At 35.7% G+C, this 72,089-nt stretch overlaps 2 protein-coding genes across 8 annotated transcripts in view; one reads left to right on the top strand and one right to left on the bottom strand.

Moving 5' to 3' along the window:
- Positions 1 to 28,912: 28,912 nt before the first annotated feature.
- SLC25A46 (solute carrier family 25 member 46) lies at positions 28,913 to 56,373 on the bottom strand. Of its 2 annotated transcripts, none has more exons than XM_017959761.3 (8): positions 56,265 to 56,373; positions 52,262 to 52,304; positions 50,572 to 50,629; positions 48,019 to 48,096; positions 46,091 to 46,191; positions 38,523 to 38,579; positions 37,290 to 37,347; positions 28,913 to 32,834 (listed from the first exon to the last, which is right to left on the bottom strand). In XM_017959761.3, exons 1-8 carry the CDS (start codon positions 56,272 to 56,274, stop codon positions 32,256 to 32,258), a joined length of 984 nt encoding a protein of 327 aa, XP_017815250.1. In that variant the 5' UTR covers positions 56,275 to 56,373; the 3' UTR covers positions 28,913 to 32,255. The 2 variants fall into 2 exon arrangements, with proteins under 2 accessions (XP_017815250.1, XP_003900031.1); XM_003899982.4 differs by lacking the exon at positions 56,265 to 56,373 and adding an exon at positions 55,117 to 55,520.
- An 11,878-nt stretch (positions 56,374 to 68,251) lies between these two features.
- Positions 68,252 to 72,089, top strand: part of TMEM232 (transmembrane protein 232) — a 311,652-nt gene continuing 307,814 nt past the window's right edge. For 4 of the 6 annotated variants that reach the window (XM_009208867.4, XM_017959755.3, XM_017959760.3 and 1 more), the window contains exon 1: positions 68,256 to 69,210. The gene's annotated coding sequence lies outside the window, so the exon portion shown is untranslated. Of the gene's footprint in view, positions 69,211 to 72,089 lie in introns of all 6 variants that reach the window. The other 2 variants (XM_017959759.3, XM_017959757.3) reach the window with 2 other exon arrangements.

Raw genomic sequence — 72,089 nt, 5'->3', positions numbered from 1 at the left:
CAAAGATGGAGGCATCACATTACCTGACTTCCAACTATACTATTAATATAAGGCTACAGTAACCAAACTGTGGTACTGGGGCAAAAACAGACACATAGACTAATGAAACAGAATAAAGACCCCATAAATAAGACTTCACAGAAACAGCCATCTAATCTTTGACAGAGTTGACAAAAATAAGCAAAGGGGAAAGAACTCCCTATTCGATAAACAATATTGGGATAGCTGACTAGCTATAACATGTGCAGAAGAATAAAACTGCACCTCTACCTTTCACCATAAACAAAAATTGATGCAAAGTGGATTAAAGATTTAAATGTAAAACCTCAAACTGTAAGAATCCTAGAAGAAAAACTCAGAAACACTGTACTGGACGTATGCCCAGGGAAGGAATTTACAAGTAAGTCCTAAAATATAATTGCAACAACAACAACAAAATTGACAAGTGGGACCTAATTAAACTAAGGAGCTTCTTCACAGCAAAAGAAACTGTCAACAGATTAAACACAACCTACAGAATGGGAGAAAATATTTGCAAAATATGCATCTAACAAACTAACATCCAGAATCTATAAGGAACTTGAACAACTGAAGAGGCAAAAAACAAAGAACCCCATTTTAAAAACGGGCAAAAGACACTTCTCAAAAGAGGACTTACACGTGGTCAATAAACTATGAAAAAATGCTTGGAAACTGAAGGTCTAGTTTACAGGAGAAGTTTCCGACCCTACCTGGAGCTGAGTCAATTTAGGAGAGCCAAGTGAAATACAGGGGTAGAAGAAGCAGCAGGAAAGGCCCTGGGAGATCACTGGATCCCCCAGCAGACCATTCCTGCCCGGCACCACAGGGATCCTTCAGGAGGCTGGCTGGAAGTGCAGGGAAAATGCCACATGGAGAAGGATGTTTCCAGCTGAACTTTGTAACAATTTGAACCAGGTGAGAAACCTCCTGGTCACGGGAGGGTGTGAATCTGGTGTGCAGATTCCATAGGTGGGGAAGAACTAAAGCCCTTTACTTTCACAGCTGGGAGGTGAGTAGCTTGGGGTAAGTTCTCAGCCCTCCTTGCCCACTACCTGGAAACAGACTTGGTGCTGTTAGTGGGGGCACAATGGGGGTGAGACCAGCCCTTCAGACTGCATGGGAGCTGGATGAGGCCTGTGACTGCTGGCCTTCCTTCAGTTCCCTGACAACCTGCATGACTCAGCAGAGACAGCCATAATCCTCCTAGGTACATAACTCCATTGACCTGGGAACCTCACCCCCATCCTTTAAAGCAGCTACAGCAAGACCTGCTTAAGGAGAGTCTGAGCTCAGAAACACCTAACCCTGCCCCAGCCTAATGGTCCTTCCCTACCCACACTGGTAGCTGAAGACAAAGGGTATATACTCTTGGGAGCTCTAGGGCCCCACTTATCACCAGTTCCTCTCCATATTACCAGTGCTGATGCTTTCTGTAAAGTGCCACCTCCTGGCAGAAGGTCAACCACCAAAAAAAAAAAAAAAAAAAAAAAAAAAAAAGCATTAAAACCACCAAAGCTAAGAACCTTCACAGAGTCCATTTCAGTCCCCTGCCTCCTCCACTAGAACAAGTGCTGGTGTCCATGGCTGAGAGACCCACAGACTATCACATCACAGGACTTGGTGCAGACAACCTCCAGTACCAACCCAGAGCCTGGTAGACATGCTGGGTGGCTAGACTCAGAAGAGAGACAACAATTACCACAGTGTGGCTCTTGGGAAGCCACATCCATAGGAAAAGGGAGAGAGTACTACATCAAGGGAACCCCCCCCCCATGGGACAAAAGAACCTGAACAACAGCCTTCAGCCCTAGACCTTCCCTCTGACAGAGGCTACCCAAATGAGAAGAAACCAGAAAACTGACTATCATAATATGACAAAACAAGGCTCTTATAAGCCCCCCAAAATCACACTAGCTCATCAGCAATGGATCCAAACCAGGAAAACATCCTCAATTTACCTGTATAAGAATTTAGGAGGTTAGTTATTAGGCTAATCAGGGAGGCATGAGGAATGGCAAAGACCAATACAAGGAAATACAAATATATATATATATATATATATATATGAAGTGAAGGGAGAAATATTAAAGGAAATACATAGCATGAAGAATCAATCAATCAAAACTTCAGGAAACATTGGACACACTTATAGAAATACAAAATGCTCTGGAAAGTCTCAGCAATAGAATTGAACAAGTAGAAGAAAAAAATTTATAGCTTGAAGACAAGTTCTTCAAATTAACCCAGTGCAATAAAGACAAAGAGAAAAAAGTGAGAAAATATGAACAAAGCCTCCAAGAAGTCTGGGATTATGTTAAACGACTAAACCTAAGAATAATCTGTGCTCTTGTGAAAGAAGAGAAATCTAAAAGTCTGGAAAACATATTTAGGGGAATTAATCGAGGAATACTTCCCCAGCCTTGCCAGAGACCTAGACATCCAATTCCAAGAAGCACAAAGAACACCTGGGAAATTCATTGCAAAAAGATCATTGCCTAGGCACATTGTCATCAGGCTATTTAATGTTAAGAATCTTAAGAGCTGTGAGACAAAAGCACCTGGTAACCTATAAAGAAAAACTTAGCAGATTAACAGCAGATTTCTCATCAGAAATCCTACAAGCTAGAAAGAATTGGGGCCCTATCCTCAACTTCCTCAAATAAAACAATTATCAGCCAATAATTTTGTACCCAGTGAAACTAAGCATCATATATGAAAGAAAGATACAGTCTTTTTCAGACAAACAAATGCTAAGATAATTCACCACCAGCAAGCCACCACTACAAGAACTGCTAAAAGCAGCACTAAATCTTGAAACAAATCCTGGAAACACATCAAAACAGAATCTCTTTAAAGCATAAATCTCACAGGACCTGTAAAACAAAAATACAAGTTAAAAAACAAAAAACAAAACAACCAAGGTACACAGGTAACAAATAACACAATGAATGGAATGGTACCTCACATCTCAATTACTAACATTGAATTTAAATGGCCTAAATGCTCCACTTAACAGATGCAGAACTGCAGAATGGATAAAAACTCACCAACCATCTGCTGCCTTCAAGAGACTAACCTAACACATAAGGACTCACAGAAACTTAAAGTAAAGAGGTAGAAAAGGGCATTTCATGCAAATAGACACCAAAAGCAAGCATGCTTAGCTATTCTTATATCATACAAAACAAACTGTAAAGCAATAGCAGTTAAAAGAGATAGAGAGGCATTATATAATTGTAAAAGGCCTTGTCCGATAGGAAAATATCACAATGCTAAACATATATGCACCTAATATGGGAGCTCTCAAATATCTAAAACAATTACTAATAGACCTAAGAAAAGAGATAGACACTAACACAATAATAGTGGGGGACTGCAATAGTCCACTGACAGCACTAAACAGTTCATAAAAACAGAAAGTCAACAAAGAATCAATGGATTTAAACTGTACCTTGAGACAAATGGACTTAACAGTTATATAAAGAACATTTCATCCAACAATTGCAGAATACACATTCTATTCAACAGTGCATGGAACTTTCTCCAAGATAGACCATATGATAGTCCACAAAACAAGCCTCAATAAATTTACAAAAATTGAAATTATATCAAGCCCTCTCTCACACCATAGTGGAATAAAACTGGAAATCAACTTCAAAAGGAACCTTCAATACCATGCAAATACATGGAAATTAAATAACATGCTCCGATCATTGGGTCAAAAATGAAATCAAGATGAAAATTAAAAAATTATTCAAACTGAATGACAATAGTGACAATCTATCAAAACCTCTGGGATATAGCAAAGGTGGTGTTAAGAGGAAAGTTCATAGCCCTAAATGTCTACATCAGAAAGACTCAAAGAGCACAAACTGACATTCTAAAGTCACATCTAAAAGAACTAAAGAAATAAGAACAAACCAAACTCAAACCCTGCAGAAGAAAGGAAATGACCAAGAAGAGCAGAATTAAATGAAATTGAAACAAACAAACAAACAAATACAAAAGATAAATGAAATGCAAAGCTGGTTCTTCAAAAAGATAAATAAAATTGATAGACCATTAGCAAGATTAACAAAGAAAAGAAGAGAGAAAATCCAAATAACCTCAGTAAAAAATAAAATGAGAGCTATTACAATTGACACCACAGAAATACAGAAGATCATTCGAGGCTGCTATGAACACCTATACGCACATAAACTAGAAAACCTAGAGGAGATGAATAAATTCCTGGAAAAATACAACCCTCCCAGCTTAAATTAGGACGAATTAGATACCCTGAACAGACCAGTAACAAGCAACAAGATTAAAATGGTAATTAAAAATTTATCAACAAAAATAAATCCAGGACCACACAGATTCACAGCAGAATTCTACCAGAAATTTAAAGAAGAATTGACATCAATCCTGTTGACACTATTCCACAAAATAGAGAGAGGGAGTCTTCTCTAATTAATCCTATGAAGCCAACATCACCCTAATACCAAAACCAGGAAAGGACATAAACAAAAAGAAAACTGCAGACCAATATCCCTGATGAACACAGATGCTAAAATTCTTAACAAAATACCAGCTAACTGAATCCAACAACATATCAAAAGATAATCCACGATGATCAGGTAGGTTTCATACTAGGGATGCAAGGATGGCTTAACATAACACAAGTCAATAAAAGTGATACACAACGTAAACAGAATTAAAGACAAAAATCACATGACCATCTCAACAGATGCAGATAAAGCATTTGACAAAACCCAGCATCACTTTATGGTTAAAACTCTCAGCAAACTGCCAAAAGCAATCTACAAATTCAACACAATCCCCACCAAAATACCACCATCATTCTTCACAGAATTAGAAAAAACAATTCTAAAATTCATATGAAATGAAAAAAGAGCCTGTATAGCCAAAGCAAGTCTCAGACAAAAGAACAAATCTGGAGGCATCACACTACCTGATTTCAAACTATACGATAAGTCCATAGTCACCGAAACAGCATGGTACTGGTATAAAAATAGACACATAGACCAACGGAATAGAATAGAGATCCCAGAAATGAACCTAAATACTCACAGCCAATTGATCTTCGACAAAGCAAACAAAAACATAAAGTGAGGAAAGGACAGCCCTTTCAACAAATGGTGCTGTGATAATTGACAAGCCACAAGTAGAATAATGAAACTGGATTCTTGTCTCTCACCTTATACAAAAATCAACTCAAGATGGATTAAGGACTTAAATCTAAGACCTGAAAGTATAAAAATTCTAGAAGATAACATTGGAAAAACCATTCTAGACATTGGCTTAGGCAAGGATTTCATTTTCAATAACTGAAAAGCAAATGCAATAAAAACAGAGATAAATAGCTGGGACTTAATTAAACTAAAGAGCTTTTGCACAGAAAAAGGAAAAGTCAGCAGAGTAAACAGACAACCCACAGAGTGGAAGAAAATCTTCACAATCTATATATCTGACAAAAGACTAACATTTGGAATCTACAATGAACTTAAATCAGTAAGAAAAAAAAATCCCATCAAAATGTGGGCTAAATATATGAATAGACAATTCTCAAAAGAAGATATACCAATGGCCAACAAACATACGAAAAAATGCTCAACGGCACTAATTATCAGGGAAAGGCAAATGAAAACCACAATGTGATAGATACTACCTTATTCCTGCAAGAATGGCCTTAATCAAAAAATCAAAAAAGAGTAAATGTTGGCATGGATGTGGTGATCAGAGAACACTTCTACAGTGCTGGTGGGAATGTAAACTAGTACAGCCACTATGGAAAACAATGTGGAGATTCCTTAAAGAACTAAAAGTAGAACTACAATTTGATCCAACAATCTCACTACTGGGTATCTACCCAGGGGAACAGTGTCAGTATATGAAAAAAATACTTGCACACATATGTTTATAGTAGCACAATTTGCAATTGCAAAATTGTGGAACCAACCCAAATGCCTATCAATCAGCCAGTGGATGAAGAAACTGTGGCATATAAATACAATGGAATACTGCTCAACCATAAAAAGGAATGAATTAATGGCATTTGTTGCACCCTGGATGAGATTAGAGGCTCTTATTCTAAGTGAAGTAACACAGGAATGGAAAACTAAACATTGTATATTCTCTCTGATATGTGGGAGCTAAGCTAGGAGGACTCAAAGGCATAAGAATGATACAATGGATTTTGGGGACTTGGGGAGAAGAGTGGGGGGGGGTTGAAAGACAAAGGCTACAAATAGGGTGCAGTGTATACTGTTCGGGTGATGGGTGCACCAAAATCTCACAAATCACCACTAAAGAACTTACTTATGTAACCGATAACCTATGGAAAAAAAATTATCTTCCAGGGTAGTCTTGAGGAGGAAGGGGTGCTGTGAAGGATTTTCCCAAAGCCACCATACCCTTAAAGGAATACTGCTAGCAGGCACAGGAAGCCAGGTGGGACAACTCCAAAAGTCACCATAAAAAAAAAAAAAAAAAAAAAAAAAAAAAAAAAAAAAGCCCACCATCACTAATCATCGGAGAATGCAAATCAAAACCACAATGAGATACCATCTTACAACAGTTAGAATGGCTATTATTAAAGAGTCAAAACATAATAGACACTGGTGAGGCTGTAGAGAAAAGAGGATGCTTATACACTGCTGGTGGGAATGTAAATTAGTTCAGCCACTGTGGAAAGTAGTTTGGAGATTTCCCAAAATACTTAAAACAGAACTACCAATTGAATCAGTAATTCCATTTCTGGGTATATATCCAAAAGAAAACGAATCTACCAAAAAGATACATGCACTTGCATGTTCGTAGCAGCACTATTCAGAATAGCAAAGACATGGAATCAATCTGGGTGCCCATCAATGGTGGATTGGATAAAGAAAATGTGGTGTACATACACCATGGAATACTAAGTAGCCATAAAAAGGACAAAATCATGTCCTTTGCAGGAATGTGAATGCAGCTGGAGGCCATTATCCTAAGTGAATTAATTCATGAACAGAAAACAAATACTGCATGTTCTCATCTATGAGTGGGAGCTAAACATTAGGTACTTATGTACATAAATATGGCAACAGTAGACACTGGGAACTACTAGAGTGGGGAGTGTGGGAGGGGGCAAGGGTTGCAAAACTAATTGTTGAGTACTATGCTCAGTACCACGATGATGCGATCATTCATCATTCATATCCCAAACCTCAGCTTCACAATGTATCAAGGTTACAAAGTTGCACACGTACCCTCCAATCTAAAATAAGTCGAAAAAGAAAAAAAATTCTCTGTAATACATCTCTTGGCACAGCCATGTAAACCAAGAAGAATTTCTTCTTCTTATGGGAAGAGAGACAATTAATAAATTATGCTTGAAGCAAGGTTGACTAAATAGTCTTATACTTTTTAAAGTTTATATCACAAGGAAATGAGTAATAGTCAATTATTCTTCAATTAAAATCCTTTTAAATTAGGAATATTATTTTCTCTTTTTCATATACATGGCTAAAAGAGATGTTAGTCAATACTTTGTTACTATGTGTCCATAAGGCAAAAGGAAATTGGAATTTGCTTACATCATCAGTTTAAGATTTCTACCCCAGGACAGCATTCCCTCTCATTGCTAGAGTTCCTGTTTATTAAGAAGCAAAGCCATTAATGTGGCCAAAAACTCCCTTCTCTAGGCAGAGAGCTGAAAACACTGCAAAGAATATCTGTATGTTTTAGATATTGAAATGGAACAGAGAACAATAGACATAATTCTAGACTAATATGTGTGTCTGCATTTTCCTTTTTTAAGAAAAAAGTTCAAAAGTAAAAAAATTAAAATAGGAAAAAAGCTTATAGAATGAAGATATAAAGAAAGAAAATATTTTTGTACAGCTATAAAGTGTGTTTGTGTTTTAAGCTGTGTTATTACAAAAGAATCAAAAAGTTTTAAAAACTTTCCGAAGTATTCTGTCTTATTTCCATGACCAGTTTGTAGTTCTCCTTGAAGGGGTCCTTCACATCCCTTGTAAGTTGTATTCTTAAGTATGTATCCTCTTTGTAGCAATTGTGAATGGGAGTTCACTCATGATTTGGCTTCTGTCTATTATTGGTGTTTAGGAATGCTTGTGATTTTTGCACATTTATTTTGTATCCTGAGAATTTGCTGAAGTTGTTTATCAGTTTAAGGAGATCTTGGGCTGAGACAATGGGGCTTTCTGAATATACAATCATGTCATCTGCAAACAGAGACAATTTGACTTCCTCTCTTCCTATATAAATACCCTTGATTTCTTTCTCTTGCCTGATTGCCCTGGCCAGAATTTCCAATACTATGTTGAATAGCAGTAGTGAGAGAGGGCATCCTTGTCTTGTGCCAGTTTTCAAAGGGAATGCTTCCAGCTTTTGCCCATTCAGTATGACATCGGCTGTGGGTTTGTCATAAATAGTTCTTATTATTTTGAGATACGTTCCATCAATACCAAATTTATTGAGAGTTTTTAGCATGAAGGGGTGTTTAATTTTATCAAAGGCCTTTTCTGCATCTATTGAGATAATCATGTGGTTTTTGTCATCGGTTTATGTGATGGATTAGGTTTATTGACTTGTGTATGTTGAACCAACATTACATCCCAGGGATGAAGCTGATTTGATTGTGTTGGATAAGCTTTTTGATGTGCTGCTGGATTAACATTCCACACTCATGGATAGGAAGAATCAATATTGTGAAAATGGTCATATTTCCCAAAGCAATTTATAGATTCAATGCTATCCCCATCAAGCTACCATTGACTTTCTTCTCAGAATTAGAAAAAGGTACTTTAAATTTCATATGGAAAGAAAAAAAGCCCATATAGCCAAGATAATTCTAAGCAAAAAGAACAAAGTTGGATGCATCATGCTACCTGACTTCAAACTATACTACAAGGCTACAGTAACCAAAACAGCATAGTACTGGTACCAAAACAGATATATAGACCAATGGAACAAAACAGAGCCCTCAGAAATAATGCCACACATCTACAACCATCTGACCTTTGACAAACCTGACAAAAAGAAGCAATCGGGAAAGGATTCCCTATTTAGTAAATGGTGTTGGGAAAACTGGCTGCTCATATGCAGAAAGTTGAAACTGCACCCCTTCCTTACACCTCATACAAAAATTAACTCAAGATGGATTAAAGACTTAAACAGAAAAAGTAAAACTATAAAAACCCTAGAAGAAAATCTAGGCAATTACATTCAGGACATAGGCATGGGCAAAGACTTCATGACTAAAACACTAAAAGCAATAGAAACAAAAGTCAAAATTGACAAATGGGATCGAATTAAACTAAAGAGCTTCTGCACTGCAAAAGAAACTATCATCAGAGCGAAAAAACAACCTACAGAATGGAATAAAATTTTTGCAATCTACCCATCTGACAAAGGGCTAATATCCAGAATCTACAAGGAACTTAAGCAAATTTACAAGAAAAAAAAAAAAATCAAAAAGTGGGCAAAGGGAATAAACAGACAGTTCTCAAAAGAAGACGTTTATGCGGCCAAAAAGCATATGAAAAAAAGCTTATCATCACTTGTCATTAAAGAAATACAAATCAAAACCACCATGAGATACCATCTCATGTCAGTTAGAATGCTGATCATTAAAAAGTCAGGAAACAACAGATGCCAGAGAGGATGTGGAAAAATACAAATGCTTTTCCACTGTTGGTGGGAATATAAATTAGTTCAACCATTGTGGAAAACAGTGCAGCAATTCCTCAAAGATCTAGAACCGGAAATACCATTTGACCCAACAATCGCATTACTGGGTATATACCCAAAGTATTATGAATCATTTTACTAAAAACACATGTATGCATGTGTTTATTGCAGCACTATTCACAATAGCAAAGAGTTGGAACCAACCCAAATGCCCATCAATGATAGACTGTATAAAAAAAAATGTGGCACATATATGCCATGGAATACTATGCAGCCATGAAAAGGAATGAGTTCATGTCTTTTGCAGGGACATGGATGAAACTGGAAACCATCACTCTCAGCAAACTAACACAGGAACAGAAAACTAAACACCTCATGTTCTCACTCATAAGTGGGAGTTGCACAATGAGAACACATAGACACAGGGAGGGGAATATCATAAACTGGGCCCTGTGGCAGGGTGGGGGGCTAGGGCATAGCATTAGGAGAAATACCTGATGTAAATGACGGGTTGATGGGTGCAGCAAACCGCCACCGCACATGTATGCCTATGTAACAAACCTGCATGTTCTGCACATGTATCTCAGAAGTTAAAGTATAATTTTAAAAAGTTTGTAAAGCAAAAATATTACAGAAAGCTAAGGGAAATGTATTGGTAGAAAATTATTTTTAAAATAAATTGAATATAGCCTAAGTGAACCAAGTGTATACTGTTATGAAATCCACAGTAGCACACAGTCATGTCCTAGGCCTTCATATTTACTCACTACTCACCCACTGATTTATCCAGACCAACTTCCAGTCCTGCAAGTTCCATCTATGGTGAGTACTATAAACAGGTATGTTATTTTTAAGCTTTTATACCATATTTTTCCTGTGTCTTTTCTATGTTTAGATATGTTTAGATACGTAAACACTTACTATTGCATTATAATTGCCTACAATATTCAGTACAGTAACATACTGTGCAGGTTTGTAGCCTAGGAACAATAGGCTATACTGTATAGCCTAGGAATGTAGTAGGGCATATCATCTTTGTGTAAGAACACTCCATGATATTTGCACAGGGATGAAATCACCTAAGGGCGTATTTCTCAGAACACATTCCTATAGTTAAGTATTGCATGACTGTATATGCATATTTGTTTGTTCTAACTTCAATGGAAAGAAGTACTGATACTTCTTACCTGTGATCCCAAGATATTTGTTAACTTGGCCAAAACTGAGACCACTATCCCTTTTTAATATCTTATTAAAATAACTTAATCTAACTGGGTTTTCTGCCAGGTTTTGATTGAATTAGTCTTAACTTACCCTGCAACTTGCTTAAAAATCCAAACTTCTTTCAGGACATGTGGTGTGTGTTGGGGGGAAAGGAGGAAGCATGTTTAGTAACTTTTATTATAAACATTCAATCATGCAAGCAATATATGAAAATATTTTCTTCATAAAATATTAAGTTATATTTGAAAATTGTAGCAGTTGCCTCTGTTGTATATTCTTCCAAACATTTTCTATGCATTTGTATGCAAAAGTATAGTTTCTTGGGCAATATACAAATATAAATATACACGTGTATATATAAAATATAGTTACATTTATGTTTGCATGTGTGTGTTTTAGAGTGGGTTTATTCCTATTTTCTTTACAAATGATAGTAAATGCTGCATCCCCCTTTTAAAATTGCTTTTCTTCTCCCTTCTGCATTGTATTTGATAATCTGGATATGAATTAGTTATAATGTTGTAAACTTCCAATTATTCAATATTAAATATTATTTTAGTATTGCAAAATTATTCCTATATATGTCTTTTTGTAAATATGTGCAAGTGCTGTTTCCAGACTGTAGATACCTAAAAAAAGAATTCCTAGGTTTTCAGATCAGTGCATTTAAAAATTTCAATGGATATTGCCAATATTTTCCTTATATATTGTACCAATTGGTCCCATCTCCAGAAGCATGTAAGAATCCCTTTCCTCCTGCAAACTGCCAATACTTTTTATTATGAATTTTTAAATTTTTTTACCAATATGAGTAAAAGATGGTATCTCTTTGCTGTTTTAAATTTCAGGACATTTATTCATTGTCAGCTTTGTTGCTTTGGAAATCCAGATCAGGTTAGGTATTTTATCCATCTACATTATGGGATGTCTAAAAGCAAGGGTATGACAGGGTATAGGATTTCAAGACAAGGCACAAGAGTAAAGGGAAAATATGAGAATAATCTAGAACTAGGTTATTCTAGAACTCAAGTCTAGCAACAGTCCACACCCTATCTACATGCAGACTATGAAACCCTAGCAAAAAGCCTCTCATTAAAATTGTGATGGGTAGGGAAATAACACCACCATAAAAGAACCATCTCTAATGTATCTTATGTAAAAGTTGAAAAGTAAATGCAACTATACAAGGAATGGGAGAACAGACTAGACTTTGATTTCTCCTTTGAATAAAGAACCTTAATTTCCAATTCAAAACATGTTGTGCAGAGGTCATATTTTCCCACCAAAGTTTGCTGTGCATACTTTTTGCTTACTTTCTCTAAAATGTTATATCCATGACTCATGTCTCTTTATCAATTCTGTAAAACTCTGTAGTTTTCTGTTTCTACATGCTGACTTCCCTGAAGAGTAGATTTTTATCTTTTTAAATTTTCTCTCCCCAAATTACATCACTAGAAATAAATTTACCAAAGTCATCAAATACTGTTTATCTTGATCCACGTAATCCACAGAAAAGTTAAAATTAATTAAAGTCACAGTCACCAAAGTGACTAAGTGGACCATTACAAACTACAAAAGCCAAATCAAATGAATGCCCGTCTTTGCCAGCCACTGGTGCAACAGCTATTAGTACAAGGCAAGGCTAAGCAATTGATACACATCATTACCATTAGTCAGATATAGTCTTTAACACCACATCTAACCTTTTGTATTTGTGCTAATAGGCTTGCATGTGGTAGAGTGAGTGGGAGGAAGAGCAAACACTTGTAAAGACAAAATAAACTCACATCTACCCTAACAGTGCCAAAAAGATGACTTATCTCTAAGGAAGTTATGTTCCCAAACTCTAAAGTTTGTCAGTCTAAGTCTAAAATCATAGGGTTGGGTTACAGATAAGACAATTACAAAACTCTGGGCTTTTTAAGCTACTTGAGGAGCTCCTTGTGTCTATAAAGCTTGAGGACTTAGTTATTGAACCCTGTGAGAGTTTTATATGGGAGTTTTTCCTGGCAATTCAAGCCATTTGTTAGCATTAGTACTCTGTCAACAAATAATTATAAAATTTTCTTCCTTGGCTAACCTACAAAAGTAATGATTGAACAGCCAATGGGAGTAAAAAGATAGATAGCATCTCTACTCACATTTGAAAATTCAGAAATGCTTTATTTCCTGTGAGTCAGCCTTAGGTAGCAAGTTACAGTGAAGTTTCAGAGTATTTACTAAGTGGGAAAACCTCCAAGGTTCTGGCAGTATGTTGACTGACAGTCCTGGTTTTTATTGCTTTGAGTTTTCCTTTTTGAAAAAAAAATTTCTCTAGAAGGTACTTCAATAGGATATTAGAAGAGACTGTTTTATAGATATATTCCTTAATCAGCAAGGCATGTTTCAAGTAAGTACCCTCAGTTGACCCCTTTAACCACAGAGGCAAAAAGAATTAAATCTGTATTTGCTTGAGGAAAGAGACCAGGGAAACCAAACTAAAATGACATTTGGAGATGTGAGAAGAGAGAAAATAGCTGCATGATTTTTCATCTAGGACAAGTACTGTCTCATGAGATATATACACAATCAAATTTTACTGTAACTATGCAATGAAGAAATGGTTATAATTGGAAAGAGAAAATCCAGAAAGAAACAAAAGAGAGAAGAGAGAGTTTATAATTTTTAGAAGTGATAGCATTAGCAGCAAAGAAGATGTAATAAAATAATAAGAAAACAGATTAATGAACAAAGAGAATTCAATTTGTCAAACATTTATCAGGTACCTCTTAGAGCAAAGAAATGGACAAAATGTCGAGTTCGAAAATTAATAAGATCAACTTTCTTATAACAGTTGCCTTTTATTGAGAACCTACTATACATCACAACCTTACACACATTTTATTACATTTTTCAACATTTTTGTTAGGTTAGTATATTACTATTTTTGTTGGGTGAGGTATATTACTATTTTTATTTTATCAAAAAGAAAACTGAAGATCAGTATTTAAATAACTTTCCCAAGAACAAACCAGTCATGAAGAGTGCAGGTGGCATTCACAACCAGATTTATTTAATTCCAAAATTCATTTTCTTCTTATTACAAACTTCTCAAAGTCAGGCACTAGGCAGTTTACAAATGAAACAAGAAGTGATCATGAGGACAACTGAGAAGGAACTAAGAAAAATGAGAATGGGAAGGTGTTATAATTTGGATGGTTGGTGCTTTCAAAATCTCTTCTTGAATTTTGATCCCCATTGTTGGAGGTGAGGCCTAATGGGGAGGTGTTTGGGTCATAGGGCAGATCCTTCATGAATAGATTAATGCTCTGCCTTTTTGTGGTGGGGGAGGTGAGTGAGTTCTCACTCTATTAGTTAAAAAGAACTTGGCCCCTCCCCACCCCCTCTTGCTTCCTCTTTCACCATGCAATCACTGCACATGTGATTCCCTTCACCTTTCTCCATGAGTGGAAGCAGTCTGAGGCCCTCATTATGCTTCTTGTACAGCCTTCAGGACCAGGAGCCAAATAAGCTTTTTTCTTTATAAACTGCTCAGCCTCAGATATTACTTTATAGCAACACAAACAGATTAAGACAGCATGGGAACTCCAGTGTGTTAGTCCAAGTTCTCTAGGGGAGCAGAACCAATAAGATATATGAACATATAAAAGGAAATTTCAGAGAGAGAATTGGCTCACACAATTACACAGCAAAGTCCCAAGACAGGCCATCTGCAAGCTGGGGAAAGACAGAGGCAGTAGGGGCTCAGTCCAAGTCCAAAAGCTTCAAAACCAGGGAAGATGACAATGCAACCTTAAGTCTGCAGCTGAAGATCTGAGAAGGAGTCCACTGGTACAAGTTCTAGAGTCCAAAGGCCAAAGAAGCTGGAATCTGATGTTCAAGGTCAGGAAGAGAGGAAGCAAGTGTCCAACACAGGAAGAAAGAGAGAGCTGGAAGATTCAGTAAGCAAGTTTATCCCCGCTTCTTCCATTTGCACTGTTCTAGCTGTGCTGGCAGCCAATTAGATGGTACCCACCTACATTGAGAGTGGGTTTTCCTCTCCTAGTTCACTGACTCAGATGTCAATCTCCTCTGGATATACCCTCACAGTTATATCCAGAAAGAATACTTCACCAGCCATCTAGGCATCTCTCAACCCAATCAAGTTGACACCTAGTATTAACAATCATAACCCCTGTTCAGGTATATGGTATTTCAGTCCTATCCTAGTCTTATTGAGGCACAGACAGGAATTGATGATTATAATGATAATCCCAAACCATAAAAAAGCTGTTTTGATTTATATTCTCTACTATCTAAGGAATATAAAATATATTTTAGAATGTCTTATATAATTTATTCAATTTCCTTCTGTCACACTTCAAACATATTTAGGATTGTGCCCTTTCTTATTTCTTTTTTACAGTATCAAAGGAAAAAGTTTCTTCCTAATTTCTTCTCTCATTGAATGTTTCAGTCCATGACAGGAACTATGCTGAACTTTAGAGAGAAAATAAGAAGAGAGACAGGATCCCTGCCCGTCCATATGGACTCACATTCTGTAAGAGGGGACAGTTAACAAAGAAATACATAACATTTTATCAGTTGGGATTTCTGCCAAGAAAAAAAGAAACAAAGATCTGTGATAGATAATGTGATGGAGAGCAAATTTAGTTCAGGAAATTATTTCGTTTAGGATTAATTCTCCTAGTATCAATTTCTGTGTTAGTGTTTCTAGTTGCAAACAAAACCTCTGTAAGTAGTTTAAGAAGAAAAATAATATATTACATTATATTACATACTTTGCAGCATATCTGAGTGAGAGCCAATGTTTGTGGGCCTGCTGCAAGAAATAACAAACAAGCCACATCATACCATGATTTTGGCAATGATCCTAACATGCCACCACTGCAAACAGACATCATAGTTCATAAAAATGATTTTGCTCCATCATTACTAATCCTGGAAATAAAAACATATTGGTCTGATGGGCTTCCCTTTGTGGGTAACCTGATGTTTCTCTCTGGCTGCCCTTAACATTTTTTCCTTCATTTCAACATTGGTGAATCTGATGATTATGTGTCTTGGGGTTGCTCTTCTGGAGGAGTATCTTTGTGGCGTTCTCTATATTTCCTGAATTTGAATGTTGGCCTCTCCTGCAGAAACCTTACAAGCCAGAAGGGAATGGGGGCCAATATTCAACCTTTTTAAAGAAAAGAATTTTCAACCCAGAATTTCATATCCAGCCAAACTAAGCCTTATAAGCGAAGGAGAAATAAAATCCTTTTCAGACAAGCAAATGCTGAGAGATTTTGGCACCACCAGGCCTGCCTTACAAGAGCTCCTTAAGGAAGCACTAAACATGGAAAGGAACAACCAGTACCAGCCACTGCAAAAACATACCAAATTGTAAACATACACACTATGTAGAACCTGCATCAACTAACGGGCAAAACAACCAGCTAGCATCATAATGACGGGATCAAATTCACACATAACAATATTAACTTTAAGTGTAAATGAATTAAATGCCCCAATTAAAAGACATGGACTGGCAAATTGGATAAAGCGTCAAGACCCATTGGTGTGCTTTATCAATGGGTGCACAGGAAACCCATCTCATGTGCAAAGACACACATGGGCTCAAAATAAAGGGATGGAGGAATATTTATCAAGCAAATGGAAAGCAAAAAGAGCAGGAGTTGCAATCCTAATCTCTCATAAAACAGACTTTAAACCAACGAAGATCAAAAAAGATAAAGAAAGGCATTACAGGTAAAGGGATCAATGCAGCAAGAAGAGCTAACTATCCTAAATATATATGCACCCAATACAGGAGCACCCAGATTCATAAAGCAAGTTCTTAGAGACCTACAAAGAGACTTAGACTCCCACACAATAATAGTGGGAGACTTTAACACCCCACTGTCAATATTAGACTGATCAATGTGACAGAAAATTAACAAGGATATTCAGGACTTGAACTCAGCTCTGGACCAAGCGGACCTAATAGACATCTACAGAACTCTCCACCCCAAATCAAGAGAAGATACGTTCTTCTCAGCACCTCATCACACTAAGTCTAAAATAGACCATATAATGGGAAGTAAAACATTCCTCAGCAAATGCAAAAGAACAGAAATCATAGCAATAGGGAAAGGATTCCCTATTTAATAAATGTGTTGGGAAAACTGGCTAGCCATATGCAGGAAACTGAAACTGGATCCCTTCCTTACACCTTATACAAAAATCAACTCAAGATGGATCAAAGACTTAAACATAAGACCTAGGAAAAATCCTAGAAGAAAACCTGGGCAATATTATTCAGGTCATAGGCATGGGCAAAGATTTCATGTCTAAAACACCAAGAGCAATGGCAGCAAAAGCCAAAATTGACAAATGGGATCAAATTAAAGAGCATCTGCACAGCAGAAGAAACTATCATCAGAGTGAAGAGTCAACCTATAGAAAGGGAGAAAATTTTTGCAACCTATCCACATGACAAAGGACTAATATCCAGAATCTACAAAGAACTTAAATAACTTACCAAGAAAAAAACAAACAACCCCATCAAAAAGTGAGCAAATGATATGAAAAGACACTTCTCAAAAGAAGACATTTATGCAGCCAACAGACATAAGAAAAAATGCTCATCATCACTGGTCATTAGAGAAATACAAATCAAAACCACAATGGTCATACAAATCATACCATCTCATGCCAGTTAGAATGGCGATCATTAAAAGTCAGGAAACAACAGATGCTGGAGAGGACGTGGAGAAATAGGGACGCTTTTACACTGTTGCTGGGAGTGTAAATTAGTTAAACCATTGTGGAAGATAGTTTGGCAATTACTCAAGGACCTAGATCTAGAAATACCATTTGACCCAGCAATCCCATTACTGGGCATATACCTATGGGATTATAAATCATTCTACTATAAAGACACATGCACATGTATGTTTATTGAAGCACTATTCACAATAGCAAAGAGTTGGAACCAACCCAAATGTCCATCAATAACAGACTGGATAAAGAAAATGTGGCACATATACACCATGGAATACTATGCAGCCATAAAAAAGGATGAGTTCATGTCCTATGCAGGGACATTGATGAAGCTGGAAACCACCATTCTCGGCGACCTATAACAAGAACAGAAAAACAAACACCGCATGTTCTCACTCATAAGTGGGAGTTGAACAATGAGAACACATGAATATAGGGAGGGGAATGTCATACACTGGAACCTGCTGGGGACTGGGGGGGCTAGAGGAGAGATAGCATTAGGAGAAATACCTAATGTAGGTGATGGGTTGATAGGTGCAGCAAACCACCATGGCACGTGTATACCTATGTAACAAAACTGCACGTTCTGCACATGTACCCCATAACTTAAAGTATAATAAAAAAAACTTGGTTACATCCTCACCAAGGATGGATTTTGTGATATTTCTTAATTTTCTGAGCCAAAGTCTCACATAGGTACATTAACTATGAATTCTAGGTCGTGTGTCTCTGCCTTCGATGCAAAAGATCCTGGAAAAGTGATTCCTGGCTTCTATGTTGGAGAGATAGGATTCGGTATGTGAGGCGGTACACAAATACAAGAAGGCTATTCAAAAGATGGTGAGCACCATGCTACAATACCAACAACAATGGCAGGCACTGCTAGCTGCCTCCCCAATTTCTTTTTTTTTTTTTTTAAATTTATTTATTATTATTATACTTTAAGTTGTAGGGTACATGTGCATAACGTGCAGGTTTGTTACATATGTATACTTGTGCCATGTTGGTCTACTGCACCCATCAACTCGTCATTTACATCAGGTATAACTCCCAATGCAATCCCTCCCCCCTCCCCCCTCCCCAATTTCTGGTCTCCACTTCTTCCTTAAGGACACAAGCCTCAGTAACAGGACCCAGGATGTCAACGTGCTCAGCTATAAAATACTTCCTTGCTTTCCCCAAATTCCTTAAAGTGAGGAATCCCCATCTGACGAGCCAATAAGACTAGGGAAATTCTGCTGGGGATTTCAAGAAAAGATTTTCTATCTTTTACACAGCTGGCACCCCATTTATTTCTCATTTCTCCTTTTTCCTTTCTGTTTATAGTAATTTGACATTAGGATGGAAGTACAGTAGCTATGTTGCCACCATGAGGCAACAACCATGAAGTTAAAAGCTCACATGCAAGAGATGGCAAATTAGAAAGGTAGAAAGAACTGCTGCCCTGTCCCTAGATGCTCTATCTTCAGACTTTATGTTATAGTGAAGAACTCCATTATTATTAATATTTTTATTATTTGAGGTACTCTATTATTTAAGATACTCTTGGCCAAATCAGTCTATTTCTTGTTACCAAATATTTTCCCAACTGAAATAACCACAAAGAACTTAAAATTGATATTCATTTTAGAAAGATCCAAAAGTCATTTATAACTTCATCAATTACTTGAGGTAGATTGACTAATTCATATATTACTAAATAAAAATAGTATAGCTATAAAAGAAGATGTTCTCCCTATGGATTAGAATTGAAAAGAGATTTAAAAATTTTCCCAAGAAAGTTTACCTTAATATTATATGTATGTAACAATTTCAGTGGAGTGTGTGGAATGCACTCTTTTGAATTATGGCTTGACTTGTATTGTGTTAATGGACTAATTGTGTTCCCCCTAAAATTCATATATTGGAGCTCTAACCCCAGGTGCTTTAGAATATGTCTGTACTTGGTGATAGGACCTCTAAAGAGGAAATTAAGTTAAAAGAAGGCAATTGGGATGGGCCCTAGTGCAATCTGACTGGTATCCTTATCAGAGGAGACTGGGACAGACAGAGACACCAGCGAAATGCATGCACAGACAAAAGGCCATATGAGGAGACAGCAAGAAGGCAGCTATGCCTTCTGCAAGCCAAAAGAGAGAGGTTTCAAAAGAAACCAACCCTGCTGACACCTTGATCTCTGACTTCTAGCCTCCAGAACTGTGAGAAAATACATTTCTATTGTTTAAGACAGTCAGTCTATAATGCATTATTATGGCAGCCCAACAAAACCCTAATGCTTATTATTATTCATATAGATAAAGATAGCTATAGAGACATAAAGATCAATAGAGAGATTGATACACACACATATGTAGTGAGAAGATAAGCTCCATGAAGACAGGGGTTTTGTTTGTTTTGTTTAGTGATATCTCTTAGTCATCTGGAACAGTTATTGACACAGGGTTGGTGCTCGATAAATATTTCTCATTGAATTGGTTAATTCTGTTGGACTTCTTTGTATAACGCTTTAAAGATTTTTCTTAAGACACATCATTATCTTCAGAAACTGGGTTCAGATAAAGTGAAGAGATGAGTTGATGATCTCCTTCCTCTTGATCCCCAATGAGATCTAGTCTGGTTACCCTTAAATTTCTTAATTTCCAGACAGGTTTTTGAGATGCAGTGGAAATATTAAGATGTTCCCATCTGCATATCTCTGAAGGAGGCATGGGTGGGCATCAGCCTATTACCTGGAGGTAACCAAAGCAGGCCTAATAGCTCTGGAGGGATGGAACAAATATGGATTGAGCCTTTCAGGTAATAGATAACATATCATCTCAAATCATTTCAATGACAAATATTTTCTCTTTCCCTAAATGTTTGTTTATTTACTTTCTTTTCCTTTTATAACTGAGACATTTGTACTTTTATATAACAGAAATCACACCACATGAAGAACATTCTCATTTTTTTTAGAACTGTATATAACTCATATGGACATACTATGGTATATTCAATCATACTTCTTCGTAAAAGCATTTTTATGGTTTTCAATATTTTACAATTACAAACAAAACTGAAATAAATAACCATGGAAATACATATTTTAATTTCATTCAAGGTGTATCTTTAAGGTAAATTACAACGTTTAAGAGATTGCTGGGTCAATAGTAATTGTGTATCTATTTTTTGTTAGATGTTGCTAAATTCTCCCCCAAAAGAGTTGTATTAGTTGTATTTCTACCAGTAATGGATGAGACTATTTCTCCATTACCTAGCCAAAAGACGTTGTCACACTTTTAAATTTTATTTAATCTCATTTGAGAAATGGTATCAGTGTTGTTTTAATTTACATATCTCATTATGAGTGAGGTTGATAATTTTATTCTATACTTATAGGTCATTTTTATATATTGTAAATACATTTTCTGTGCTATATCTTTTGTCCATTTTCCTATGAAATTCTTTTTTTAACTTTGTTCCATCGATTTTTAAGTTTTTTACATGTTAGGAATAATAGATCTTTACTATGTTGCAAATAGCTGCTTCTAGTGTCAGTTGTATTTTGAGTATGTTTATGGGTTTTTTGACATTTAGATTTTAAAAATTTTATATAGCCACATTTTTTAATCTTATATTTTACGGTCTCTAGATTTCCAAACATAGAATACATTTCTTACATCCAGGTTATAGAGAAATTCACCTGCATTTTCTTTTAGTACTTATACTGTTTGTTTTTTCCTTTTCCTTTCTGGTTTTTTTTTTGTTTACATTTAGTTTATTGATTCATTTATAGTTTATTATTGAATATAGTCTGAGGTATATATTTAATTTTGCTTTCTGTTTATTTTGTTATAATTTTTCTTTTTTAAAGCTTAGAATTGAATTAATTTATTTTGAATATTTTGTTTTATTGATAAAATTATCTAGTACTATGAGTTTTTCTTTGATCATGCTTTAAATGTATTCCATAGATTCTAATATGTAGCCTTATTATCAATATTTCAGATTTTATGTCTTCTTTACCCAAGAGCTATTTAGTAAAGATATTTATCAATTTTTAGGGAAAAGGACATTTTAAAAATTTTTTGTTAATAATTTCTAGCTTTTTTTTTTTTAATTAATGGTAGTTAGAGAATACTGCTTATATTTCTACTTAATGGAACTTACTGATACCGACTTTGTGACCTAACATATGATCAACATTTGTGAGCATTCTATTAGTACAAGGTATTTCAATGATATGCTATTAAGATATAACATTTGATCTATATTCATAAAGTCTAAATGATGGTTTATGTTGTTTAGTTCTTTAATATCAGCATTTATTTTTATCTATTTTATCTGTCCTCCTAAGAATAGCATATTAAAATATTCTGTCATTGGCTTCCATCTGTTTCATTACACCCCAAGTAGTTTTGCTTCATAAATGGTTGCTGTGTTATTTGGTGCATGTATATTCATAGGTATCATATACCCTTTCACAAATTTTGATTCAATATTTAAATGAACTCTTCTGTCTATAAGTTTATACTGGTATACATAAACAATTGAATAAACTGCAGAAAAGAGAAAGTTCCTTCTTACAGTTTTCCAACTAGTAAATTTAAAAGATAGAAATAGAGAATTAACATTGAACTAACACCACAGTAATAATTTTTGCAGGCAAGATCCATCAATGGATACCAAAGTTAGTGGGTAAAATTTGAAGATAAATAGAATTTGCAGTTTCAAAGTATATCTTTTAAGATATTTATATTAACTACAAGGGAAAAGACAGTAACTTTACAGAGGAGAAACTCAGCTGACACCAGCTTCCCTGAGTATTTAAGGTTAAGGTCACCAGTCATAAGACATAGCAACATATGAATCCCTTGATGAGAAAAAAACACAATACTATTTCTGTGGCAATTGTGCAAAAAAACAAAAAACAAAAAACAAAAAACCACACACACACAATCTCATTTCAAGCATAAGAAGACATTAGACAAATCCAAATTGAAGGGTAAACTGTGAAATAACTTATTAGTACTCTTCAAATTCTCAAGATTATGAAAGACAAAGATTGACTGTGGAACTTCGACTATTAAATGTAATGTGAGATCTTAGATAGGGTCCTGGAACAGACAAAAGACACTAAAAAAGGTAGGAAAAGGTGAAATTTAAACAAAGTCTCTGGTTAATAATTCAAATGTTAATTTTCTGTTCTTGTTTATTTTACTGTGATTATGTATGCTATTTAACGTTATAGAAAATGAGTTTAGAAATCAAATAGTTTTTTAAATTAAGAGACTTCATTTTTTAGAGCAGTTTTAAATTTACAGAAAAATTAAGCAGATAGTACAGAGTTTTCTCATATACTGCCCTGCTCCCTGCTACATTTTCCTCTATTTTGAATTTATATGATACATTTGCTATGATTAGTGAACTGATATTAATGTATTTTTATTAACTGAAGTCCGTACTGTACATTAACTTTTACTGCTTGTATTGTGCAGTCTATGGGTTTCAATATATGTATAATGTCATATATCCACCATTATAGTATTATACAGAATATTTTCAGTGCCCTAAAAAGCCCCTATGTTTTACCTATCCATTCCTCTCTCTCTTCCTTACTTTTTAACCAGTGGCAACCATTGACCATTTTACTGTCTCTACACTTTTGCCTTTTCTAGAATATCATATAGTTGCAATCATATGGCATATTATCTTTCAGACTGATTTTTTTCTTTTAGTGTATACATTTAAGTTTCTTCCATGTCTCTTTGTGACAATTTATTTTTCATCACTGAATAGTATCCTATTGCACGTATGTACCATAGTTTGTTTATCCATTCAATTTTTGGCAGTTATGAATAAAGCTGCTATACACATTCATGTGCAGGTTTCTGTGTGGACATGTTTTCTACTCAGCTAAATACCTAGAAGCATGATTGCTTAATTGTATGATAAGACATGTTGAGTTTTAAAAGAAACTGTCAAACTGTCTTCTAAAATGGCTGTACCATTTACATTCCCATCAGTAATGAGTGAGAGTTTCTGTTGCTCCACAACCTTAACAGCATTTGATGTTGTCAGTGTTTCGGATTTTAGCTATTCTGTTAGGTATATAGTGTCATTTCATTGTTATTTTAATGTTGAACATCTTTTCCTATGCTTATTTGTCATCTGTGTGTCTTTTTTGTTGAGGGATCTGGGTGTCTGTCTGCTCAGATCTTTTGCTCACTTTTTGATTGGACTGTTGATTTTCTTGTTATTGAGTCTTAGAAGTTTTTTTTGTATATTTTAGATATATGACCTTAATCAGATTTATGTTTGGCAAATATTTTCTCCCAGTCTGTGGCTCATCTATTACTTAGGTTTTGAAAGTGAATACTTTAAATAGAGATCAGAGATTGGAAGAATTATCAAATGTTGCCTTATTTGGCTATACGGTGTACATAGATGTATGTCACTATCAATATTCCAATTTTATTTTAAGTGCGATCAGATATTTTTACAGATTCATCATAAATAGAGCCTTTTTGTTGTACTGGGAAAGAACCTAACCTTCAGGATCTAATTAAAGAAAATGCTGCTGTCAAAAATAGGCAATGGATATCATTTTCTATTTACCTTCTCTTTGGTTTATTGAAGGCTGAGAATAATGTCAGTGTTGTGGATTTTTCTGTAGCAGTCATGGCTTTGTAAATGAGAATGAACTTTGTAAATGAGAATGAACCTCTCTCATTATTCAATGCGTGAGCATACCAAGTTTATCCTTTCCCCAAGATCCAGGCCCATACATCTTTCTTCTCTGCCTGGCTCAGAACTAATTCAGCTAGCCGAAAGAAGTCATGTGCTCATCAGTTGCAGCACATCATAAGCCTTTTTAAGAAAATAAAATGCACCTGGGCCCTATGTTTCCATTGTTGGATACAGAAATCTTGTCACTAAACGAGTAATTAAAGAAATCACTATTTCAAACACATATTTTCCCTGGGCACTGTGTGTTGGAGGGAGACATGGAAAGTTTCCCTTTATCAACAGGTTAGATCAGGTGAATTAGATTTTACAACAGCCAAAAATAGAGTTTGCTTAATACACTTGATACATTTGTTTTAAAATCGTTTCAATCAGATTCCAGTAAAATCTGACTTGGAGGCAGAGAGATTCTCTGAATAGTCTTACAAATGTAGGTTTATTTTGAGACTGTTAGCCATCAGTCGAGACAGATCTCTGGATGGTTCCTAGCTTCAGGTTAAATTTCAGGCTGACAATTCTAGAAGTTCTGAACTCATTTGATAAATATGAGAATATGATTATCAAAAGGACCTCTTCTACACTGTAAAATTATAATCTACTCTTAAGCTACTTGTTTGTAGTAAGTAAATTCAATTTGTACTTTTGAATATTTATATCTACCAAGAAATGTGCTAAATGCTGGAGTGAGATGGGGTGATAAATTTTTGTTATAATATTGTTATATTTTTAAGTTATATATATAAGTTATATTTACATGTAATAATATATAAAATAAGAATAATAATGTCTACCTCATGGGGTCCCAGTGAGGATTAAATGACATAATACTTACAATATTTGTAAAGCATTTAGTACAGTGTTTGGCACACATCTGACATTCCATAAAATCTAGCCATCATTATGTTGGAGATTACACTCTTGTTGAAACAATAATAAACGTAGTTGTTAAATAAGAATCCATGATACTTGCCAACAGATGTGATCAATAAGACTTTGAAGAAGAAAATATCGATGTGAATAGAAGCAGCCTGGGAAAGCTTGGCTAAAAGCCCTTTGTGCATGTGATAGCGTCTTATTGATAGCTCCCTCCTGCCATTTCATCAGGGTGTTTAGGATATAAAAAGTGCTCAACGAACATTTGCTGTTTGAGTGACTTAAGATTTGAGTTGCAAACCCCAAAGATGGGAGGACTTGTATAGGTAAGATGAGAGGATACATTCTGGGTAGGAGCAGAATTTTGACAAAGATGTAAAGGTAGGAATAGGAGTGGTATAAGTACTGATGTAGCAGCACTAGCCACTGCTTATGTAGGGCGGCAGTGAGAGTAGTCAGAGAAAGGCTGGGAAGAGACAGCAAGACTTGAGGAAGACATTAAGAGCCTGGAGGGATATTATGAACTTAACAACTATTTTATGGGCATTGGGTGGTCACTGAAAGTAACTGAGCAGGGGAAGCAATGCTAATGAAATGATAATTAAAGAGAATAATATTACTGTAGTGTAGAATTATCAAAAGGTAAGGCTGTAGGGAAGACCTATTACTTACATGTGAGATAATAACAACTTATGGTAGAAAGGACATTGGAAAAGTGAACATTTTCAGTATTGTGGGTTTTTAAAAGACACTCTCATGTAACCTTCAGTGAAGCAGGCTTTATCCTCATTTTACATATGAGAAAACTGAATGTCAGAGCTCTCATTAGTGTGGCATGTAACCAGAATTTGAAGCCAGGTTTTCCAGGCTCCAAAGGCATGGTCTTCTTTTATAATAGGACTTAGATAATTGACTATGAAAGATCTGGGGAGAAAATGAAGATGATTTCAAATTTTGATTGTATATGATTGGAAAATTATGACACTATAGGAAAGGAAGAACCAGTTTACAAGAAAAACAATAAATTTAGCTTTTAATACATTGAATTTGAGGCAGCAGTGGGGAACACAGTACCAATGCAAATGAAATAGGGATATGAGTCTGGAGCTTAGAGGTGATATCAAGACTGAAGATACATATCGGGGAGTCAACTGAAGTAGTACATAGTGGGAAGACATGTTCTAGGTACAAAATAGTAAAGACTTAGAACAGAGTTTGGAAAATGCTAAGGACAATTGAGAACTGAAGCCAGTGAACAAGACAAAAGATGGAATGAACACAGAAAGTAGCAAGTGAGATAAGGAAAGTATAAATAGTTTTTTGTTTGTTTTTGAAATAGAGTTTATCAAGTGCCACAGAGTTCAGAGTTTCAGGTGTTTCTATGTATAGATATGTATAGAAAGGAGAGACTCAGTGATAAATGAAAGAGAAAAGGCAGGGTGATGTAATGGGGAAAAAGACTAGTCTGGGAGTGGGAAGAACTGGGTTGCAGTAGCAGCTCTGTTATTCTGTGACCTTAGTAAACTCACCAAACATCTCTAGGATTCAGTTTACACATTTATGAAATGAGAGGTTTAATGGGAGATAACTTCTAAAGGTCACTTGACACTTGAAAGTGCTGAAATCCTTAGCTAAAAGGGAACACGTTTGAAAATATGTAGACAAGAATGAGTGCACAATTTTATGGTTGATTCATGTATTCCACATTTATTATGTCCGTGTAATTTATCTATATCTATGTATGCATAGTGAAAGTGGGGGAGAAAACATGATCTCTGGTGCAAAATTTAGAGAGCTTGAGAGATGCTCACAAACTACAAGGTCCCTATATTACAAAGAATTGAGAAAGGTTTTTACCAACTTGGAGAAGGAAAAGGAATGCAGAGGACTGTGGAAAGACCTACCAAAAACTCTCAGAAGCCTTCCATTGTAGGCTCCAGTAAAGATTAAGCTAAGAAGCAATTTGTCAGTGAGAACGTGGTGCTCCTAGCCCTTCTGTTGTATGTCCTTGTCTCTTGTAACCACTTTGACTTAAAATCTATTGTCTTTGATAATATAGCCACCCCGTTCTTCTCGTAATTTACATAGAAAATCCTTTTCTTTTTCTTTCAAACTCTTTGTGTCTTTATATCTAAAATGAGTCTCTTGTAGACATTGTACAGATACGTCATTTAAAAAAATCAATTTTGCCACTTGATGGCTTTTATTTGAAGTACAGATGATAGACTTTTGCCATTTAGCTATTTTGTTTCTGTCTTTATGCTTTTTACTTCTCAATTTATATATCACTGTCTTTTTTGGTATTAACTGATTTGTTTGGTAGTGTAACTTTTTTTTTTTTTTTTTTTTTTTTTTTTTTGAGACAGAGTTTTGCTCTTGTTGCCCAGGCTGGAGTGCAATGGCGCATTCCTGGCTCACTGCAACCTCTGCTTTCCAGGTTCAAGTGATTCTCCTGCCTCAGCCTCCCTAGTAGTGTACCATTTTGTTTTCCTTATTCCCTTTTCTGTATGTTTTTAAAGCCATTTACTTGGTCCTACAAGGGCTACAACTAACATCTTAAACGTGTAACAACCAAGTTGAATATCAACTTAATTTCAATAGTATACAAACCCTCTGCTCCTATATATCTCCATCTCTCTTGCTTTATATTGTTCTTGTCATAGATTATATTTTTATATATTGTGTGACCATTAAAATAGATTCTACTTTTATGCACTTGCCTTTTTAATTATACAGGAGAGAGGAGTTACAAATTAAAAGTACAGTAATACTGGCTTTTATACTTACCTATATAATCACATTTACCTGTTATTTCTTTATATGACTTCAAGTTACTGTCTATTGTCTTTTCTTTGCAGCCTGATGTACTCCCTTTATTTCTTGTAAGAAAGTTCTATAATAACAAACTTCACTAGGTTTTGTTTATCTGGGAATGTCTTAATTTCGCCTTCATTCTTGATGGGTAGTTTTGCTAGATATAAAATTATTTAACTTTTTAAAGTAATTACTTATTTCCAGCATTATAAATATGTCACTTTCCTCCCTTCTAGCAAGTTATGTCTGTTCTATTCCTTCTAGAACCAAGAGTCAGGTCCCATACTGGGCACCCAAGCTGCTGTTTTTTTAAGACCGCCATGCCACGATCCAGAGAAGACGGGAGCCAAGGTAAGTCAAAGCCACAAAGCTTTCCTACCAATAAGTTGCCTTTTTCTTGATATAACATTCACATGGTTGCTGTAAACTTTTGACTGTTTTCCAGAGTCTGACAAAGTGGGTTCTGACAGTTTCTGGTTGTTTTCTTCTCTTTCCATGGAGGGATGGGAGTCTCGAGCTGCCTACTTGTCATTTTTCTGTTGTTACTCTCCCAGCTGCGAAATGCAGGACAAATCACCGCCTCTCTGTATCTATTTCATTCTTAATCAAACAGCACAACTCCAAAACTGTCACAGGGATGTTGTGAGGAAGCTATAGAGATTTTTAAAAACAGTGTGCAAAAAAGTTTAACTTCACATATTTTTGTTGATCTTCATTTCTACCTAAAAAAATATAATTCATCTCTAACCACTAGCCTGAATAGTTCTCTCACATCAGTAGGAGAAAAACATTGGTTTTATTTCAACATTTTATTGAACTTTTCATATTACACAATTTACCCAAAACATTTAAAGTAACAGTAAGACAAACTTAAAAAAAAGAAAAAGTTGTACAGACAAAACATCTCTAGATGAGGCAATATGTAAATTTAATTGTCAAATCATGATTTTGTTACTCTGCTATACAACTTGGTACCATTATCACTGATACTAAATGACTCAAGAGTAAGACATTACACATTCAGTTTATATGAGAAAAAGAGATTATTTACAACTACTCGAAAGAGAAACAGAAATGCCAACAATAGTATCATTCAAATTCTAGTGCAATGTGAATTGTTACCAACAGATTTTATTTGCTTAAATAAATTTTGAAAATAATTCAAACCTGGCTACCTTATTAGAAGCTGACAAAGTAGTCTTTTCTGTTTCAAAATATCAGTGGACAAACATCCTCCACAACCTCAGTTGATACAACAAATATAAAGCATCATTTTTTTCTTTCATTTCATGAACGGATATACTAACACTTAGTATAGAAATACTACAGCATTTGTACTCAATAAAGTGAATGCTTTGTGCAGTTTTAACAAAGCTGCTGCTAAAAAGACAGTTGTGAGTAGTCAGGTACATCTGCCAAAGTAAGCAAGTTCTCACCTCTCCAGTTCTGTATGTTTCTGAAAACACCAGCTAAGGTATCAAATACCCATTTTCAAGTTACTTGTTTCTACTATTTCATATTTATAACATCTCGTGCTGAGATTTTGGAGGCTTTAATAGATAACCTTATTAACCCAGATAATTTTTTTAAGAGCCCACAAAATAAAATTGAGAATGGCATTTCAGGAAGGTCTACACACATGTACTTAGTCAGTTAATTCATAAGTTCACTTCACACAGTAAATTAATATTTACCAGTTTTTAATTGCTTTCAGTATACTTGACTCAAATTAAGAAACCCTACAATGTAAGGCAAGTGTATCACAAGCTCAGTGGCCAAAATCTGGCTTATATAAGAGGACCAATGGGCCTGTGGAATATTTAATAGAATCTTTTTCATAATGCTCTTAGTTCTATTGAATTAAAAAAAATACTATTTTGAGCTGTTATTATCTTAAGAAGTGTAGCCCATGGATATTTGATTTGGCACCTACGTTAAAGAAAAATAACAATTTTAAAAAGGGAAAGAGTGTATCTTATGGTTATCTCACTCACTCTTTTCAAAATTCAGTGCAACATATTTGGCTAGCTTAAATTTAAGTGCTTGACCGTTCAAGATTTTGTTTCAACTAATTTGGAATGGTAGTAAAAAATTACTCATATTTTACTTCCTATGTTTCAATTTTAATGTTAATTTGTATTCCCTTTCTCCAAAAAGGAAAATAAGATCAACCTTACTTGTGTGTGGTTCAGCCTATCGTTCTGATAATTATTCCACAATAAAATGAATTTACGTAACTATTTTCAGCTAACTTCCAACAAATATCCTGAAATATTTAATTTTTAGCTAAATAAAGCATCCTATGGATTTTCGTTAGTAAATACTTGATTCTATTCAGATTCTTTTCTAGAAATTTTTTAAACTTGAAATTTTCTGGTTTACTCTTATCTGAAACTATCTTAATTGAAAGCAATTTAAATGCTATTGGTTCGACAAAGTAAACCTTAATCTAAAATATTCACTATAAAATATAAAATGTGATCAGTGGTGTTTATTTACCCCCTCTTGGTGAATTTAAAAATGGAAAATGTAGGTGTTTCAGTAACCACACACACACACACACATAGGAGAGATTTGCTACTTATTACTGTTTTTACACTTTTTGCATATCACTTTTTTGTTCCAATACTACTATTTGCAAAAAGTAACCATTTCTGTGACATTTAGCAAGTACAATTTCAGTTACTATGCATTCTTGGTTGGACAATATCAGTGCAAAGTCACTGTGTTCAGAGAGCTAAATGGTTCGTGATACAACTGTGATTATTCATGTGAAGAAATAAAACTTTAAAATGTCTAATGATACAGCAAACACATGTCATTTTACTATACAAAGTGCTTAACCCACCAAATTACATTTAGGAACAGACAAAATGTTTTTATTAAACTGATGAATTTTTTTTTTGCTTATTATATGTTGAAATGTACTTTTTCCCCACCCGTAAAACACAAGGGCATATTTCCTTTAAGCTTTGGATTTTTCTTCAGTATTCATCTAAAGAAGTTTAAATAAAAGGTGATAAGAATAATTGCTTTTCCCTCCATGTACATCTATTTTGGAAAACAAAATTTAAAGCAAAAACTGAAAGAAAATAAAAACGGAAGGCATTATCTAGTGATGACTATATAGTAGACAAGAGGCACAAATTCCCAGATGAATTTTAATTTTGTTTCCTCTCAGACAAGCCATTCAGACATAAAAGGTAAATGAGGTTCACTTAAGTACACAATTTGTAAATGTGGAAACAGTAGTAATTGTCATGATTTTTTATATCCTTTCTTAAGAGTGGCTCTAAAAACAGTCCGATGATTCACACAAGTAGCAAAGCAAACCAAACTCTATAAATGTATGATAAATTAAGTTGCTAGCACTGAAACACTGGGTTTGGATATGGACAAGGATGTTGTCTCTGACTTGCATCTTTTGGGTACCTTGGCTTTTGATATTTTGATGTTCAAGTAGAAAGTGCATGACTTCGTTTTATGCAATAAGGTGATGTAAGTGTAGAAAACTTAGGGATGAAGGAAATTCCAAGTTACATGTGTCTACATAAATGGCTTTATAAAATCAATGTATATAGCCATTAAGATAGTTATATAGGGACAATGCAATTTAAAACCTTTTTACTCCTGCTTACAGATTGCCAAATCTAATCATCCCTGAAGTCTTTTTCAATAATGATGTCATTTATTTGCTTAAAGGTAAAAATCTCCCGATTGTATTAAGGACATTAACACACTACACTGTATTAAGGATACTATACCAACATCAATCTAGAAGGTAAAATAAACATTTAATGAATATTTAAGTCAGATGAAATAGATTCAACTCTATAAAGTTTTTAGATTTTGTAATAAAATTCTGCCTAGGATCATGTTTACTTCACCATGAGTGCTACACTAACTAGAATTTAATAGGTGTTATTTTTATTGAGTTTTCAAATTTGGAAGAGTTTTGATCCAAAATATGTACCTATGCCTTAAAAAACAAAGTCAAGATAATCAGCATGGGCTTTTGTACCAATTTTACTTTCCAATCCATTTTCTTCCCCAGTATTTCACTTTTATCCCTCATAACTTTATAGCAAATTATCGAGATATCTTCCAGACTACTCAGTGAGGGAACCTAAATCTCAAATGTTATTTTGAAGAAGTGTAGAGTAAATAATTTTGGTAATCTGTAAAACAGCTGCATGCAGTGTGTACTGTATTATAACAGCACCAAACCCTTTATAAAAACCAAACACTCCTTCCTCCTGCCTTATGGTATTGATACAGTCTCTCATTCCCTCATACTGTGTATTAATTGGAAGCACTTCATAGCCAAGGTCTGTATTGTCAATTATTGTGCGTGTTCCTTGAATGTGAAGGCGGTGCAAAACTGTTTCCAATGGGTAAAGTATAACGTCAGAACAAAGACTGGCAGCAAAGTTAGCAATAAGTTCTGGAAAATAAGCATCCAACATACTCTGCACAGGGCTAGTGCTCTCAGCTAGGTGGCTATTGTAAGTCTTTCTCTTTAGAATTAGTAGGACAAATTTCTGAATAACTGAGCTGATGATGTAATGAAGAACTCCATGAAGCACCGTAGGGAAGATCAAGGAAAGAAGCGGAAGAAGTCGTTTGCTGTGAGGCACTCCCATGCCTATCACTCTTCCAATTCCTTCTTTAACACATTCCAAAATGCCAGTATTATCTCGAATTATCTCACTCTGAAATAAAAATGAATAAGTAAAACTTAACATTTGCTTATTTTGCCACAGAAAAAGGACTCTTTCTAGGTTCCTTTTAAATCCTAACGTAGTGACGGAAGAGGGAAACATCCATGATTTGCAGACTTTAACTGTTATCTAGGCATCAGATTTTTTTTCAAATAAAATCTCATAAAATTGCTATCAGTGAAGTTCGGAGTTAATCTTATTGGGGTAGGGAGACTAGGGAGATATGTAGGTGGATACATCTCAAGAAACTTCTTAGAACTTGTGGAAAGGCAATAACTATGTAATGCTTAAGGAGACACTATGGTGCTTATAGTTCTTAAACATGTTTAAATCCTGCCTCCATTACTTACTGACTATGCAACTATTGTCAAGTTACTTAACTTCTAAGCAGAGTTTCCCATTCTACAAAAATGGAAATGACCATTATCTACTTTTCATGCACAGGGTTGTTGTGAATATTAAATGAAAAAAGGCTTGGCACTTAGGAGTCACTCAATAAATGTTAGTCTCATTATTACCTGCAATGTCTGCTTTTATAGAATTTTGGGGATATGAATAAGAAAGTTTGATATGGATTACTGAGGTATAGACAGATAGAAAAGAACTTGCTAAAAGGCACTTTGGCTGCAGCAATGACTGCAGAAAAGTAGCGGATGAAATTTATAAGGTAGCCAGGGGCTATATCATGCCTTATAGACTGCTCTGTAGACTTTGGCTTCTAGTCAGATGGGAAATAACGGGTTGATTTTAAGCAGAAGATGGACATGACATAATTTATATTTTAAAAGAATACTGGCTGTTGTGCAAAGGAGGACAAGATCAGTTGAAAAGCCAGTTCAAAAGTTACTGGAATCATCCAGTAAAGGGATGATGGTGGCTTGGACTAGAAGGTGGCAACAGAAGTAAAGTGGTTCAATTGTGCTTTTGTCCTAAAATCAAAGTCTATGGGAATTACTGGTGAATTGCATTTGGGGTATGCAAGATAAGGGTCAAGGATAACCCCAAGGTGGTTGTACAGAGGAACTGGGGGGAATGGCATTGCCTTTTATTGAGTTGAAAAACTGCCAGAGTAGCAATCTGGTGAAGATCAAGAGTTCAGAAATGTTAAGTCAATTAACTCCAAATGGAGTTCAAAATAGAAATTACAGGAAAAAGGTACACAATGGACCTACAGATGGTTTCGACGATATCTCAACTTATGTTTTCAAATTTATGACAGGTTTATTGGGATGTAATCTCATTGTAAGTGGAGAAGCATTGTATTATAAATGTGGGTGTCTTTAGTAAATAGATGATATTTAAAACTATGAGACTACAATGAGCTTGCCTAGCCTTCTAATCCATCTTCCTACTTCTGACCCTGACCTCCTTCCCGCTGGTTTATTTTTAATACAACAGTCAAAGAGATCCTAATAAAGATGTAAGTCAGATCACACCACCGTTCTCCTCAAACCTATCAAAGACTTTCCCTCCTTCCCAAACAAAAGCCCAGTTATTACAATGATTTACCATGTCCTATATAATCTGGTCCTCTCTTACCACTCAGGCCTCATCTCCTGTATTCTTCCCTTGCTTAGTTAGCACCAACCATAACAGCTTCCTTTCTACTTCTCAAGCATGCAAGATACAACACACATGACACAGTCCCACTTAACAGTTTTTGCACTTGCTTTCCCTCTAAATAAAACTCAACATTTGCTTATTTTGTGCTTAGTTAGCACCAACCATATCGGCATCCTTCCTACTTCTCAAGCATGTACGACACAACACACATGACACAGTCCCATGTAAGGGTGTTTGCACTTGCCTTCCCTTAGAATATTCTCACAAATATCCATGTTGATCTTTACGCAAATGTCACCTTCTCAGTGAGGCCTTTACTTATCTTCTTAAAAAAATATTAACTGCCCCCCCCCACCCATTACATATCCTATTTGCCTTCCTTTCTTTATTTTTGCTCTCTTTAGCAGTTAATCACCATGAAATATACCTTATATTTAGTTGTTTATCTCTACTTTCCCCATAAGAATATAAGTGCTATGAGAGCAGAGCAATTTGTTTTTGTTTGCTGTTGTATCCCCAGGGTCTATCACAGTACGTGATACAGGCAAGTACTCAATAAATATTTGATAATTTTTTTTTTTTTTTTTAAGTTTAGCAGTTAAGGAAGATAATCTGAAAGGTAAAGTGATGTAATTAAAACCTTTATTTAAAACTATAATAAGTCTGAAGTTGATTTTAGGGAATATGAGTCAATATGAATCCTTAATCAGTAAAAGGATATATAAGCATTGCAACTTAAAAACAATCTTGTATGAGTACACAGAATTGACTTTTAAAATGCAGGGACTAGTACAAGGACTTTTTTTTTTTTTTTTGAAAAGACAGTCTCACTCTGTCGCCCAGGCTGGAGTACAGTGGCGTGATTTCGGCTCACTGAAACCTCTGCCTCCCGGGTTCAAGCTATTCTTCCACCTCAGCCTCCCAAATAGCTGGGACAACAGGCGCCTGCCACCATGCCCGGCTAATTTTTGTATTTTTAGTAGAGATGGGATTTCACTTTGTTGGCCAGGCTGGTCTCGAACTCCTGACCTCATGATCCACCCACCTAGGCCTCAAGGATTCTTAATGAAGAAATAGATCACTACAAAGTTCATGATGACTGGGTAATTATGAAGGATGAAAGAAATGTAAAAATAAAGTCTTTCCTAAAACAAAAACTAAAGTTTTGAGTCTTTAGTGTGAAGATAACAATAGTATCATTAATATATTGCCAGGGAGAAGAGGTTCTAAAGGAGGTTAATTTTTAGAGGGACAGATGAGATTATTTTTATAAGTTGAGTCTGAAGATTTAACTCACATAAGATTAGAACTAAAGTGATTCCTGTGAATAAATTAGCTCTTCCAGAATAATGAGTATAGGATAAAAAAACAGAGGGTCAAGGATTGAGCTTTAAGATATAACAGAGGAGATGGCAAAGGGGTTATTGAAAAAAGATGTTCAAGAGAGAGAAATCTCAAGAAAAAAGAGTTCTAGAAAAGCAGACAAAAGAAATCAAAAGACGTTAGCAGGTGGAACTTGAAGCAGGAAACAAGAGGTGAATACTGGGTTAAAAAAAAAAAACATACACAGAACAAACCCTATCACATAGTGAGCCGGGCACTTACATAAATAACTCATTCAATGTTACACCTCAGTTATTAAAATACTATTCACAATTTATGGATAAGAAAATTATAAAGGTAAGAAATCTGTCTAAAGTCCCCGGTCTAATTTAAGCAGAGAAATGTGATAATGGGTCTGTCTCAAGCTAAAAGTTGTTTTCCCCAATAAATCATTCTGCTTAGTTGTTTTTCCTTAAATAATTACTTTCCTGACATTTTTTCCCTTATCTTTAAAATGAAGCTATCTCATACAAGTGACAACTCTCTAAATTCTATAGCACCATACAAAAATTGTATCATTTATTTAACACAATGCCAAATGCAAGGGGAAGGAGGGAAAGTATTATTTGGGTCGTAAGACATTAACTTCAGTTAACTGAAGTTAGTTCTAACAGAAATAATAATAATAATAATAATAATAATAATAATAATAATAATAATAATAAATAATAAATCAAAGATGAATGATACAGCCAGAAAAGATACAAGGTAGAGAAGAATAATTAGAAGAGCAAAGGCTGATCCAGTGGGACTTTCTACAGAGAGGGCACTCACATATACTAGAGAAAAGAATATGCTAGAGGATCTGATGTGGAAATAGAAGACATGTGTAAAAATAGTGGGATTTTGTATACAGGTGAAGTAAAAACTACCTTCATCTTACAGTTTTAAGTGTAGGAAGAAGGGTAAGACATTTAATTAAATGTACTTGAAGCGCCACCATGTGGTTAGGAATAGTAACACAAGCAAACAGAATTTAAAGTGCTAGCAGAAAATTGCTTCAGCTTTGTAGTATTTACCACACCCAATAGTATCAAATGTTACTTAAAGGCATATTTAAAAAGAATCCTGTCAGTAAACTACCTGTGGGGACAACCTGCTTCCTGTTTGGATGATTATCCAACATGTTTATTCTCAGGTAATTTTTAATTTACTGTCCAATGATAAGCCATAACCATCTGAGTTGTATGTAAGGGCCTTAAAAAGTTTATAGATTCTTTGTTTTCAGAGCAAGTTATAGGCTGTGTTCTGAGATGTCTAAATGAAGAGTATAGTTGCCTACGGAAAGGACAAAAGTAATTAAAACTAGCAGTGTGACTTAAGATGGCAATGGAAATATACAGACAAGCAATGTGTGATATAACTGTGATATTTATAAAATAAACATTTTAAGACATAGTCTTAAAATTTTCTGCTGAAATATTAGATATATACAATATACTGAATAGTCCAAAAACTATTCTTAAATAAAAAGAATGACAGTAAAAAAAAAAAGCTCACCTGCACTGTTTCAATCAGACTTGCGGAATAAAAAGGCATTGCCACCACATAAGTTAGGCTATAGAAATTAAAACAAATTTATCAGTATACTGAAACAAGATGCTTATACGAATTTTTTAAATATCTGCTTTAATATGCCAACATAATTTATAGTCAAGCTAGAATAATCTTTTTAACGTTTTCAACTATTAATACCTATAGCCTAAAAATTCTAACTTCAGAAACCTGTAACATAGGATGCTTTATTCAACAGAAATGAAAAAATCAAATGACAAAACAAGGACAGCCTGCAATGAAAATAGATTGGACATCTACCTACACATAGCTAATGCAGCCTATAAATCTAAAACGTAAAATTTAGGATGAGGGATCCATTCCATAGTTTGCCTTTTTAATGATATTTGAGCAAGTAAACTTTTCTGTTACTATCCTCTTATATCAATTCCCAGATTTCCCATCCAGCAGAGTTAGGCCAGTCTTCAAATGGTGAGTGAAGTCCCCTTTTATTATTAAAAAAACAACATTATACAGCTTTGCAAAGTTGTTTTCTATCACCAATATTTAGACAGAGTAATATTACAACTTTGCAAGCCTGCAAAATATAGTTATTCAAAATAATATCAAGGTGGGACTTACCTAACCCTTATGGGCCAGGTCCTGGCAAGTAGTGGTTTTCAAGGTGAATGGAACATCACTAAGTAATAATGTGCTGGAATGTCCCATTGAGGGAGCCAGCAAGCTGGGGGATTTCCAATTCACAATCTTCAAAAAAAAATTAAAAAGTGAAGAATAAAATTCTAATCTACAAAAATGGTTACTGTTGTAAAATCACTAAGTGCCTTTAGGACTACATTTCAATGTCACTAACGTTTTTTGGGTTTGCTCATCACCATACAAATACATTTGTATCTCTGATTAACAATAAAATAGTTATACTTTCCTTGAAAATCTAGGTTAAATATATTGAAGACCCATGCTAACTTCCTAAGAATACACACACAAAATTAGTCTGTGATTCCAGCCTTTCAAATTAGTAAGATTTATTTTAAAGATAACATATATTTCAAGATTTATTCCTAAACTCTGTTACTTGTCCTTTGAAGTTCTAGTCCCACAAACATTTCACTGCTCTAATTTCCTTCTCTACAGTTATTTAATAAGATTTGTTTCCAGTTCTAATACTATAAAAATTAGTGAAAATGTCCAATAAAAATGCCATTTTTTGATACTTACGATTTCAGTAGAAGGTGTTCTCCTATTTGTTTAGGACTCCATTTATGTAAAACCTCCCTAAAACATAAAAATAAACTTAAATAAAACAAAAGCCATGTTACTTAAAACATCTGGAATTAGTGCAATTTTCAAAACAGTAATCAACTTCTAATTTTTTTTAATCTGTAGGAGAAATATATTCTAATGGTGAACATTTTCTTTTCTGGAACACAGTGTAAACAACTCTGATGGTTTAACAGAAAAAGAAATACAAGGTGTTTTCGTATGTGCTGATAGAAGGGACTGGCAGAGAAGCAAGAGGCACAACTGATTATGAAAGTAAACATGAGAAAGTGAAGAAAATTAAGATGATAAGTTAAAAGAAAGAGAATAGATATGGAAACAAAGAACAGGATTTTAAAAGGCTTGAGAAAGTATGTAAGAATGGGATTTTTTTTTTTTTAAAATTAAGTAACTCTAATGCAGGCTGACACATTACATTTATGAGTACTTAATTTCCAAAGGATCTTTACTTAGTACAATTACATAATTTTGTGACCATTATATTCTATTATCTTTGTGAGCACCTACTAAGCAAATGCCATTACTATGCAAAGTGCTTTGCATGAACTATTTCTAATCTTCATAATAACCCTATTTTCTCCATTTCATAGATAAGGAGATAGGATCAGAGGGGATTAATAACTTACCAAATCCAAGTAACCAGTTACTGTGGAACTGTGTTCTAAACCTCTGTACTCTGCCTGTACTGCCTCTCATCTTATTTGATACAGAGAAGAATCTTGTGAGATAAGCAGAGGAGATACTGTCACACTTGTCTTACTGGTGAGAAAAATCAGGGTCAAAAAGATCACAGGGAAATGTTCAAAGGAAACAGGCAAAACGCCAGGTCTGGAACCAACGTCTAAGGTTGTGTGCATTCTGTCTGTTAGTTTGGGTACTTTTGGAAAACAAGAAAAGAAAGAACAAAAAAGGAAGAAAGAAAAAAAAAAAAAAAAAAAAAAAAAAGAAAGAAGGAAGGGAGGGAGGGAGGGAGCCAAGCTGAAATGAAATAGAACCAAAGGGGAAAAAAGGGAGTAAGTTCTATCAAGAGAAAAGTCCAAAAAGAGTCAAAATTACAGAGAGTAAAAAAAAAAAAAAAAAAGGAAAAATGTAAATAAGAAAAAAATAAAAAGGCAGCGGAGATAGGAGAACAATGAAAAGAGAGAGAGAGAAAAAAAAAAACCAGAAAGGGAAGTGCAAAATAAAGATAAGACTTGCTTCCACCAGTTCCTCTGATGGAATTGGTACTCATTCCATCATGGCTACAACAGGACTCTAGAAAAATGTTTTCTATTTCAAATGACTGAATTTGAAAAACAACAGCATATAAAGCAGTACGTACATCAGAGACTTTCAGACAATAGAACAACTACCCCTGATTTCTAAGACCTTAGAGCACCTTCTGGGCCAAACTCTGATTAAATTACTATTAACATATTTATTTGGCCTGAACAACACAATGTAGCTGAAATCATATTATTCAATGATTAAGTCGAAAAATATAAAAAATAGATTAGGCCTCTCATCTTCTGGAAAGTTACTTTATGATTATAAAACAAAATATGTTACATGCTTTGTAAATCATCTTGGCACAGCTAATACTCATGGCCTCAGAAAGTATTACCACCGTTTATGATGACATCAATTTTAAGTATAAAATTGTGGTAAACATTAAGGACTGGATAGCCTCCCCTTTAAATACAACTGTCAATTCTGAATTACCTCTCCTTTGATGACTACTGCTAATTATTAAGATCATTAAGATAAAAGAAAAGGAGATTTAAAACCAAGTATTTAAAAAATGTTTTGGGGACTCTTCCTTGTATCTGTTCTCTACTACTTTATAAAATGGGTAAAATTTACTGTTACAGCTCTAGAAATTTAAATAAGCATACTTAAAAGTGTCAGTTGAGGGTAAATGTAAAATCTTGTCATTAAACCTTTGTATAATTCATTATCAAATACCAAACATATAAATATATCTAAATGAACTATTTTCAAGCAAAAGATACCCTCGCTAATATGCAAAAAAAAAAAAAAAAAAAATCAATAAAATTTATTCGAGTACCTTTTCTCAAAACAGTCTAGTTTTTCATTTAACAGATCAAAATACATACTCCTATGCATAATCAACACAAAAAGCAATAAAATTCTAAAATAACTCTAATTTAGCAGTCTTTAATTTTCAAATGGTCAAATAGCTATCCTCATTAAAAAAAAAAAAACCTAAAAAAAACACTTCCCCCAACCTACCCTAAACCCCTCATCTTCCAGTTACCTCTCTTCATCAATCCTAGTCAGAGACAACGTTCTAAACTTGCTGTTTCCATGTCCGTACTTTCCCATTCACCTCTGAACCCACTTCAGATTGGTTTTGAACAAAAACAGCTCTTGCCAAAGTCTCCAGTAATCTCCATGTCATTAAATCTGATGGACGTTTTTAAGTCTCTACCTCATCTGACATTTCAGCAGCCATCAGAGCCTCGTGTTCTTCTCTCCTTGAAGCACTCTTTGCCCTTGTACTCCACTAGCCCATTCTCCGTTGGTTTTTATCCTGCCTTCTTCTGGTCTCTCCTGACTCCTTTTCAGGATCACCTTTCTTAACCCAGCCACACCTTGTTGGAGTTCCTAAGGTTCAGGCCCTCTTCTTCCACTATAGGGTATCCTTCTTCCCTAGGGACCCTCATACCTAGGGTTAGAACTACAAAATCTCCAAAATTAATTTACCTTCAGTTAAGAATTCATCATATGCCAGCCCCGTATCATGTGCCTACTCCATGTGGATATGATAAAAGCACTGAAAATGCACTTGTCCTAAAGTCCAACTTAAAATCTTTCTTTTCTACTTAGACTCTTTCAGTGTTCCCTACTCAGGAACTGTTAATCAGAAAGGAAATCTACTGAATTTGAGGAAGATTTCATTGTGTTTAAAATAACATGTGTTTAAAATAAGCAAATTCAGAGGGAACTGTTGGAGGAAGAATATAAGATGTTTACAATGGTATAACCACAAATGTGTGATGAGTCAAAACTAAGTTGGAGTTGAACCAAATGGGTTTTGTGAGAGACTGAACCACACAGGTGGCCTTGGTTACAGGAACTCCTACCTCACGTTAACAGTATGAAAAAAGCCACATGTAAATTAAGTAAAGGGTACTGTGGGGTAGAATGACACATGGTTTAACTCATTCCAACTGGGGGAGAGGATTGGGAAGGGTTTAGCAGTAGATAAAGAGATCACACATGATGATCCTGGGTAATAAATAATTTGTTAAAAAGTAATACTACTGAGAAATTATAAATTTGCTGATTTAATGAACACTAGAGATCTGTTTTTCTCTCTGATTTGATCATAAACTTTATAAAAAAACTAAATGTTGGTATATCTATACTATCTCCCCTGTTCTACCTAGTAATTGTTATGCAATTAAAAAACCCCAGGCTAGGAGACCTCAGAGCTCATCCTCCTTATGTAGTAGCTTCTGTGAACTGCTTTTAATGTTTAGTGACCTTGTTTGCCACAACTCTACCTTCTTCCCATTAATAGGAAAGGTCAAATCTCTCCAAAGAAGAATAAATAATTTTTTAAAAGATATTCACACTATACTTCAAAAAACAGCTTCATTTGACAACTAATTACACAAGCCCAATACAAGAAGTCATCCTTGATACTGCCTTCTCTCTCATCTCCCATTCCTAAAGCATCACCAAATTCCCTCAATTTGACCTAAGTATATTTCAAAACTATCCACTTACCTGTATCTCAAAAGATACCACCCTGATCTTAGCCACTATCATTTCTCACCTCTACTATTGTAATAGAATACTAAGATGTCTCCTTTTATTCACTTCAGTCCTCATGCAACCTTTTCATCTATAGTTACAATGACCCTTTGAAAACAAACCTGATGTCACTGACCTTACTGAACCTCTTCAATATTCTTATAATGGCCTGCAGGGCCACACATGTTCTGGCTCCCACCTGCTCTGTACCTTACCCCTGGCCAGAGCTCCAGCCATGTTGAGCCTTCTCTCAGTTACACCTGAATTCTCTATGCTCCCCACTGCAACAGCATTTTTATACAAATTGGTATGTACCTCCTAATTACCACTCTGATCTACCTTAAGTGTCATGTTACTAGGGACACTTTCTAGCCCTTTAATACTTTCATGGAACTATATTCTTTTCTTTCAGAAAACAAATTTCAATTTGCAATTATTCATTAATGGAATTATTGTTCTTAGTGAATGTACTTTTATTAGATTCTGAGCTTCCTGGCAACAGTTACCTTTTGTTTCCTTTCCTCATTGTAAACTGGTTTTTAGCTTAGAACCTGGCACATAGTAAGTACTCAGGAAATGTTAGCTAAGTAAATGAATGAATTAATGATTGGGGCTTATCACCAAAATTATCCAAGTAGAACAATGCAATAGAGGTTACTATTTTGTCTTCTTTAGAAAGATTCAAAATGATGAAAATATATTCCCACTCAGTTGACATGTCTGTCTACTAAGAAAGTTAGATGATAAAATTTTATAAAGTCCTATGCCTTCCCATTCCCATTTTTGTCTTCCCTGTAACCTGAAATTAACGTTATTCCTTCATCTCTGCTTTACAGAGGCAACATTACTTGCCTAAGGTCCCAGAAATAAAAAGTGAAATAGCCAGGACCTGAACCAATAGTGTTCCGGTTGCAAATATAGTCAACCCTCCATACCCATGGGTTCCACATACATGGATTTGGGCAACTGTGGAGTTAAGATATTTATTTATAAAAGAGATAGTTGCATCTGTACTGAATGTGTACCGAGTTTTTTTTTTTTCTTGTCATTATTCCCTAAACAATACACAACAACAACTATTTACATAGCATTTACATTGTATTTGGTATTATAGGGAATCAAGAAATGATTTAAAGTATACAGGAGGTTGTGCAGAGGTTGTATGCAAATACAACACCATTTTATAAAAGGGACTTCAGCATCTCTGGATTTTAGTATCCACTGGGGGTGCTGGAATCAATCCCCCAGAGATACGAGGAACAACTGCATTGAAGTTTTTTCACTCTACCAAATGGAATTTCCTGCATTTTTGTTAATTTTTTACAGAACTGTTTGTTAGAGAATTTCAAGAATATTTGACTATAAGTACTAACTTGAGATCTTACCTAGTGATATAAAAGCAATAAAGTGAATAGTTAGCCAAACAAAGAAATACAGATTTTTTTTTTTTTTTTTTTTTTGAGACGGAGTCTCGCTTTGTCGCCCAGGCTGGAGTGCAGTGGCCGGATCTCAGCTCACTGCAAGCTCCGCCTCCCGGGTTCCCGCCATTCTCCTGCCTCAGCCTCCCGAGTAGCTGGGACTACAGGCGCCCACAACCGCGCCCGGCTAATTTTTTGTATTTTTAGTAGAGACGAGGTTTCACCGTGGTCTCGATCTCCTGACCTTGTGATCCGCCCGCCTCGGCCTCCCAAAGTGCTGGGATTACAGGCGTGAGCCACCGCGCCCGGCCGAAATACAGATTTTTAAAGAATAAAACAAGAAACTGAGCTACCCAAATGTTGCTGACCTTTCTAATCTTTGTTTTGTTTCAAACCTTTTAGCAAAGCTTTATTTAAGGAACTTCAGGACTATGAGGTCCTTCAAAAGAAATCACATTGGAAAAAAGCTTAATATCATTTTCTCTTGCTTTCATTTCCTTCCCTATAAGGACTAAATCCCAACATTGGGCATATGTGTTACTCTAGTAGCTATGCCTTCAACTATCTCACTTCTTTAACAATCCAAAAAATCCACCCTGCCAGACAATAAATTTGGATTAACAAACCATTCCAAAGCCTTTAATATTATCAATAGGATGATAAACAAAAATATAGTGCCGATATAGAAAATCACAGAGTAATGCCAAATAGCCCCTTAAAAATTTTAAAAATTTCTAATTTCCAATATTACCTATTAACATTCCTTTCATATACTCTTTGTAAGATTCCTTTGTTTACCCATCATTGTGATTGTCCCAAATGTGTATCATTCCTCTCATGCTTTTCTACTACAACGCCAGTGCTTCATTTTTTCACCAAATAACCCTGTATCCTGCTTCACAGAGAAAAGAGACACCTGAAAGCAAATTTCCCTAATTTCTCTACCTCTCTCTCAAATGTATCTGCAATTCTAATTCTCCCATTTTTGGTTTCAAGAACATGATTGTCCTATGCTATTTCCAATTTGTTCTGAGGACCTCTCTAATGTCTCTCATTATCTCCCCCAACTACCCCTCCACCCCCGCCCAACACACACACGGCACACATGTACACCTAGGATTCTGTCCTTGGTCCATTTTATTCATTTAATCTACACTTTCTCCTTAGGTGATTTCATCTATCCCAAGCTTCAACTGCTACTTTTATGCCACAATACCCAAAGCTCTGCCTCTGCTTCAATTTTTTTTTCTTTTTTTACTGTGATCCATGGTTCCAACCAAATATTAGACATGTTCCCCTCCCTCGATGTCTTGCAAGAATCTCCAGCTTCATTTATTGAAAGATAAATTCTTTATCTTCTTCCCTACTCCAACTTTTTCTTCTTCTTGAATTCTCCATCTTGGTTAACATTTTCCAATCTAGAAATCTCAGTCACTACTGACAACTCATTGTCTACTATCTCCAATTACCAAGCTAACACAATGACCATCAATTACACTTCAGAAATATCTAGCCAGCTCATCCCTTTCTGTTCTGCTCCACGGTTCAGAACCTTCTCAGTCTCGCCTAGATTATTACAATAGATCTCCATAAATCTGTCTATACTATTCCATTTATTTTACACTGCCATTTGAATATATCTTGATGAGAACATCTATATATTAAAAAAAAGAAACATATTCCAACCCCATAGAGAATAAACTTACAAAGGCACAATTGTATTGTAATGTAGCACCTCAGCTTCTTTTCCTCATATTCCATTTCATACATACCCAATATTCCGAGCATAAGACACTTCTTTTTATTATCTAGACTGTCCAACCCCATGACATTGGACATGTTACCTCTTCTTGCTTACATGTGTCTCTTTCACTAAACTGAATACTTAAAGAGTGGGAATTGCTCACATACCCACATTTGTTCCTCATCTGGCAGTTGCTGGCACATAGCAGTAGAAGCTGAAAGATACATCTCAATAATACTAAGCCAAGGCACATTTTCTTTATCACATACTAATTTAATAAGATATAATTAATTTTATTCTTTGTTTCTTCTTTTAGTTACGTCAGACAAGTTTTCAGATTCAAGACATTTTTTACTTACTTTTAAAACAATATAATAGGGGAGGGATGGGGACAAGGGTTGAAAACTACCTATTGGGTATGATGTTTACACAATTGGGAATTGTTGGATGAGAGGATCATTAGAAGTCCAAACTTCAGCATCACACAAAATACCCATGTAACAAGCCTGCACATGTACCCCTTGAATCTAAAAACGAATCACAACATGAAACTAACACTGAAGAAATGCTAAAAAAGGTACCTTGGCAAAGGTGTAAATTCACTAATTATGCCTTCTGCTCCAAGTGTGACTCCCTGGACAATAAATGTACTTCCCATTCCTTTCCACAGGGCTCTAGGTCCCTAAAATGAACAAAATTCATGGTTATTTCTGTTAATACCTACATCTGAAACAGAAAAGATCTTAATAAAACTTGATATTGTATAGATATTTTCCAATAAAACATTATTCTAATAGAAATATTAGTAGAGAACTATAATTAAATTAATTTTATATCATTTTAAAGTTATATTTAGGCCGAGAAGAACATTCCTATTAATTAAAAGCCCTAATGATTAACTAATTTGTCCCTAATATCTATATATTCAACTCCCCACTAGTCCTGTCCTGTGGATGACACAAGGTAACCTGAAACTTACATATCCACAACTTAACCCAATCATACTCACTCATACCACACCAATTCTTTCCTTCTCTGCTGTATTTCCTATTTCCCTAGATAGCAGCTTCATCACCCTTGTGTCCAAATAATATATCTAGAAAACATTTTTCTCTCACTGTTCCTATCTAATCAGTCCCCGGGTTCTACAAATTCTACTCCCTTAGTATCTTACAAATCCATGCTCTTCTCCATACTTAACACTATTACTTTATATCAATTTGACTACAAGTTTCACTGTCTCTGGTTTTGCCCCTTTGCATAATACTATCAGTAATACGCCTATTATCTATCTATGTTATTAATAGATATACATGATAGAATTAAAAAGAAGCAATAGGGTATCAGCTGAAAGTCTGTCTCCTTTTCATCCCAGTCCTCAGCAGCAGTTTCACAATTTATCCTCAAGATAATCCATGCATATACAAGTATATCTCTGTGTGTATGTTATAGAAATCTGTTTGTTTTGTGTATTTTTAACAGGTGGTATTATCTTGAAACATAAAAAATATCCTGGAGATCATTCCACATTAGTATACACAGAGCTACCCTCTTATTTTTAAAGGTTACAAGGTGTTTCACCATAATATACCATAATTATTTCACTGGTACCCTAGTGATGGACATTTAATCATTTCCAGTCTATTATATGCAATGTCATAGGACATCCTTGTATATATATTTTTGCATATATATGTGCACATCTATGTGGGACAAGTTCCTGGAAGTGAAATTAGTAAGTCAAAGAACACATACATTTTAAATTTTGATAGATATTGCCAAACAATCCAAAGCTCTTCAAGATACTTTGGTCATGGCTAAAACACCTTCAACAGTACTCTTGTAGCTTTTAAGATCTTGTGTGCAGTTCTTAGAAGGTGCTTTAGAATCTGGATCCTGCTTACTTCTCTGGCTACTTTTTCATCTTTCTGTTAGTCTTCAACCCCCACTTCAAGTTCCCATTGTACTCTATTAAATCCATTCTCAAACATTATGATCTCTCTTTGTCTTCGGCCTTCACACATTACTTTAAAAACCTTTTCTCTATCTTCATCATGAAAAGTTAGCCTTCTCAACAAGCAGCACACAATTCGGGCCTTTCTTTTCCCAAAGTTTTTCCCAGGCATACACTGAGCCCAAGCCCAGTTTTGATAAAATACTTCTCTTTTGTATTCTGACAGCATTCTGTACTTCTAATATTGCCTTTATCTTACTGCAGCACAATCTTCTGTTTAAGATCTTGTCTCCATGAATAAATATGAGCCTCTTGATAGCAGAGACATCATCTTAACACAGCTCTTTGTGGTTTTGCTAAATTAATTAATTTGTACTTTTGCTAAATTAAATTTTGAAAGATTCAAAAACATATTGTTGTGCTACTTTAGTTTTACTACAACAGTTAAGATGTTTTATTGACCAAATTGAAAGTAATTATTATTGCTTTAATGATTACTAAGCCCAAATGACACTTATATAAACCTTTAATAGAATCCATAGACAAAATTCTCACCTGAGTTTTGTTGAAACTGTACATAATATTGATGACTGTAAATGGAGTGAGGTGGTAATGCTGGGCATGGTAATTAACCTATAAAAAAGATATTTCATGATTTTTTTCTGTTAATGTTTTGTCAAGAAATAACAGAGCCATGAAAGATATATGGTAGAATTGCAGTATAAACAAAAGTTAATTCCAAAGTCAACATAAATTACACATGAGCAAAATTACTCTTAAAAGTGCTTTAAATAACCTATTAAAAGTACAGTATGTACGGTTATATAAATACAATCTGAAGACCAATGCATAATACACACAGTACTGTAGACTATATAATAAAGAGGGTCTTATTTGATATTTGTATTGCCTTAAAGAATTGAATTACATCTCCCAACTCATGTTCATTTTAGGCAAGCATTTTTCAAACTATACGTGGTAACTGACTGGTATATGAAATCAATTGGGGGAGTGTCAAAACAATATTTATTATGTGAAATAATAAAATATTAGAATGTATTACATTCTAATGGTATTATTTCATAAAACATTTAAAAATAATGTATTTGTTACTTATCTATAACGTGTCCATTGGATCTCCATGTTAATATTACTACAATGTAAATATATATCGGAAATACACTGTTCTGTGGCACACACAGTCAATGCTATTTTAATGGTATTTCTGTATACACACTTTTCAGTGCTAAGCATGAACAGATTAATTTATAATGATTTATACTGTTTTGAACTCTAACAGCAAACAAATATAGGAAGCATTACTTTACAAAGAAAGTGGGTTATAACAGGCCGGGCACGGTGGCTCACGCCTGTAACCCCAGCACTTTGGGAGGCTGAGGCAGGCGGATCATGGGGTCAGGAGATCGAGACCATCCTGGCTAACACGGTGAAACCCCGTCTCTCCTAAAAAAATAGAAAAAATTAGCTGGGCGTGGTGGCGGGCACCTGTAGTTCTAGCTACTTGGGAGGCTGAGGCAGGAGAATGGCAGGAACCTGGGAGGCGGAGGTTGCAGTGAGCTGAGATCGCGCCACTGCACTCCTACCTGGGCAACAAAGCGAGACTCTGTCTCAAACAAACAAACAAAAAGTGGGTTATAACAGAGTTTGCAAGTGGGGTCCACTGACTCCTGAGAGTCCCATTACCCTTTCAGTGGCTTGACAAGTTCAAAATTAGTTTCCTAATGATTACTAAGATATCATTTGCTTTTTTCACTGTCTTGATATGTTCACTAATGGTACAAAAGCAATGGTAGGTAAAACTCCCAGCTCATTAGCACAAATTGAGGCAGCACCATCAAACTGTATTTTCGTACTTACAGTATTTTTCACCTCATTTACCCATAGGGAGAAAAAAGCAACCTTCATATAGGGATATCCTTGATGATGAAGTAACAAAATGTTAATTTTATGAATCCTTGACCTTTGAGTACACATCCTCTTTCTAATTAATATTTTGTGTGTTACATAAGGAAGTAAGATTGCTGTCATGAGGAAAGCACTTGTATGATAGAATTGCAAGCTGAACTAGCCACTTTTTTCCACGGAACATCATTTTTACTTAGAAAAACTCATTGACAGACTATACCTATTCACCCTTAGGACAGACATATTTTAAAAAATAAACAAAGTGAGATTGTTGATTAAAACAAAAATAACTAACAGTATTTATTGTCAATGATAAGTTTGAATTTTCAAGTAAAACTCAGAATTTTGGAAAATCTATATCCATCATCAAGAGCCGACAATACTTAAAGACTTTTCTAGTGAGATCAGTAGTATTTTTAATGAAGATGATTTTTTGATATTTTATAATCAAATGTCTTAACATCAGGAAGATCTATATAACTCATTTGGTCAATATTTTTCAAATAACTTATGCACAATTATATAGAATCATGCATAAGTAAAAATATCTATTCAAGATGCAGTATAATTAAATAGATTTTTTAATGTAACAAAGTGTAAAAAGTTCACTAAAATGATTTCTGATTTCACATTGCAAATAACCTTTAAGAAACTACCACACAGTGAGTTTTGGTGCAATTGCAAAGAATACCCACAATTATCTCAAAAGAATATAATATACTCCTCTCCTGCTTTCAACTACACATGTGTACAAGACTAAACTTCCTTGCTTCTTTCAAAAACCACATGATGCAACAGATTGACTGCAGAAGCATATGAGAGAAACTGGCTCTCTCCTATTATGTCAGGTGTTAAAAATATTTGCAAAAATGCAAAATACTTTCATAAAAATATATTATCGTACTAATAGATGTATTATTTTAATGAATTATATAGATACATTGAAATTTTCCCAATTTTAATTTCTGAAATGGTAAATATCAGCAGATATGACCAAAATAAACCAAAGTTATTTAGGATCCTCAATATTTTTTTAAGACTTTAAAGGGGTTTTGAGACCAAAAAGTTCGGAACATTTCACATGAAGTAACAATTACCTGGTTTCATGTCATTTATGTAAGTTCTGCCCTTCATATTAGGGTCAGAAGTATTGCTTCAAAAGATCAAAGAAATGACATTTACCTGACATTGGCGGCGTAGAACAATGCAAGGATGTGCCAATACATTTTCTGTAAAGAGACTATATAAAAATAATTTATATATATGTATGTCTACATAGAGACAAATTAAATTTACAACATGTATCTTTCTGAAATTATTCTTGCCTGAAGAATCATGCATTACTTTGTTTTCCATTCTTAAAAAAATTAAACAGATCTTTAAAAATGTCTAGAAATGTTTGCAAATGATTCTACCCATAACAAAATTCAATATGAAATGAATGAAAACCAGATCTGCATACTAGTAAATAAGGGAAACAATACATAATAGATAATAGTAATGTCTGTAGTGTAAGATGAAACTAGATCTCTGTTTGTTTAATGTGGGAAATGACACATCAGTTAAATGGCATTTAATGCTGCAAATTATTTCGTTCAGAAAATATCCTATGAACAACATTCCTATCAGCAGAGCCATTTGATCTTCATGAACCCCATTCTAAAAATGTTGGTTTTCATGCACTTCAATTATAAGGTTTAAGTACAAATTTAAGTATAAATCTTAAATTATAAGATTCTTAATGACCATGTTAATTGACTAATATTTATGTATCAAATTTCTGATTTGAGAATGTGCCCCACAAAACAATTACAGCTGTGGGTTTCAGGTCTCAGAGTGACATATATAAATACATGTACACACATATTTATATGTAATAATAGTCTATCAAATGAATCAAAGCTTTAAGTATAAATATTGAAGCAAAAAACAACTCCAGCAGAATGGAAAACACAGATTTTATTTATATTGACATTAACACCCTCGGGTTCAATAATGCATTTTTCTTAGTTAAAATGTTTAAAATGATAGCGATCATTATGGCATGAAATGTAAGCTTTGTGCAATTCCAATATTTTTGAAAATGGTTTTCACTAAGGATCACAATAATCAAGACTAAAGGCTTTTCTTAAAATGATCGTTAGATATTAAAAAAAAAAGTAATGCTATCACCAAACGCTGATTATGAACACAATCTAGATGCTATGCTGCTAAATATCTTATAAGCATTAGAATGTTTAGAGAGAAGTCTCCATGCACAATTACTTTTTTGATGGGAGAGAGACAGATTACATTTCATTTTATTCTTTGGATAGACCCATGAAAAGAATGAAAACCAGATATGCAAACAGGTAAGGGAAACAATACATAATATTAATATCTACAGTATAAAATTAAACTAGATCTCTATATGTTTGATGTGGGAAATGCCATGTCAATTACATGGCATCATTAAATGCCATGTAATTTTTATTTCTTTCAGAAAATGTCCTATGAACAAAGTTCCTGTCAGCAGAGTCATTTGATCTTCATGAACCCTATTCTAAATTACTTTTTTTGATGGGAGAGAGATAAGATTACACTTCATTTTATTCTTTGGACAGACCCATGAAAACAATTACAATACTCATTACAAAATTACTTTGTGTTTATAAAATTGGATGACTAGTCTATCCTTACTGGAAAAACTATCAAATTATATGTTTTAAATAATGATCATGTTTTTTTTCTGCAAAATATTATTCAAAATTTAAGCTGCTGCTTCAAAGAAACAACCTAAAGGAAGCAATAATAATCATTTAATATTATAAATTAAAGAAAAACTCTAAATTAAATAAATAAAAGCTTTAAACATCTTTAGATAAAACATTACCTTGCAAGTCCAATACCAAATCCAGCAAATCTATTCAGCTGTTCTAAAGTAAAAAAAAAAAAAAGAAATAAAAAAATAAGATTACTGATAACCAATATTTAAGTTTAGTCTAAAAATAATTTTTAAAAAATTATTAACCTGCTGTTCATTTAAACTTCAAAGTCAAATTCTGATGGGGCCAGGGAAATAATTTAAATGAATGAAGGACTCTGCTGGGGTTTGTGGCAAATTGCAAGGTGTACAGCCTTTAAAGCACAATTACTCTTTAACTCCAATTCATTGTTGCCACATGAGAGTGTGGGCCCAGGGTTTTGAAGCTGTAATTTTTTCAAAAAAAGATATTCTCATTTTATAGAAAAGCTTCCAATTTTGAAGTCCTGGAAAACTATTTCAGAAATTGTTAAAACACTGTCTGGGCCTAATGAAACAAATATGCAGACAGAACCTAAGGGCTAGCAGTTTTCAGCTTCTGATTCCAATCAAATAAAAAATTTTCTATGGTTGGCCGCAGCTGATATTTTACCTACGACTTTACCTCCTATGCTGTAAAAACTAGTTATTCACTGTTACTGATGGAGAGCACTTTATTAAACCAATAACTGCAAGTAAAGCACCTCTAAATTATTAATTTGAAAGGGTACTTAGGGATAACCAAAATGGGTAAATACAGTTCTCTTCTTCCCTGTCTCTTCAAGTTTTAAATAGTTTGAGGCTAGCTGTTTAATTAATCAGAGTAGGTTACCGGATATGTATGTGCTACTACAGATGGTATGTCTGTTGTGTTACTGGAAAAGTTCACAGCTGGAAACATTCCTATGCATATGTCAGAAGAGAAAAGCCTTTCTTCCTGACTAAACTCAAAGTCATAGTGGTGAACTATTACAACCCCAGGGAACCAGACATTAAATTCTAACTATAATACAATATTCACAAATTACAATTCTTTCTTCTCTTTCAAATGAAGCAATTGCCCTCACTATTCCCTTTCAATCAGAACAAGGCCACCTAAGCATGTTCCTGGGAAACTACGCGGTTCACCCTAGAAAAATATACAAGCTAAATAGAAAGCTTCTTTTACCTACCTAAGGCACTTTTACCTTAGATTTTACCCTTTTGTTTTGTTTTGAGACGGAGTCTCGCTCTGTCACCCAGGCTGGAATGCAGTGGTGGGATCTCAGCTCACTGCAAGCTCCGCCTCCTGGGTTCAGGCCATTCTCCTGCCGCAGCCTCCCGAGTAGCTGGGACTACAGATGCCCGCCACCACATCTGGCTAATTTATGGTTTCACCATGTTAGCCAGGATGGTCTTGATCTCCTGACCTCGGGATCCGCCCTCCTCGGCCTCCCAAAGTGCTGGGATTACAGGTGTGAGCCACCGCGCCCAACCTTACTCTTTTTATATGTATAGATCATCCCCAAACAGTAACAGAAAATGCTAGTAACATTTTCTGGAAGGTGTTAGGAAGATTTACTCTTGTTTACTGTGTAAATCTCTTTGGTGTCTAAGTTTGTTGCAAAATTAACATTCACACACCTGTTACGGCTGCAAAATTAACCCGTGGTGTGTCAAGGAACTCTTCCTCATTGTAACCATCAAAGCATAACTTATGAAAAGATAAAAACATAAACTTTACTGCCGAAGAAGATAACTGTGTAGCAACGGTATATGCATTTTTGAATTATTTGATTTATAACTTGTAAAACCTTTCCAGTATTCTTCTGGACTAGTATTGGGACTAGTACGACACAACGGGAAAAAAGCAAAAAACAAAAAACAGCGAAGAGTCAAAAAGCTAATTGTATGACAATTAGCTAGGTAAGTCATCTATCCTTCTTCACATCCTCATTTACTCACTAGGCATTCGTTAAAGTCTATTCTTCCTAGTTGAATAAATATTATTTTATTTCCAAGTCAAAGTCGAGGAAATGAGAATAAAGCCGATACCTACAATAAATTTAATATTAAATAATACCATTAATCTATTATTCTAACAATTGCAGGAGAATAGAAAGAGGTAGCTATTATTCTTTATGAATAAAAAAGGATGTTGAAAATATGTACATTATGCAGTGTTGCAGCTTTTCTGATATCCCATAGAGAATAATTATGTCATGATTCCAAAGTCCTATCTTGAAATTGTATCGGTGTTTCTAACTTTTATATGTAGTTTTTAGGTCAGAAGAAAGAAAGCAGAAGGGAAAATTATAGGAAGGAAACTTTCTAGACTGGGGATCTGAAAAGCAGATAAAACTCCTGTGTTTAAAAAGGAAAAGGAAGGAATTTTTTTTTTTTTTTTTTTTTTTTTTTTTTTAGCCTATGTATCCCATACTGGATTCTTCTACACATCTTAAAGATGAGAAAACTGAGGGCTCACAGAGGTTAAGTTGTTCAGATTACGAGTGGCACAACCAAGTTTGAACCCAAATTTGCTTATGCTGAAAGGCTTCTCTCTTCAGAACACAAAACTACGAGTAAACACATTCATTAAATAATTAAATCGAGAAAATACAGCTGCCAAAGTTAATCAGGTAACAGTAAATAATCCAAACTCCTTTTTGACTCTGGCCATCAGTTGGGACACCAAAACCTCTAAAAATTCCTACTATGTACCCCATAGCTAAGGCAGATGTCTTTTTTGGAATTGATCCAGGAGAATTCGTTTGCGTGAGGAAGAGGGAGAAGGCCGGCTTCAGGGGCAGAGGACGAAGGAGGGCAAAGGAGGGCAAAGGGTGTGGCGCACGATAGGATGAGAAGGAGCAGGAGGCGGGACCCTCTGCGCCGCTTCCGGGGTCTGCAGGCCTCAAGCCGCCGCCCCACTAACCCACCATCCCTGCGTCGGTCCCCGTGCTTCTCACCACTGCTCTGCCCCTGCACACCGCCGCCGCCGCCAGTGGAAAAGGGTTCTTCCGTGGGGCCTTCGTACGGGGTGGAGGTGGTGGGCACGCCGTAGGGGGGGCTCTTCTCGCCCCAGTGCAGGTTGCGGCTGCCGGGGATGTCTGGGGGAGTCGTCACCCAGTGGCCCAGGTCCGCCCCGGTGCTGAAGGACCTTGCAGGGAAAGCGCCGCCAAAGCCCTGCTCGTCCCGGGCACCGCCCCGGTAGCCCAAGCCATCAAATCCGTCCGGGCGCCGCGGATGCATTGCAGCGGGGGCAGGATGACGCGAGCCCGCCCGGAGCCCACCACCACCCGGGCCACCGCGACCTAAGACCACACAGTTTCCCCTAGGCAGCCGCCGCGTCTGGGGGATATTCTGACAACCGGAAGTCACGTTAGAAACCCGGAAGTCTTGGGAGCACGTGATTATAGCCTCTTCCGGCAACCATTAGTGGGCACGGTTGCTAGGGAGACACGGCGGTAACCTATAACTTAAAACTTTGTTGTCATTAGGGAATAGGTGGGAATATGGTTGTGGGATTAATGAAACACGGTACCAAAGAGATTCCAGAAAGAGAATTGGTGTAGGAATAGGGCCTACATGGGAGGAGGTCAAAGATGCTTCTTGGAGGGAGCCGATAACCCGCGAGTGGAGCTTACCCGGTGAGATCTCGGCCAGAAATACCCCATGTCACAGCTACGCCCCAGATCTCAGTGTATTCTCACGGGGCTGGTGCCTCACCTGCTCCGAGGAAGCTAGTAAAGGTTGGAGTTGTGGAGGGTTGGTAACCTTCTACCTAGCTTTGTCTCCCGCACTTGCGGTTTTGGATAAAATCTATTGAGAGATATGGTACTGCCCAGTGAGCGCGAAAGTGCTATGGACCACCAGAGCATTTTAAAAGTTCAGGTGAACGTCGGGGGAGAAAGAAACCCACGTACTCGAATACTGCCCTCGTGGAGTGAGGAATTACGGGTTTTACTTTTCTAAGTCTGTAAAGAAACTAGTTTTCTGTCGTATTTTTCCCGATGTATCTAAATCACTCAGGGTATTGAAATCCCAGTTGTATCTTTCAAAATCGGGACCTCTAATTAAATAACTGAGAAGAGTTCTGTAGAGGGTCCCCTACTACCTGTTTTCATTAGGTCCACGGGCTCTTGGGGCAGGCTCCCTCCTCAGATCTGAGGAAGCCTTCCATGGGTTCATCCTATGTTCCTTCAACTCGATGGACGCCCAGGATTCCTAGAGCTTTTCCAAGAGAACTCTGACGTGCTGTTCTCGACCTTCCAGATGCGAACCTTGATTGAAAGTGATAATCAGCTTTGTTTTGAGCGAACTGACATTTTTGTTTACAGTTTTATCACTACTTTTATTTTTTGTGGGTATGTAATAGGTGTATATATTTATGGGTTACATGAGATATTTTGATACAGCATGCAATGTGTAATAATAACATTTGGGTAAATGGGATGTCCATCACCTGAAACATTTATCCTTTCTGTTGCAAACATTCCAATTACACTCTTCTTCGTTATTTAAAAATGTTAACTGTACATTTTTAAATAACGAAGAAGAGTGTAATTGGATTGTTTGTACAATTAACATTTTTAAATAACGAATTGACATTCTCAAATTTGATTGCGATGCAGCATGGACAAAGGTGTTGAGTCTCTTGACAATACTCAAAGGTGTTGAGTATTACTGGTGTACTAATACCAAATTACTGGATAGTTAATATCAAACATAAAAAATATTTATCTATTCCTTTGGAATGATTGGCTCAAGGATGGTATTGTTTCAGGTCCTAAGCTATTTTTTTTTAAGGAGAAAGGTAAGAAGGTCTAATTATGTCTGTACTTTTAATATAAAAACAGTGGCATCTCAGAATTTCACATCCACGTGAGTGGAGAAAGGATGAATTATTGAACGGAGAGCAGCTGGGTAGCCAGTTGAGGGGGAAAGCAAGGCAATAAGAGCCCTACCTCACAGCTTACCCTGAAAGTAAAGCTGCAATATACTGTATTTTCCTTAAATTTTTTAAAATTAAATACTAGAAGAAAATAATATAGGCGAATGCCTTTTTTTTTTTGGAGACAGAGTCTTGCTCTGTGGCCCAGGCTGGAGTGCAGTGGTGTGATCTCGGCTCACTGCAAGTTACACCTCCTGGGTTCATGCCATTCTCCTGCCTCAGCCTCCCGAGTAGCTGGGACTACAGGCGCCTGCCACCACGCCCGGCTAATTTTTTTTTTTTTTTTTTTTTAAGTAGAGACGGGGTTTCACCGTGTTAGCCAGGATGGTCTCGATCTCCTGACCTCATGGTCTGCCCACCTTGGCCTCCCAAAGTGCTGGGATTACAGGTGTGAGCCGCTGCGCCCGGCGAGGTGGATGCCTTTTAAACAGTGAGTTGGGAAGTTTTCTAAGAGTACAGCAAAGTCAAAAGCCATGTAAGAAATCAGTAAAAGACTATAATCAATATGACTGTATAAAATTTAAATTTCTGTGTAGTAAATTTTAAAATATATAGTAATTACAATTGAAAGGCAAATCACAAACTAAGAAAAATGACATTTTAACATGGTTTAAACAATGGATTAGTATCTTTAATGTACAAAGAGTTCATACCAATAAATAAAGGCAAATCAGAAATATGAGCAAAGGACATGTAGAGGCAATTCATGCAAAAAAAAAAAAAAAAGGAAATGTAAATAGATAATATCATATAAAAATGTCCTTTACTAATTGAAAAAAAGGTAAATCTTAATAACAATTGTCTTTCACATATTAAGATGTTTAAAAGGGAAAAATCTTTGCAGGTTAGAAGAAAGTATCTTTCATTAATTTCTGAAGTGATATAAAACATAACTTTCTGATGGACAGCAGTTTGGCACTATGTATCAAAAACTGTAAAAATAACCATATTTTTTGACTCCAAAATCTTAGAAAACAAATATAGGGTTTTTTTTTTACATGTTTCTGGCATGGATAACATACATATGTTTATGGCATGATTGCTCATAATAGGAAAAAATAAGCAGGAATACAAATAGCAAATAATTATTATTGATTAATAATTTATTATTAAAAGTATATATCCATAGAGTTGTTTAACCAAAATATATTTATTAAGCACCTATCTCATGTCAGATACTATTTTAAGCAATGAGGATAGAGTGATAAATAAGCCAGAAAAAGTGCTTGCATTGTTAGAACTGCCATTCTAGTTTAGGGAGACAAATAACAGATAAATACATCCTGTCAAATATAGTGCCATGTCAAATAATGACATAATTATATTAAAAAAGCTTAAGTGAGCAATAAAGAAACCTTTTTTAGAATAAGGAAGTCCTCTTTGAAGAAGTGACCTTTGAGCAGAGAACTGAATGAAGTGAGGGAGTGAGCCATCTGTGAATATGTGGGAGAAGTTTTCCAGGCAGAGCTGAGCAGGAGAAAGGCCCTGATAGCAAACTAGGTAGCCAGTGAGAAAGGGTGAAAGTGATAGGAAATGAGAGCTGAAAGGAGGCTAGGTGCCAGATCTTGCAAAGCCTTGCCAGTGGTGAACAAAATTTAGATTTTTTGAGAGTAGAGGAGTAATGTGACTATGTTGATATTTTATAGGAATCCACCTGGCTTCTGTATGGGGCAGAGTAAAGGTTTCCACCTACTAAAGGCAAGCAGCTGAGGCAAAAGATAGTAATAATTTCGTCTAGAGTGATAGTGTAATGGAGATGAGAAGAGTTTAGAGTGAAGACGTTTATAGATTACATTAGAGATGAATATTAAATGACATGAAAATATGTTCAATTTAAAACATGTACAATATGATCGTCCTTTTAAAAATATTAACAGATACACAATAGAAGAATATGCTAAAATGATAGTATTATATCTGAGCATGGACTTGCATAGTTTCACTTTTTATTTAATTGCTCTAAAAAACTTAGCTTTTTTTCCTAAGAAGAAAAATTATTTTAGAAAAAAAAATAATAGAGCAAGTTTAGTTATGGGCAGACAGCAATAAAGATCTTTCTATATTACTAAATCTGTTCATATCATTTAATCAGTAGTCTCTAGAGCACTATGAAGCTCTATCATCCTGTATTTCTCCAAAATATTTCTGAAATAATTATGCTGAAATCGTCCAGAGTTTATTGCTTCAAACTAGTTTGAGAAACTCATAACACAGGAATTAAAACATGCATTTATAAAGTGGCCAATGCATTTTATGAAAACAACAGAACGTTTGTGTTAGTTTCTATTGTGGCACAACAAATTGCCCCCATAACAAATTGAGCAGCTTAAAACAACATTTAATATCTCATAGTTTCTGTAATTTAAAAATTTCAGAGTGGCTTCACTGGATAGTTCTGTCTTAGGTTTTCCATGAGGTTCTAGTTAAGACTTCTACTTGGGATGCAGTCATTTTAGACTTGACTGGGTTTGATTAGGGCTGGAGGATCCCCTTCTAAGGTCTCTTACTCAGACAGCTGTAGAAAGAATGTCTTTATTTCTTGCTGATTGCTGTTAATGAGGTTTCAATTCTTGCCACATGAAGTTCATAGAACATCTTGAGTGTCCTTATGATGTAAGAACTCGGAGACAGACAGCAAGGAGGAAGCACAATGTCGTTTATGAGCTAATTACACCTCATCACTTCTGCCATGTTCTATTTTTTGGAAGAGGGTCACTAAGTCCAACCCCACACTAAAAGGGGAAGAGGATTTGACTCTATCTTTTGAAGGATTGTCAAACAATAGCATTTATATCGTTAAAATGACTAAAATATTAAATCACTATATAACAATTAATGGGTAGAGGATATTATTAGGTGCCAAAACTAATAATAAGGACATTTTTAGCCCAAATATTGACAGAATAATATAGTTTACTTTTTTCCTTAGTAAATAGATATAAAGGATTAATTTTCCTTGAAAATAATATGATAGAAATACATATAACCCCCCAAAGAGCTTAATACATATTTTCAAAAGTCCAGTCATTATTATTGTTGAGTTGAAATACAAATGAAAACTAGCAGATTGTTTCAACAGTTTTCAAGAGTTGGCACAGAATGCTATGGTCCTACGAAACAAAAGTGCCTGTACAGAGCAAGCAAGTCATTCATTTATATTAACATTGTGCTCGAAAATTCTGATGCTAAATAAATTCAGCTCACAGGATAAAATGAAAATTACCTATATTTTTTATTCAATAATTCACTCAGCAACATATATTAAGCATATACTATGTGTAAACCACTGTATTGGGTACTGTGATGCAACTATACACTATTTTATTTATATCTTTTTTAGAGACAGGGCATCACTGTGTTGCCAAGGCTGGTCTTGAACTCCTGGGCTCAAGCAATCTGCTCACCTCAGCCTCCCAAGGTGCTAGGATTACAGGAGTGAACCACTGCACCTTGCCTGGTAAGTATTTTAAAAGGTGAAATTTAGTAATATTTTAAATATTTTACGTGTAAAATAACTTGAAATAAGCAATTTAAAAAATATCTTTCCAACAATAGAGGTGTTTTTGTTTTGTTTTGTTTTTGTAAAATGATATGATATAACAATCCACTATGGTGCATTTGATCCTGATTACATTGCTAGGGAAGTTAGGCAAAGCACATTTAACATCTAAACACTTAATGGGACATACACAGTAAATGGAAGCAACTGAGAATATTTTAAATTGTGAATTGAGTATAAATTTTCTAAATTGCTGAGTTTATTCTTTTTCTACTTGATAGGCTGTGCCATTTATGTTCAGAAGATGGTGATGCCCAAATTATTAGACTCAATTTTTCGTCCCTCTATCATAGTATTATACTGTATGTCCATACCCTTGTCATGGCCTCATCATGGGCAGAGTGGACTTTCCTGCCCTTTGTTTGGGGAGTTGGTAGAGTGATATCCTTGGGCAAAAAGTGTTAGCAGGTGTGACCCGAACAGAGGCTTTGCTCAGTTGGCTTGCCCTCTTGGGCTTCTGCCATAACCATGAGAAGCACCTCCTGAATAACCACTGCCCCTTCACTCTGGGCTCCCGAAGGAGATATTTGGAGCAGACCTGAACCCAGCTGGAAGTCTGGGGACAATCCCAGGTGAACCCAGCCAACATCACCAAAATCCAGCCAACCTGCATGCAGAGGAGTGAATGAGAAAAGTAAATACTTATATTTTAAACCACTAAGATTATTTTGGCAATAGGTGACCAACATGATGCTTTTGCAGAACTTTAATTGAATTTTATTTCCAAAATGTCCACTATAGGATTAAATACTATCATCACAAACATGTCAAATAACTGTGTAAGAGAAATTTTATCTTTTAGTAAGTTTAAAAATGCTGTGAAAATTAATCCATTGGTACAAGAAATAATTTGAGTAAATGCAATATAAATTTCTTAAAATCTTGCTTTATCTTCTTTAACCTCTAGTAGATTTTTATAAGTTGAATGACCATTGTAATATCATTTGACTTTTTAAAAAAGTTTATTTTAGGTTCAAGGGTACAAGTGCAGGTTTATTATGTAGCTAAATTTATGTCATAGGGGTTTGTTGTACAGGTTATTTCATCACCCAGGTACTAAGCCTAGTACCCAATAAGGTTTTTTTTTTTTTTTTTCTGATCCTCTCCTCCCACCCTTCACCCTCAAGTAGGCCTTAATGTCTGTTGTTCCCCTCTTTGTGTCTCTGTGTTCTCATCATTTAACTTCCACTTTTAAGAGAGAACATGTGATATTTAGTTTTCTGTTCCTGCGTTAGTTTGCTAAGGATAATGGCCTCCAGCTCCATCCATGTTCCTGCAAAGGACATGATCTTGTTCTTTTTTATGGCTGCATAGTACTCCATGGTGTACATGTACCATATTTATGGTCATTGATGGGCATTTAGGTTGATTCCATGCCTTTGCTATTGTGAATAGTGGTGCAATGAACATACATGTGCATGTGTCTTTATTGTAGAATGATTTATATTCCTTTGGTTATATGCCTAGTAATGGGATTTCTGGGTCAAATGGTAGTTCTGATTTTAGCTCTTTGAGGAACCACCACACTGCTGTCAACAATGGCTGAACTAATTTATGCTTCCACCCAACAGTGTATAAGAGTTTGTTCCCTTTTCACTGCAAACCTCACCAGCATCTGTTGTTATTATTATTATTTTTTACTTGTTAATAATAGCCATTCTGACTGGCATGAGATGGCATCTCATTGTGGTTTTGATTTGCATTTCTCTGATGATCAGTGATGTTGAGTTTTTTTTCATATACATGTTGGCCACATGTATGTCTTCCTTTGAAAAGTTTCTGTTCATGTCCTTTGCCTATTATTCAATGAAATTGTTTGTTGTTTTCATATATATTTGTTTAAGTTCCTTATAGATACTGATATTAGACCTTTGTCAGGTACACAGTTTGCAAATATTTTCTCTCATTCTGTATGTTGTCTGTTTTCTCTGTTATTATTTTACCTTTGATTATCTTTCCTTTCTCTTTTTGACAGATAAAAATTTCAGATACTGTTCCATTTATTCCCAATAGCATTTAAAAATACTAATGAAAACTCTAAATATTTGGCAAAATGAAGAGAGGTATCTGATATGGTTTAGTTGTGTCCCCACCCAAATCTCAACTTGAATTGTATCTCCCAGAATTCACACATGTTGTGGGAGGGACCCAGGGGGAGATAATTGAATCATGGGGGCTGGTGGTTCCCATGCTATTCTCCTGATAGTGAATAAGTCTCACAAAATCTGATGGGTTTATCAGGGGTTTCTGCTTTTTCTTCTGCCTCATTTTTCTCTTGGCACTGTCATGTAAGAAGTGCCTTTTACCTCCTGTCATAATTCTGAGGCCTCCCCAGCCATGTGGAACTGTAAGTCCAATTAAACCACTTTTTGTTCCCAGTTTTGGGTATGTCTTTATCAGCAGCATGAAAATGAGCTAATACAGTAAATTGGTACCAACAGAATAGGACGTTGCTGAAAAGATACCCAAAAATGTGGAAGCGACTTTGGAACTGGGTAATAGGCAGAAGATGGAATAGTTTGGAGGGCTCAGAAGAAGACAGGAAAACATGGGAAAGTTTGGAACTTCTTAGAGACTTGTCAATGGCTTTGACAAAATGTTGATAGTGATATGAACAATAAGGTCCACGCTGAGGTGGTCTCAGATGAAGATGAGGAACTTGTTGGGAACTGGGGCAAAGATGACTCTTGTTATGTTTTAGGAAAGAGACTAGTGGCATTTTGTCTTTGCCCTAGAGATGTGTGGAACTTTGAACTTGAGAGAGATGATTTAGGGTATCTAGTGGAAGAAATTTCTTTTTTTTTTTTTTTTTTTTTTTTTTTTTTTTTGAGACAGAGTCTCGCTCTGTCGCCCAGGCTGGAGTGCAGTGGCCAGATCTCAGCTCACTGCAAGCTCCGCCTCCCGGGTTCACGCCATTCTCCTGCCTCAGCCTCCCGAGTAGCTGGGACTACAGGCGCCCGCCACCTCGCCCGGCTAGTTTTTTGTATTTTTTTAGTAGAGACGGGGTTTCACCGTGTTAGCCAGGATGGTCTCGATCTCCTGACCTCGTGATCCACCCGTCTCGGCCTCCCAAAGTGCTGGGATTACAGGCTTGAGCCACCGCACCCGGCCCTAGTGGAAGAAATTTCTAGGCAGCAAGGCATTCAAAAGGTGACTTGGGTGTTGTTAAAAGCATTCAATTTTAAAAGGGAAACAGAGCATAAAAGTTCAGAAAATTTGCAGCCTGATGATGCAGTAGAAAATAAAAACCCATTTTTTTTTTAGGAGAAATTCAAGCTGGCCACAGAAATTTGCACAAGAAGCAAGGAGCTTAATGTTAATCCCCAAGACCATAGGGAAAATGTCTGCAGGCCATGTTGGAGACTTTCACGGATCTCCTCCCATCACAGGCCTACAGGCCCAGGAGGAAAAACTGGTTTTGTGGACTGGCCCCAGGGTCCCCATGCTGTGTGCAGCCTAGGGACTTGGTGTCCTTGTCCCACCTGTTCCAGCCATGGCTGAAAGGGGCCAATGTAGAGCTTGGGCTGTGGCTTCAGAGGGTAGAAGCCCAAAGTCTTAGCACTTCCATGTGGTGTTGAGCTTGCAGGTGTGCAGAAGTCAAGAATTGAGGTTTGGCAACCTCTGCCTAGATTTCAGAAGATGTATGGAAACACCCGGGTGCCCAGGCTAAAGTTTGCTGCAGGGGTGAGTCCCTCATGGAGAACCCCTGCTAGGGCAGTGTGGAAGGGAAAGGTAGGGCAAGAGCCCTACTGGGGTACTGACTATTGGAGCTATGAGAATAGGGCCACCATCCTCCAGACCCTAGAATGGTAGGTCCACCAACAGCTTGCACTGTGCACCTGGAATAGCTGCAGACATTCAATGCCAGCCCATGAAAGCAGCCAGGAGGGAGGCTGTAACCTGCACAGTCACAGGGGTGGAGCTGCCGAAGACCATGACCCAGAGGTGAGACCTGGAATCAAAGGAGATCATTCTGTAGCTTTAAAATTTGACTGCCCCACTGGATTTCAGACTTGCATGGGCCCTGTAACCCCTTTGTTTTGGCCAATTTCTCCCATTTGGAACAGCTGTATTTACCAAATACCTGAACCCCCTTTGTATCTAGGAAGTAACTAGCTTGCTTTTGATTTTACAGGTTTATAGGCATAAGGGACTTGTCTCAGATGAGACTTTGGACTGTGTACTTTTCAGTTAATGCTGAAATGAGTTAAGATTTTGGGGTACTGTTGGGAAGGCATGATTGGTTTCTAAATGTGAGGACATGAGATTTGGAGGGGCCAGGAGCAGAATGATCTGGTTTGGCTGTGTCTCCACCCAAATCTCAACTTAAATTTTATCTCCCAGAATTCCCATGTGTTGTGGGAGGGACCCGGGGGAGGTAATTGAATCATGGAGGCCGGTCTTTCTGGTGCTATTCTCATGATGGTGAGTAAGTCTCACAAGATCTTTATCAGGGGTTTCCGCTTTTGCTTCCTCCTCATTTTTCTCTTGCTCCCACCATGTAAGAAGTGCTTTTCACCTCCCACCATGATTCTGAGGCCTCCCCAGCCATGTGGAACTATAAGTCCAATTAAACCTCATTTTGTTCCCAGTTTTGGGTATGTATTAGCAGCATGAAAACAAATTAATATGGTATTGAATAGGAATTATTTACAATTAAGTTATACACTACATGGCAAACCTAAATGATATCACATAATATCAAAAATAGTAAGAAATTGTCATCTAGAAAGTTGTTAAATTACAAAATCAATATTAATTCTAATGCAACAGTTCAAACTGATAAATATTTTTTCATGGCTGTAGTTTTTTCCTATGATTCACTTTTGATGTCAGATTGTTTGCCCTGGAAAATCAATTCTAATCTAGGAAGGTAATTGCAGTATTATGGACTAATTTGAATCATGGCAGTGAAGATGCTAAGAGCCTTGATTCTAAGCAACTGAAGGACTGAAGCTTAAGGTTTGAGAAATATGATTGAAGAAAATATAATGCATATTTTAAATTGCTTAACTTACTAATAGTTTCATCTCTTTCCTGACTTTTTAATGAGTACTCACTAAGTAGATTTCTCTAGGTAAAATTTTGATAAGTGCTATGTAAGAGTACTCAGAATGCTAGGGAAACACTGAAGGATGACTTCTAAGTTATCCTGAAAGAGAGAATGGTCATTGTGTTGGAAGGCTTCTAAAATGCAGTGTCTTCCAAGGTGAATGTGTCACTTTGGTTGAAGATAACAGAAACTCAATTTGTTAAACAGGAGATTTATTGACAGGATAATCAGGGTTTATAGAATTGATGGAAGGCTGTAAGATGAGGATTGAAATGGACAGAAAAAAAAAAATGCTGTTCTAGAGGACCAAGAAGTAGGAGGTACCACAACTGTCTTTTGGCAGGAAAATCTGTAAGGGTGCTGCTGTCTTTGCCCAGGGCACCGTTATTGCTACTTTCATCTTGATATTATTTGCTAAAAATTCAAAATCTTGAACTAGAACACATACTTGGCCAAGCTTCTGTCATATTCCAACACAGAGTTCTGAGAAAATGTGATCTGCCGTTTTTGACTTTTGTAGTGGACGATGAAACACCACTTCCCATTCGTATTACATGAAGAATTCCCCAGGTAGCATGGAAGGGTGATTGGATTCTCCAGATCCAAAATGTTGACAAATATCTAACACCCAAGTCTTGATACGAGAGTAAGCATTTACCTGGTGTCTGGTATTAGGGAGCAGAGGGTGGTGTGTGTTTGTGTGAGTTTGTGGCAGCAGTTGAGGAGTGAGTGGGCAAGTGTATTTTCAGACAGAGGAAGAGCATGCATGAAGTTATTAAGAAAGGAGAGCTCATGATGTGTTTAGGAAACTTAAAAGATTGCTATGAGAGAACTGTGGAATTTAAAAATATTTTTTAATTGATTACATGGCAGTAGTAAAAATTTTAAAAATAAAGAAGACTGGGCCGGGCACAGTGGCTCACGCCTTTAATCCCGGCACTTTGGGAGGCCCAGGCAGGTCAATCACCTGAGGTCGGGAGTTTGAGAGCAGCCAGGCCAACATGGTGAAACCCTGTCTCTACTAAAAATACAAAAATCAGCTGGGCGCGGCGGCAGGCACCTGTAGTCCCAGCTACTCGGGAGGCTGAGGCAGGAGAATCGCTTGAACCTAGGAGGTGGAGGTTGCAGTGAGCCGAGATCGCTCCATTGCACTCCAGCCTGGGGGACGAGAGCGAGACTTCATCTTAAAAAAAATAATGAAATAAAATAAAGAAGACTGGTTAAAAAAAAAAAAAAAAACCACAGAACAAACCTGGGCAAGTAGGCAATAATGTAGTTTTTGAAAGCATAATTATGTCATACTACGTGGTTAGGATGGTTTTGACATGCTTATTTTCCTAATTGCTAATTAATGGCCATTCAGGTCTATATATATATAATAATTTTTTTAAAACGTATTAGATTTGTCTTGTCAAAACTTCAATGTAGATGACTAATTAAAGGGAGAAAGGGGAGGTATAACTTTATTATATTTAGTTTTCATATGTAAATTTTCTAAATATTCTTGTCATTTTCTGTAATCATTGTGGGTCTCCTATTAGCTTAATTGTGCTCAACCTCTTTACAATTTTTCCCCACTGAGTTAAAATGGCAAATTTATCATATATAAATTTTATGCTTTTTCTGTAATCTTTCATTCTACTGACATATATATATAAATAAAATCAGTAGATACATATATAAAATCAGTAGATATATATAGAATAAGTAGATATATGTAATATATGTATGTATTTGTGAATTCTTCCTTATATAATCATGTTCTGTTGTCTTCAGTGTAGAATCGATGGGTTGACTTTTTTCTGTAAATGCAATATAGTTTCAATTGATTTTTATATTATGCAGAACAATTTTTTGTTTGGCCTTCCTTTTATTCTTTTTATTCAGTGTTCATTTTATTATGAATAACCTGGTTAACAGTTTGTATTTTTTATGCTTTTAACACTTTTCTAGATCTCTTGAAATTAAAACAAGCAAGCCAGCAGAGTATTATTAAATACCACAGTCTTTTCATTTTTATTTTATCTGAATTATGGTAAGCACTGTTGAAATTCTAGGATTTGTTCTGTAACATATGTAGTTTATGGTCTTTGTCAATTTCATTTTTTCATTATTACCTTTAACTTACTAATCTTCTAGGAGTGATATGTCAGAGAAGCCTGAGATCAAATATTGTAATTTGTTTTAAATATAAAAATACACTCAAAAAACAAAAAAACTTAATTCTGAATTGAGGTATTTCAAGTTAAATTTTCTTTCGAAGTTTTAATTTTTTAAGGTAGTTCATTTCGCATGAAAATCCCTGTACATTACATTTGAAGTTTTGTTTTTTTTGTTTTTTTTTGTTTTTAAACAGAGCTCTGTTTCCCAGACTGGGGTGCAGTGGCATGATCTCGGCTCACTGCAGCCTCCACCTCCTGTGTTCAAGCAATTCTCCTGACTCAGCCTCCTGAGTAGCTGGGATTATAGGCGCGTGCCACCACGCCCGGCTAACTTTTGTATTTTTGGTAGAGACGGGGTTTCACCATGTTAGCCAGTATGGTCTCAAACTCCTGACCTCATAATCCTCCCACCTTGGCCTCCCAAAGTGCTGGGATTACAGGCATGAGCCACTGCGGCCGGCCTACATATGAATTTAATCATAAATGCTCTTCCCCATTCTTCCATATAGTATTTTACACTGGTGAACATTTGTAAAATATATACATTTGCTCGTTAGTAGACGTAGGAATGCTACAAGGATTTTTAAAGGACTTATATTAGATAATTCTATTGCATACTATCTTTAAAAATAGGCATTCTTTTGTGTTTAAATTCGCCCTCTGGTGGTTAGTACATAGCAGAACATTCTAGGTGCTTTGTTTACTCACTGACGGGTGCTGAGGACACTGGCTGCTCCAAATTTTCTATGTAGAAAGAACTTACGAACAGCAATTTGATTTAAAGACATAGCTACTTTTGGTATGATAGGCGTGCTGGTTTGTTTTGGGGGAGCGGCATAAAGACACTGGGGAGACATTAAAGCACTGTCAAGCCACTTCTTGCCGCGGCTTCTGGCAGGATATGCAAGTATGTACAATATTAGAAACAAATCGTTACTATGTTCTTTAAAAACGAATAAAGGTCTTTCACACAGCATTGCATTTATTCTTTCGAAATTGAATACAAATGTGCTGGAGACGGGGACAGGGCAGGTGGAAATTTACTTTTAAGTCCTGATTGGCTAAGCCCTGGTCACGAGACCGTAAAAGAGCGACGTCTCTCTCTCAGAGCGACTCCCACAGCGTCCTTAGCAACCAGCCTTGTGGTTTCCAGCGGCCCAGAGCGCTGCGGTGAGTGATTAAGAAGTCCTGCCTCAGATCACTTGGGAGCTCAGTTATTGTCATATTCACCATCCCAGGGCAACTGGAAGACCCACGAAGATCCTCACAGGGGAATATTGAGCTTCCTTTCTCAGGGTCCCATAGCTTTGTTAGAAGAAACCTGCTACTATTTTGGTAGGTAAAGTGTCTGCTCACAAATGCTTAACATTTTCCAAAATGTGTCCTGTATGTAATTCTAGAAGATGATGTTCTAAAGATTTCTCTGGTCAATACATTTAAAAAAACTATATGTCACACTGCTACTCAGAGAGATTTAGAGTATATATGAGCACAGTAACACTGAGAAATAGAAAAGTACTCGCAACCCCAGACCGGGCCTGCCATTTGGGCCCCTCCTTACAGTCTAAGCAGTCCATTCTGGAACAGCCACCAGGTCATTTGATAGGGGAAGCTTTTTACGGGGGAGAATAAAGGAGGTGGGAACTTTCTTATTTCTATGAATAAGGAAATTCATTTAATCTCCCCTGGACTCACTTATCCTGGGGCAACCCTGAATTCAGAAGACCAGTCTTCACACATCTTCTGTGGTTGGTGAAATTGCACCTTTTCGATTTTTATTTATTTAGTATGAAGACTCTTTTGAACTTCAAAAGAGAAGGTTCAAAAATTTGGCGCTGTGTGTGTGTGTGTGTGTGTGTGTGTGTGTGTGTGTGAAAGAGAGGGGGATACACTGGAGATGTGTAATAAAACAATTTTTAAAAGCCATTAATCTTGAGAAAAATATCCAAGTTGTCTATTAGGAAAAATTTCTAGGAGGGGATAAGACTGTTGTAAGAGTCTTATTTACCTTACCATCTTAACAGTATGTCTGAACAAATTCTATCATTTGGATGGTCAAATAATTTGCTTCGTCAGGTTAGAGTCTAAATTTTGTATTCTCTAATGCATGTTACCTTTCTAAAGTCTTGATGTAATTTTAATATTATATGTTTTTCAGAAATTGTCTTTTAAAGTATGCATTTCAACCTTATTTTAATTGAAGCTTTAAAAAATGTATGAATAATTAATAGTAAAACTAAAAAAAGAAATCTAGGTCTGTGCCAGGTTGCAGATGAACTGCCAAGCACCCATGCAGACTGCTATAGCCATTTCTCTTTAAAGAGAGCTGAAGCATTTCTCTTTAAAGTATAAACATTCTTGGTTTGGGCAATCCACATACATACTTGATTCAAGGTAGCAGATTTTTATTTCACTAAGACCTATTCTGCATGAACCCTCATCATCTTAATGAGTAGTGCTATATTGTTGCTGAACATCTGATTATCAGAATCATTCATTATTATGATAAATTTGATAAGTGTTCCTGTTGTGAAGTTCATTGTCCATCCAGATCTCCTGGTAAAGTGTCTGCTCACAAATGCTTAACATTTTCCAAAATGTGTCCTGTATGTAATTTTAGGAGATGATGTTCTAAAGATTTCTCTAGTCAATAAATTTTAAAAAAACTACATGTCACACTGCTACTCAGAGAGATTTAGAGTATATATGAGCATATTAACACTGATAAATCTTAGTATATGCAAACCTACTTATTTTTGTCTAATCCAGTGGTTTCTCAAACTTATTTAACAACAGAAAACTTTTCGAGATAATTTAATCCCAAGAAGCTGTATTTTACAGAATGTATTTTAGAAATTAGTGTTCTAAACTGTATATCACACTTATTTTTGCTTATATTTCCATAAAACCAAATGAATTCATTTCTTTAAAATGTTTCCTGCTGATTCATTACAATACCAAAGAAAATAAATCTCTTTTAAAAATACACCACCTTAGTAAATTATTTTATTCCTATTACTTTCATTGCATTTTCAACAGTAATATAATCACTTGCTAAATCCATATTGACTTTAGGTTTACTAGCTTCTTACCACAACATGTCAAGTTTTTTTGTTGAAACCATATTTTTAACATTATAATATTGTATATAATATGTATTATGTAGCAGGTGCTCTATACTTATCTGGTGAATGAATAAATAAAAGATAATTGATTTCTCTTTTAGAGTTCTTTTCTGCAGAAGACCAGTTATTTAACTATTTGGTGAATGAATAAATAAAAATAATTGATTTATCTTTTAGGATGCCTTTCTGCAGAAGGCCAGTTAAATGATTTTAACAGTAGTCCACCAGAAAAATGATGAGAACCTAATCTCATGGAAGTGGCCATGACCTAGGATTTGATTACTGATTGTTTTGGGAAGTTATAGAGAGCATGGAATTGAGAATAACTCTGAAATTCCTAGCTTGTCAGTTTGAGTGATTATATTAACTGAGATTTATTAAAGTAATACTGGATTAAGAGTAGTGTTTAGGGACCTGAAATGAGAAAATAACCGGTTAAGTTATAGACAATTTAGATTTTTCAAGTACTTGTCTTTAAGCTGCTGCGTGCCCAGAATTCAGTTGTAAAACAAATCTAGAGCTCAAGAGAGGTCAAGATTGGAGGCAGGTACTTGGGAGTCATTGTTCTACAGTGCAGTTTGCAGCATAGGAATGGATGGCATCGACTCCAGAGAGGTGAGAATGTGAAGAGAAGGGTATTCTGGCCACAGGACTGATATGAATATCAAAAGATATAAAGTATGTGAAAGTACTTTACAAACAATAAAGTACCATGCAAGAGTTATTATTATTACATCCCAGAAGCCTTACTGAAGAAATGGGTTTGAACTAGGTTTTCAGGAAGGTGTGAGATATCCTAGGATTGTATTTGATGTTATATAACAGAAACTCAACTCCAACAACTCAACTAAATAGGGATTTGTTTTTCAAATAACAAGAAGACAAAAAGTAGGAATCTCAGAGTTTTTGTGGTTCATCTCTAATGCCATAAATGTTCCAGGCTTCCGTCTTTGTGTCCCATCATTGTTGTATGTGGGTTTCATCTTCCTAGTCATCTCTTGATAGCAAGGTGACTGTTCTATCACCATTCTTATGTCTATCATCCAGGGAAGTAAAAGAAATCGAGAAGGGACAAGGAAGAAGGTATTG

Source organism: Papio anubis, chromosome 5 (genome assembly GCF_008728515.1).
Source record: "Papio anubis isolate 15944 chromosome 5, Panubis1.0, whole genome shotgun sequence".
In the NCBI taxonomy this organism is placed as follows: domain Eukaryota; kingdom Metazoa; phylum Chordata; class Mammalia; order Primates; family Cercopithecidae; genus Papio; species Papio anubis.
The sequence above is the reverse complement of the archived record's forward strand: the minus strand, read 5'-3'. Positions and strand labels throughout refer to the sequence as shown.

Bases quoted from the DNA above. Each gene is read 5' to 3' on its own strand.
- SLC25A46 (XM_003899982.4), bottom strand. From the start codon at position 55,399: ATGCATCCGCGGCGCCCGGACGGATTTGATGGCTTGGGCTACCGGGGC. The intron at 46,192-48,018 runs GTGAGAATTTTG...TGTTCATTTTAG, and splicing joins ACAGTTTCAACAAAACTCAG to GGACCTAGAGCCCTGTGGAA. The intron at 37,348-38,522 runs GTAAGTATCAAA...TAATTTCTATAG, and splicing joins GAACACCTTCTACTGAAATC to CCTAACTTATGTGGTGGCAA.